The sequence below is a fragment of the Lissotriton helveticus genome, chromosome 1_1 (genome assembly GCF_964261635.1).
Source record: "Lissotriton helveticus chromosome 1_1, aLisHel1.1, whole genome shotgun sequence".
In the NCBI taxonomy this organism is placed as follows: Eukaryota; Metazoa; Chordata; class Amphibia; order Caudata; family Salamandridae; genus Lissotriton; species Lissotriton helveticus.
The window spans coordinates 1,395,966,762-1,396,038,850 of NC_136057.1; positions in this window are offsets into that span (position 1 = coordinate 1,395,966,762).

Below are 72,089 nucleotides of genomic sequence, written 5' to 3' on the forward strand. Positions count from 1 at the left end.
CGAATCTTGACTCTTATTTATTGAGCTATCTGTTATTCATTTATTCATCCAAAAATAGAGGTATTATTTATTTATTTACCACACCTTGATGGAAGTAGATGAACTAGGATCCAGCATGACACCCAAATCCCCCTGATGGCACCAGCTGATTATGCTGTCCCCTTTCTGCGATACATAAATCTTCCCAGAGACGTAGCGCCCTTTGTACTCAATGAGACCCATAAAGTAACCAAGTAATGGAATTGGCTCACCACCATAGGCCAAGGGACGTATGTCTGGTTTGAGAAGAGACATTTTGTGAGCTAATTCATTTTGATAGAAAATTCTTGGGACTATAGTGATTTTTTTAGCACCCGGATCGTACAGTACTTTAGTGGATTTACCCTCTACTTGGATCATATCAATGGGGCAAGTTTTACATTCCAATGCAGAATCTACTTGAACAACAATTTGTCCACAGACAAAGTCTTCTTCCAAAATTTAATCTTCCACACATTTGACATTGGAAGAAGGTATTTTGCTCTTAAAAACAGTAGAAAAATGTCCTTTCCTCTTGCATTTGGAACATACAACATTAAGAGCAGGACATTTTATATAATTGGCAAATGCCCAACCTTATCACACCTAAAACATTTTAGAACAAAGGATTTTTTCTTTGATTTAGTAGAGGTATCAGTTTTAACCAAAGTTATAACCTCCTCTTTTACAACTTGAACCAAAACTTGTTTGTCCTTCTTCAAGGTATCAACACATTTTAAAGAATGCTCAACCCTCTTCGCCAATTGAATCCCCTCATCCAATGAGGGTTCATCCTTTAACCATAGTTCTTCATGCACCCTTTCTATGTTGCAACCTACCATGAATTGGTCCCTAATCTTCTCATCTAATGATTCAGAAAATTTGCAAGAAGATGCTAGTTTCCAAAGCTGTGTGACATAACCCTCAATAGATTCTTTATCATTTTGCATCCTCTCAGCAAATTGGTATCTCTCCAATATGGTGCTTACTTTTGGCAACTAATGCTTGTCTAATTTTTTCATGCAGATCTCAAATTCATCGAGATCTCTACCTTCTGCATCGCTGAGTTCAGGCAAGTGATCAAACATATCTTGTCCTTCAGAGCCAAGACAGTGAAGGAGAAGAGAAGTTCTGCGTTCAGTACTAAGACTCACCACAAACTTTAGCATAGCGTTCAAAAACTTTTTTCAACTTCTGCCACTTGATGGCGGGCTCACCAGGTGACATTAGGGGAAAAGGAGGAGCTGTTACGTTTTGCATGACTGGTTAAAATAACAAATACAATTAACTATTTATAAACAGCTTGTAAATGTGATAACAATAAGATGACCACAATGTAAATTCCCAAAATTCATGAATAAAGAACACATAAACAAAACTGACTTCATTGACTCTGTGTATATGGTAGAGGTATCTTCAGAGTTGATAACACACCTTTGTGTGAATTTCAGAGGATATGACACATAGGAACTGAAAGGTATACAAGTGTATAAAAGATATTCTGATGTTTGAATATATGAACCAAATGGAGCATGAATTAACTAAACTAACAATAAAGTATGAGGCAAAGTGAGTGTGCCACTGATCTGACACGCAAAACAAGTTAGTTTTTGAAAATAAGCTTGTGTCTGAAGTCGCGCACCGCACAACTTTAAATTCACCCCAAAAAATAGTGTACGAGGGAACTGTAAATCCAATAAAAAGTCGGGTCACCTCTTATAACGCATTTTAACTTGCAGACACAAATCTCAATCTTGAAGAGAGAAAAGAAGTCAAATGGACTAGCCAGCACCAAAGAAACAGCCTCCCAACCCCACAAAGAGATTTATAAAAAAAAAAGCGGGGCGAGTGTGCGGCAAAGCTTCCAGTCCTCACAAATCACAAATCTTAAGACTTGTCAAGATAACAATAAAGTTGCCACCAAACACAGTGCCACCAAAAAGGTTAAATGTCCATGCATGTGTAGAGACGGGTTGAATTGAAGTTGAAATAGAAGTTTAGGAAATTCCAGGGATGATCTCACGGCAATTAACAGCAGGCAGAGACTCCCAATCCCTTGTATGAATAAAAGGTACAGTACCTTTAGAGTAGTACAAAGTTCAATTCAGAATACTTCAGAAAGGTCAAGATGTTGGGTCCCTCTTCCTCTCAGCTGTCGACTACGCCAATGTAAGATCCTCATGCAGCTGAAAGGACCACTCTAGACACAGGCATGAGTTATTAAGTTCTTAGGTTTATTCCAAGGAAAGAGAGAGACCCATCCATGCCACAGCCTGACAAGGAAACTGCTCACACTCATTTGAAAGAACACATTCTAAAGTTATATGAAACCAAAGCTGTACAGAACCATAGGTATGATGTCATGTGTTGCCATGGCACCTAGACATCAGGAACAACACTTGTTCCAGATGCCACACGCAGTCAGCAGAAAACCTAGAGATAGACAGAGCCCACGGAAACCAGAACGGGCCCAGGGCCAGGGGCGCGATATGACGACTGAGGTCCCATTGATGGACAGCGACGACGAGACAGAGACATACTTGCCGCGGGAGTATGTTAAGCAGTGTGAGAGCAGGTCTGATACCTCAGCATGACACAACATGAAGAATGCGAGGCCTGTATGTATGCTGTAGCACGCAGGGCCCTGCAGCTGGCGACTGGCTGTGTGTAACATAAATCCAGGACAAAGAGGAAATGGTCGCCGTCACTCATTTAACGGCACATATAGCACGCGCTCGGTCGCTCGTGTACTCCGTGTGCTCTGCACTCTCACTAGCCCTGGGAAACATCACCCCATAAATGAACGGGTAAGCTCCAGCCACTGCCAGGTTTCTCACTGCTGCTGCGGTGGTGGGGGGCATGGATACATACAGGGCAGAAAAAAAACAAGCTGCACGGAAAGTAAAGGCGCACAGATGCAATAGTTACCGCGAGGTGCGCTGCCAAAATAAAGCAGCTGAAGCAGCGCAAGTCGTGCCTGCACGTAGAGAGAATAATTAAAGAAAAGAATGCTCACAGACTTAAAAACACGTACTGTGTAACAACCGAAGTAAAGGGGCCTGTCGCCATGGGAGGTTACAATTGAAGACAAGGCCATACTAAGGCGGGGCTAATAAGCCTACTAAGGAATTAGAAGCCAGCATTTATGAAGGACAGTAACACAAGCCAATTACAGATGTGGGCGGAGAGTGGGCAAGGCTTCTCCACCATACTCCAGCACAACAAGTTTCGCAGAGCAGCGAATGCACGCTGACTCAGGCTCGACCTAAAGAACACAGGGATGTGGTTCTCGCATTGTAGACACTTAATGGTCCAAGAGGACCACAGGGTCAAAGACAAAGGAGTATTATGTATTTGGAGTTGCTTTTAAAAAGTGAGGACATTTTTCAAAAGCAGTTCACTTACAAAGCAGGCCATAGAGTGAAAAATAATTTCAGGTTCCAGGTTCTTAGTGAAAGGACAACTTCTCAAGGCACTTCAGGACAGCACCACTAGTGGCTATGTCTTAGCAGAAAAGGAAATAAGTACACCTTTAAGGTAATAAAAAGGTTTGTTATTGCTCGAAGATATCCACACATCTTATGACATGAATGATGTATGTGGATAGGCCCGGAGAAGAACTATGCAAGTGTAACTGTTCTGATCGACATGAATTATAGCGCAGTGACCTTAGAGTAAATAGCTTAAATGCAGTCAAATAATATATGGAATAGTATACACCCAGGAAGAAGTGTGAACATTTTCTGTGACTGCACTCCAGTGAGTGGGAAATGCTGAGCAGCAATGACTGTCCAGTCCTTTATGCCACCGTAAAGGTAGAGTGAAGGTACTGAAAGAAATTAACAGTAGTTCTGGCAAAGTGGGTCACTGTGGCAGCCCACACAAAAAACCATGCACACAGTCGCTAAGCTATATCCAGGGCCACTGCAATTATGCGATTGTGTGGCTGCAGCGATTTCCCCATAATATATCACCTGCCACATAATGTGCAGAATTTAACAAAAACTATTTTTGTTTCTAGCTCAAATGGGTCAAAAGTTATTAAAAATGCAGTGACAAGTGTTGCAGCTTGACTGGGCACCTTTCTGTTGCTTATTGCTTTATTTGAGTGTTAAACTGGTACTACTGAGGTCCAAGCAATGCCCATATAGTGTTACCAGGTTTAAAAATGACCAAATAATGGAAATAATACTATTACAAAATGTGCTGCATTATGCCGCATAATACGCCTTTTCTTGCAGCACAATTTACTCACACCTAACGTATAATTTAGCCCTTTCCTGCTGCATGATTCTACTGGCCCAGCCTATATTTGAGCTTTCATAGCACCTCCATCACTACAGTGCAGCTAACCACTACACTTTCCCCCACCATTTCAATCTGCTCCATTTATGGTCATATTCGGAGCTTAATTTGGAAAAAAATATGTGCCAGGGCCCAAACCTTTGCTCACAGCCTGCCGGTGGTGCTATCGAAGTTCGAAGTTCAGGGTGCTAAATAGCAATGATGCGTGTTCATGATTCAACCTCATGTCTCTTTACTCCACCACCACACATCCCCTACCTCTTTATTTCACTCTTGTAGGTTCCTTTTCATCCTTGCTTTCTCCCTTTGGCACTGTTTTTCCAACTTTTTGTACATCCTTCGTCCTTGTGTGTTTTTCGCTTTCTTTCTCCGAATCAAAGCCTGTTTAGGAAAAATAAGCACGAGTCCCCCAAAAACTGAGTGTGGAGGTCCCCACCTGCAACCACCATCTCAAATTCAGTCTGGTCAGTAGCGGCTGCTACCAGACCCGGGTGGTTAGGCGGGTTGGGGCGGGTGGGGGGCACGAGGTGTTTGAGATAACAACAAAAACAAACACTTACCTGTAACTGCAGGCCACCGCCATCTTCTTTCTTCCTGTAGTCCCGGCCAGCAGCAGGAAGCAACCAGGCTCCCAAGCTCCCTTGAGCCAATCACAACGCTGCAATGTCCAGTTGTGATTGGTCTGATCGCCGTGGATTGACGCTCAGACAGGGAATGGGAGGCTTGGCTTGTTCCTCACCAGGCTGTGTAATGCAGCCTCGTGGGGAAGATACGAAGTGCGCAGGACTGTTTGGCCGGCCCAGGAGGGCTGGCCCAGCAGTCGTGCACACTTAGTGAGTGTAAAGCACTCCTCCACCTTCTCTGACCAGGCCCGTCCCTCTCCAAGAGCTACTGACTTAAATAGGAAGAGTAAAATGATAATAACCATAGTTATTATCATTTTATTTTTCCTTTTGTTCAGTGGGATGACGCCACTGGAACTAGTCATATTCAAACAACACAAGCTAGACAGATTTCCTCAGTATCATGTGCATACCACCACTGCAAATTCATATCGTTTGCAATCATGGTCAAATCAATGGCGCCGTCATACACCACACAAACCTACACCCTAGAAGCATGCAGATAACATTATCATAAACACAACTGACCTTCATGCTTTGACCCCTTTGATTTCTTCCTATTTCAGAGGAGTTAAATCACTTGAGCATCTTCCTTGGGACGGGGGGGGGGGGGGTGTGTCTCAAGATGGCGACCACAGTAGACTTGCTTGCCTAAGTTCCGGTTTAGGCCGTGCTGTAATCTTTACTCATCCTGGGTTACACAGTCTTGAAGCACCAGCCCGAGTGTGAGTGACCCCCTTTGAGGCACCCATAGTATGTGATGCATGCACTTGCTGTAGACTCATGTGGGTGCGTTTGGCTGCTGCATTGATCCCACCTGCGGGTATCCAAGGGAAGGCCGCTGTGAGAAAGTCATGAACAGTTGCGCCCGGCACGGCTCGAGGGTGGTGGAGCGGGCACGGGGGGATGGTAGGGTGGTGAGCGGTTCACAATTGAAAAATACACACTTACATTCCCCCCAGGTCCCGCGTCTCTGCACCTGCGCTCGTCTTCCAGGAACAGGAAGCATCCAGCACACAGACTCCCCTGAGCAATCACAACGCTGCAATGCAGCGTTGTGATTGGTCTGAGTGCCGTAGCACGGCATTCAGCCAGGGGCTGGAGGGGTGGGCATGTTGTCCACACAGGCTGTAATGCTGCCTGCATGGAGAACAGGGAAAGTGTGTATTACTGGTTTAAGCAGCCCAAGAGGCCCAACCAAATAGTCATTGCACACTTAGGAGTGTTGTACCCTCCTCCCCTGTTCTTCAACCCCACCCCACCCCGCCCCTTCAAACAAGCTGCTGCAGCAGGAGGACAAAATAAAATCATAATAACATCAAATTATTATCATTTTATTTTTTCCTTTCTTTTGCTGCTTAAAGGCAGTGGGGCGACGCTCCTCCGCCTTAGTGGAGAAGTCACCACTGGTCATGAAGCACAGATACTGCGGTGCCGGAGTTCTGAAGCAGATGACTGTGGCTCCTGGGGAACCCGATCAGCTCGCCCAGGACCAATTGAGAGAAAAGGAGACACGGCTGCACAGACCAGGTGGTGTAGAACAGGTATGCTACAGCTAACAGAACATTTCTCCTCCTGCAGAGTGGGTAATGAGAGGGTGGCCCAGGCTGAGCACGGGCCTATCTGCTGCACTCCGGACCCTGAGAGGTGAGGAAGAAAAGTGTGGATCGCAATGCTGCAGCCCGCGAGGCCCTCAATTCCACCTACCAAGAAGCGGAGCAGTCTATGGATTGCACTGACATTAACTCTCACAGAGGAACGCTGACTCCACTGGGAACTGGCAGGGTAAACTCACTCGGTTCCCAGCAGAGTGGATAAGATGGTTAAACCCAAGCTACCAAAAATCCTCCCACAACTAAAGGGGAGTTAGCGGATCACCCAGCTATTTCAGCAGATGCTGGAGGACCTCTGAGGCCACCCTTGACCAACACTCCAGCCAATTTGACAGGACATTACAGACAATCCTTGACACCACAACCACACTAGAGTCCAAAATAGACGCAGTATCCTTGGAAGTGAACTTGCTCTGTGCGGACAACAGGAATTTTGTGGATCGGGTGGACAATGCAGATTCGGAAATAACTCTGATGCACCCCAGGCTGCAAGAAATCCAATCCCAACTGAAAGACATGAGAGCCAACATAAACATTCTACAGCAGAAGTCGGCATAACTATGTTCATTTCATGGGCTTCCCAGAGTGCTCTGAAGGCTGAAACATGGAACTTTTCCTCGAACACTGTCTGATATCTACAGTATTGGCTGGGATGGTGCCCAAATGCTTCTCAGTAGAAACCACCACCATATACCAGGGTGATGCCGGGGGCCCAGCCGCGACCTGTAGTTGCGAGACTGCTTAACTACAGGGACAGAGACTTGATCTTACAACTGTTTCGGACAAAAGGCCCATGGCAATTCAAGGGCAATACTATCACAGCTTATCTGGTTTTCACAGCGGAGGTACAGCGCCGCCACAAAGCCTACAGATTGGTCCAACAGCAACCCCGGGGGTTGGGTCTGAAAAATGTGCTACTCTTGTCAGCTAAACTCAGGGTGATAGAGTGCGAGTCATCACATTTTTTCCAAACCCCTGAAGACGCATTGTTCTAGCTACATGTTAAAGGCATAGAGGCACTATCGTCCACTGATCAGTGAGAGTGTCTGACGCCGAGAACGAAACCCAGGAGATACAGGAGGATGTGCAATCGCCCCACAAACAAGCAAGCTTCGAAGGAGTGAGCACAAGTGGGAGTAGAGGACCTGCAACAAAGGCAACATTCATGTCTATACCTACCTTAAATGCCACTATACACTTATAGCCCTCCTACAAAAGACATACCTGATGCATATTGAATTACAAAAAGTATTTATGAAATTGAGAGGACAGATATACGGTACTACCACATCGGCATATGCGAAAGGGGTGCTGATCTCCATTGCCCCAGGGGTAACATTGGTACGGGAAGCACATACACTGGACACGGAGGGCAGATATGTGGTGGAGGAGCATATGGATGGTGTCCGGCTTAGGCTAGTAGCTATTTATGCTGCTAACATTGATCACTCAGCAATGTACCCCGCCCTCTCTTGGGACCCACATGCTCCCAGTATGTGGGGTGGAGATTTTAATTGTGTCCCTAATATTACTAATGGCCACTCTGTTCCTCCACTGGATGCCCTGTCCAGCGGAGGGACAGAGCAGCCATTAGTAATATCAGGCTGTAGAGCCTGCCGTAGATCGACACAACATTTTTAGCACTGGATGGACAGCAGGAAAGCACACAACATATGGCGCTTGCAACACCCTGATGGTAGAGAGCACTCACTTTACTCCCCAGTTCATGACATTCATACTAGGTTTGATCTCTTCCTTTGTGGTGAGTCATTAAGTGCAAACCCTGAGGACGTACCCACTGCCAACTACAAATGGCAATACTATGGGGGAGAGTGCACCCCAACATACCAACCTGAAAGCTCCAGGCGGAGGCACTACAGGAGGACACACCATTCCGGGAGGACCTGGCGACACACATCACCCAATTCTTCTAACAAAACAGGGGCTCGTCCTCGCATAGGACACTGGAGTGGGACACTCACAAGGTCATCTAGCGAGGGCACTGCATTGCCATCACGTGGGGTCTCACAGACCCTACGCAGAGAACTGAAAGACACAGAACAGACCTTGAGGCAACCTGAGACTGAGATGCCCTGCAGAAGAAAAAGGTAGGACATTTATAAAAGATTAGAAAATAACATAGAGAATCAGAGGCATTTCTGGGGAAACTTGAATATAGACAGCACCTTACCCACATACATAGTGAGGGTGAACCAGCGGGCCAGCTGTTGCTGTGGCTGGTGCATGGCAACCAGGCACGTCTGCAGATAGTGGCTATCAAAACAGATGATGGCACAATACTCAGCATGCATACAGGTATTAACAATGCCTTTGTCAACTGCTACCGCTCTCTATATATGGCGGGTGATTGCCCTGCCACTGACCAACTAAGGGAATACCTGAATGTTCTGCCCCTTCCCTGCTGAACCCACTCCAGAGAATCCAAAATAGACAAACCCCTCCAAATTTAAGAAATCCATATGGCCATTACTCAAATAGCACAAAATAAAACTCCAGATATGGAGGGTCTTCCCATAAAATATGACGTCACCTTCAGCACATTACTCTCTGAAGTTGTCAAGTTTACAACGAGGCAAAAGAGAAAGGCCAGCTCCCGGACACACTGCATGAAGCACTGATAGCTATACTCCCCAAACCAAGGCATTACCCACTAGATGTTGGGTCCTACAGACCGCAATCACCTTTAAAGCGAGACTAATAAATATTGGGGAAAGTGATTGGCACTGATTGTTCCCCATAATGAACACATTAGTAGACACCCACCAAATGGGTTCATGCAGAATGCAACACCTTCATCAACATCCACTGGCTACTCCATTTGATGTGAACCTGTGCAAGTGACATGGGTGAGCAAGTGGCAGTATTGCGTGGCATAGTAAAAGTGTTTGATACCTTAGGCTGGAATTGTTTACTGGAGAAACTGGTACAGATGCGCATTGGCCCGGGATATCTAAGCTGGATACACACTCTTTAATAGTGCTGGTAGCAAGAGGTACGACTGGGCAATTGATCTCCGAATGTTTTGACACACAAAGGGGCACCATGCAGGCATGCTGACTTTCCTCGTTGATATTTGCTCTTGCCATGGAGCCACTGACTTGCAGGCTACGCTTAGAAGCACACCACTGGTCATTAGTGGCTCGTAGAGGGTACCATATAATCTCCTTAAATGCAGATGATGCCCTTATTTACTTGGGCTACCTGCCACTACTGATGGAGACCTTAGACAAATGTAGGCCATGTCATGCCTTAAAGTGAACTGGACTAAGTCCTGTCGGTTTCCTCCCTATCTGTTCTGTGAACACAACAGAGGGTGGGCACTTTGACACCTTTCTGACAAGTACCTGGGCACCTATATTTGCCACTCGGATAGGGACCTAGTATAGGGAAATTTATATACGGCCCCAGCCTCTATCCGCAGGTCTTCCCATTCTAGACGTCACTTCCACTGTCCTCTCTGGGCCGTGTAGCCAGATCCAAGATGCTGATTGATTCTACCAAGACTACTGTACTTCTTTTCAGATTTACCGCTCATACTTCCCACACACTTTTTCTGGGATCTTCATTGGCTCCTGTTGGTGCTGATGTGGGATGGGGCAGGAAATGGGTGGCACTCTGCAAAACGCATCAGAGGGGGGACAAGGCATCCCCAATTATAAGCTGTACTATGTAGAGACTCAACTAGAGAGACTGCTGTGCTGGTTGGGGCAGCTCCCTGTGCAGAAAGATCAGATATCCAATGAATACTCAATGGGGCACACATATTCACCTACCTATCAAACTCCTGGGAATAATCGCCACATGAGACCCACCAGGGGCAGTATAACAGAAGTGCCCCTGGGACGAAACGGGCTTTTACACCCACTTTGTACGCCTCCAGGGCACTTTCGTATTACAGAAGGGGCCACATACACTTGTGCGGCCCCTTCTGTAAAACTGATAGCGCTGGCACAGATGTAGAGCCAGTGCTATGGAAAGAGGGCGTTCCCTCATTTGCAGGGGGCATGGCTCCATGCAAAAGAGGGAATCATTTTGCCTCTGTGCCCTATTACCTACGTGGGTGCATAGACAAGCAAGACCTTAGGAGGTGCACTGTAAGTGTGCTTCCTAAGTTGAGCCCTCTCAAGGAATGAAAGGGGGTTTGATGCGACCTTCAGACATACCCTTGCAGGTGGGGCAGTCACTCGTTGCACCTGTCTGCAAAGGGATCTCTAATCCTTTTTTAAAGATCTGGTGTCAATGCTGCCTGCACAGAGAAACACGGTGCAACCTTTAAACAACTGCACCGTATTTCTCTTGAATGAGCTACCCTGGGGGCAATGTGAGTTCGCTGCTGTGCTGAGGGTAGTACTTTCTTCCTAATAGGACGCACATTCCTTGTTTGCAACCGGTGCAGCTGCTTTAAAGTGCGCTGTGGCGCAAACAGGAAAAATGCGCTCCTGTCTGTAATAGAGCCCTCCAGCCAGCATCTTGGATGGTGCTGTCTGTTACTTTGATATTGGGAACTGTTATAGGTAAGATATCCGCTTCCAATGTGGATGACATTAGGGATTGGGTGGGGTTGGCTAGTGTCTCAGTGGTTATTGAAAGGAAAGGAGTGTGAGTAGGAAAAGTAGCCAGGAAGTAAATGTGGTTCACCGCTGCAAGTGCTTGTGATATCAGTGTTGTGTCATAGCACATTCGTTTTATTGATTAAGGAATGGTTCATGTTAGTGGATTGTTGTAGTGAAAGGAGTAGGCTTGGTGCAGTGGTTGACCACTGTCAAAAGTAAACTGACGACACAAATAAACAAAAAAGACAACTTACCTGCCGCATCAATGGATCGCTGCATCGTGCTCTTCTAAGCTCCTCTCCTCCGCAGGCACGGGCTCCACTGGCCAATCCAGATGCTGCTCTCATGCTGCTGGTGGCAGCATGAAACAAGAGTCAGGATTGGCCTGAGCGCCATGAATTTTCACTTCCAGTTAGACTGGGAGCCTGGGCCTGCTGTCTCCAACCCGGCAAAACAGCTGGGCTTGGAGACAGCTTCAGTGTGCATAACAGTTTGGCCGGCCTTAGACGGCCGGCCAAACCATCATGCTCACTGATACCAGTGCGAAACACTTCCTCTCATACCTGCACCGCACTCGGCCCCACCCCCAAAACGTAGCCGCTAGAAAAAAAAAGAAAACAATAATAAACGTGGTTTATTATCATTTTATTTTGTATGTTTAAGGCTGCTGGCAGAGGGGGTCGACACTCCTCCGCCATAGCGGAGGAGCCACTGCTGCTCATTGCTCCAGATACAAGTGCACCGGGCCAAAATGGTGCAGGACATGGTCTTCAGCCATGACAATTACACTGCCAATGTGCCCACGAACAATCTCTACACCCCAAGACAAGGTACCCTAAACTCACAAGGTACCCTAAACTCCCTGAGCACAGGTCTGAGCATAGAAGATGGGCTTCTACCACGCCCAAACAGCATGCCTCTGTACCCACTGTGCACAACATTCTTCTATGCACAGCAAATTCTGAGCAGGAGGTGTGGCCGTTGGCCACCCCAGCACCCCGTCCCTGTGACATTCAAACCCACAGTGAAACAGGCTTCAGACATACACATGACCCCACAGGTGCAGAATACTGACTTTATTCACAGTGTGAATTCCACATTATGTCAGCACATTAAACCCCGACACCCTCCACGCGGCACTACTGCCACCTGAATCCACCATAGACTATGCCCATTTCAGAACAGGGAGAGTCCAACTTTAGTTTATTTCTTTTGATCCGCAGATCACAATGAGAATGTTAATCTTTCGTGCCGTCTTCTTTAAATGTCCATTTCCTATTGCCAGAGGGTGGCTAAACTGTTTAGCGAGGTCTACGTTCCCAGTCAAAGCTGTGAACCCCACTGATGTATATGTTTACCCTTCAGGTTCCTTCTAGTTCTGGCTGGGTTCACAGTGTGTAGTGGTGGTGGTCGCAACAACACATTTCTGTCTCACCCTGCCAATCAGATTGCATCGATCTGCGTATGTGTCTAGTGTCCTCGGATACCGAAATGGCTGGCAAAGAAAATGCTCACTCGACCAATCAAATTTGAATATTTTTTTAATTCTTTGAATCTCTTATTGTCCATGGATTCGAATCTACAAATAATTCATGCATTATCTGTCTAAATTTACAAAGGGATAAACCTTTGAAGCCAACCTAACATGTCTGAAATGCAAATATCTTGAACACTACTAAATAGATTTACCGCAGACCAACAAATTACCTACTCTGAGTGTTCTATCTTGGGCCAAGTATAGTGCAATTACCATTGAGCAGAAAATACCACAATAGATAGCAAAAACACCTTACAGGCGTAAAACTGAAAATTCCACTTTTGGATCACAACCAATAACTTTGTCCTCCCCTTGACTACTGTGTGCGAAATTTCAAGCAGAGATTCCGACCAGAACCCACTCAGGGTATGCCAGACTTCATGCATATTCGTAAAACATATGTCAAAGTTATTAGTGAAAACAAAAAGTGTATTGTTTATGTAGCCAGAAACTCTTTTGCCACATACTTCTACTTCAGAGTCACCACTGTCAGGGACGGACACTAGTTTGTGCTCCACCACCACTCTACTACAACAGTCTGTCACATCACAACCCCATCCAACATCACAGTTACTCTCAGCTACAACAGACCCAAACAAACTGATCCAAATACTCCACCAAGCCACCCTGTGCACATACTGACCCAGTCCACCTCTAGCCCTCATGTCCAGCACATCCATTCTGTCTGACCGGCCTCTGCAACACCTCCATCTTTCTTTCCAAGAACCAACCGGTCTCAAACCTCCTACATCCCTCCAATCTGCTATTCATACCCTCCACTCTCCTGAAACAGCACTCTCGCATGTATCAAACCTCCCTATTGAGCAGCACAATCGACTTTCCTCTATCCACATATTCTTGCAGCTACCCGCTTCTTTCAACACTGTTGACTGTTCTACTTTTCGTTCTTCTCTAGACTCAAGAGGGCACTACTGGGCTAGTTTACAACTTATTCCTCTTTTACACCCGCTGTCAATCTTAATCAGTTTCCTGGGACTCTGAAATATCAACATCTACCCTACTTTTGGTAGGCATTCCTGAAGCCCTCCTATTTTCTAAGTTAATACACCTCTGCAACATCATCTCCCTTTTAGCTGTTCTTATCACTTCTACGCTGATGATACCCTATTGATCTTCTTTACAGCTTTTACAGCCCACCTCCTGTCCCTCTTCTTGGTATTCTTCACAGACATCTCACACTGGACAGCACTATGATGACTCACGCTGTACTCCTCCAAAACGGAGGTTCTGTACCTTCTTTAATCTACTGCACGCTACCTTCTCACCAAAATCAACCTTCTTTTTTCCAAGCTCCATGAAATGTATTCCTTTTTAGCCAATCTTTACTAATGTAAGCATTCATCAGCACCGCATAAACCACAGCAAGTTTTCCTCTTTTGAAAATACCCAAGATAAGCTAATTCCTTTCAAAACAGCCACAAACCTCATCAACTTTCTAGTAAATTGAGATACAATCTGTTAGGCCTCTCCAAAACTCCTATGTTTAACATGACAAGGTTATAAATTGTCCCACTAGAAATCGGTTCAATTTACCATGGCATTTCCTTATCTCGGAATACCACCCTAACCTGGCCGGCTGAGGTCCAAGAAAAGAGCCATTTACAAATGACTAACATTCGTATTCAAAGCAGTCCATGATCTTGCCTCCAACTGGCTCTTCAATGCTAAATCCTGTTACACATCAGCCGTACACCTAAGATCTACCATTCCCAGTCTTTCAGCCACACCAATGCCAAGGTGTGTCCGCTTGCAAGTTCCAGGCTGGCTACCTCCTAGGAACCTTACACTGGAACCCTCGAGCACCTGGCATTCGTGCCACACGTTCTCTCCACGGGTTCAAAACAACACCACAAATAAAACTCCTGAAACTTGTAAGGCAGTAAATAGCTCAAACTTATGTCGATATTTAGAATATAAATCTTAATATTGCTCAATTGATAACAGGGCACTGCTATATGATTTGTTTGTATACGTCGATCATGGTTACACCACAATGAAATTAAATGCAACTAAAACAAATCTACATGGCAATCTCTGTAAACTATCTCACCCACCCCATACTGCCCTTCTAAACTCATAGTGGGCAGTTAAACCCTGCTACGCGTGGCCTGTGACCATGCACTGCAGCCAACCTGCCGTGGTCAGCCATTGCCTGATCCACAGGCTCCCAGAAGAAGGGTGCCAAAAGAAGGGTTCACATCCCTTGGAGCCCCAATCAGAGGACTACAATCGCTGGCACAAGTTTCCCACCTCTATAGCAAAATGTCCTTAAAAAAATATTTTAAACAAATGGCACCCCCCCCACATGAGGCACTGGGTCAAGGCATTCCCTCTTGTTGCTCTTCTCCATTTCTTTTCTGGATATGGGGACTTTCCTGAGTAACGTTCTAGTTTCATACCAAGTTTACTGTATTTTCATTAAGCATTTTTTCTGCATCAGAGAGCAAAGATTGCTAAAGGAGTTAGAAGGAGAGTAAGCTATACAAGGTAAGTGTCTGCCAAGAATAGTGCAGATCCATACCAATCAATCAGTCCATCAGGGGTTTTTAAAGGCAGCTACTCACCCGTGATTGTCTCAAGGTCCTGAGGGGGGAAAGGGGGCTGTTGATCTGTCAGGGCACTGAGGTTCAGTCGGTCGAAAAGGCAGGTATTGAGACCTTCTAAATTGGGCCAGGGACGAGGATTGCCTGAGGTGGAGAGGCAGGGTGTTCCAGGTCTTGGCGGTGAGGTAGGAGAAGGATCTTCCTCCAGTTTTAGGCTTGTGAATCTGTGGGATGGTGGCCAGGGCCAGTTGGGGGGAGTGGAGGTGTCTGGTGGGTACGTGAAATGAGAGGCGGTGGTTCAGATATTCTAGGGCTTTGTAGCCATGTGTGAGGAGCTTAAATGTGATTCTTTTGTTGAGTGGGAGCCAGTGGAATTCTCGAAGGTGTTCGGTTATGTGTCTGCAGCAGGGGAAGCTGAGGACCAGTCTGGCTGCCGCATTTTGAATGTTCTGTAGTTTTCTGAGGAGTTTCTGGGTGACGCCGGCATAGAGCGCGTTGCTGTAATCAAGTCGGCTGTGGATGAGTGTGTGGGTGACCGTTTTTCTGGATTCGGTAGGGAACCATCTGAATGTCATTCGAAGCAAGCGAAACATGTGGACGCATGATGAGGATACGGCATTGATTTGGCGGTTCATTGTGAGTGAGGAGTCCAGTAAGATGCTGACATTTTGTGTGTGCTCTTGGGGGGTGGGGGTTCACTGTGTCACTGCCAGTCGAAAATCAGTGATCTTTTGGCTTGCCCCACTTTAATTTCATTCACCCCCTTTCATATCCTGAGAAACCTGTGTATCCTGCACTGGCTTTAAGTGCTTACAGTCTTCTAAATGTTTGCAGATACTTTAAACAGCACCAGAGTTAATAGCACATAAAAACGTTTTGCTCCCCTTTTGAAATTTTCCTTCCTTACCGTACCTGCATGAAACCAATCCAGCCGAAAACGTAACACCCTAAGTGTCTGACAAATCTCATGTGGATTAATCAAATGAAGCCACAGTTTATAGCAAACGAACAATTTTGACACGCTGTGCTATTTACCTGGGCCTGTGACAACTCTTAACACATGTAAAAGTACCAAGAGTAAGCTAAACATGCTAAGCATCTGCCAACTTTTCTGAAAATTGGTCAAAAAGAATTAAAGTTACAGGTAAAGGAATCAAACACCTTTTCAGCTATTAAAGTACATTTAAATCTTAACCCTTTAAAGCCTATCTGTTTTTCTAACACTGATTTCTTGAAAACTACTGATTAGCTTTAAACTGAACAAAGCAAAGGAACTTCCCTGAGCAAAGTTCTAGCTTCGTCCCAAATTCGGTGTATTTATATTCACTCGTGTTTGTCTGTACCAGAGCGGTACAAAAGGGGGTGGTGATGGACGGAGCATCTGAACCAATCAAACACTCACACCCAGTCAAAAGATCTGGGTTGGATCCATCACCGTTCTTTAGCCCACTCTGCCACCCCAGTTCAGACATGGCTATATGCAAATCAGTCTGACCCTGTGCCTCATGGGAACAGTCCAGCCCGAACTGCCAAGCCATGCCTTCCCTGGACCGGAAACAAGCTTCCGAGGACCGGTTTCTGGCATTCCAGCCGTCTTCAGCCCGGCTTGCTTGAATGCAGTGGCAAAGTGAGCAAGGGACTCACGTCTGAGCATACCCTGCCACACTTATGGCGGCCAAAGCAGTACAAAAGGGGGTGGTGATGGACGGAGCATCTGAACCAATCAAACACTCACACCCAGTCAAAAGATCTGGGTTGGATCCATCACCGTTCTTTAGCCCACTCTGCCACCCCAGTTCAGACATGGCTATATGCAAATCAGTCTGACCCTGTGCCTCATGGGAACAGTCCAGCCTGAACTGCCAAGCCATGCCTTCCCTGGACCGGAAACAAGCTTCCGAGGACCGGTTTCTGGCATTCCAGCCGTCTTCAGCCCGGCTTGCTTCAATCCAGTGGCAAAGTGAGCAAGGGACTCACGTCTGAGCATACCCTGCCACACTTATGGCGGCCAAAGCGGTACAAAAGGGGGTGGTGATGGACGGAGCATCTGAACAAATCAAACACTTACACCCAGTCAAAAGATCTGGGTTGGATCCATCACCGTTCTTTAGCCCACTCTGCCACCCCAGTTCAGACATGGCTATATGCAAATCAGTCTGACCCTGTGCTTCATGGGAACAGTCCAGCCCGAACTGCCAAGCCATGCCTTCCCTGGACCGGAAACAAGCTTCCGAGGACCGGTTTCTGGCATTCCAGCCGTCCTCAGCCCGGCTTGCTTGAATCCAGTGGCAAAGTGAGCAAGGGACTCACGTCTGAGCATACCCTGCCACACTTATGGCGGCCAAAGCGGTACAAAAGGGGGTGGTGATGGACGGAGCATCTGAACCAATCAAACACTCACACCCAGTCAAAAGATCTGGGTTGGATTCATCACTCTTCTTTAGCCCACTCTGCCACCCCAGTTCAGACCTGGCTATATGCAAATCAGTCTGACCCTGTGCCTCATGGGAACAGTCCAGCCCGAACTGCCAAGCCATGCCTTCCCTGGACCGGAAACAAGCTTCCGAGGACCGGTTTCTGGCATTCCAGCCGTCTTCAGCCCGGCTTGCTTGAATCCAGTGGCAAAGTGAGCAAGGGACTCACGTCTGAGCATACCCTGCCACACTTATGGCGGCCAAAGCGGTACAAAAGGGGGTGGTGATGGACGGAGCATCTGAACAAATCAAACACTTACACCCAGTCAAAAGATCTGGGTTGGATCCATCACCGTTCTTTAGCCCACTCTGCCACCCCAGTTCAGACATGGCTATATGCAAATCAGTCTGACCCTGTGCTTCATGGGAACAGTCCAGCCCGAACTGCCAAGCCATGCCTTCCCTGGACCGGAAACAAGCTTCCGAGGACCGGTTTCTGGCATTCCAGCCGTCCTCAGCCCGGCTTGCTTGAATCCAGTGGCAAAGTGAGCAAGGGACTCACGTCTGAGCATACCCTGCCACACTTATGGCGGCCAAAGCGGTACAAAAGGGGGTGGTGATGGACGGAGCATCTGAACCAATCAAACACTCACACCCAGTCAAAAGATCTGGGTTGGATTCATCACCCTTCTTTAGCCCACTCTGCCACCCCAGTTCAGACCTGGCTATATGCAAATCAGTCTGACCCTGTGCCTCATGGGAACAGTCCAGCCCGAACTGCCAAGCCATGCCTTCCCTGGACCGGAAACAAGCTTCCGAGGACCGGTTTCTGGCATTCCAGCCGTCTTCAGCCCGGCTTGCTTGAATCCAGTGGCAAAGTGAGCAAGGGACTCACGTCTGAGCATACCCTGCCACACTTATGGCGGCCAAAGCGGTACAAAAGGGGGTGGTGATGGACGGAGCATCTGAACCAATCAAACACTCACACCCAGTCAAAAGATCTGGGTTGGATCCATCACCGTTCTTTAGCCCACTCTGCCACCCCAGTTCAGACATGGCTATATGCAAATCAGTCTGACCCTGTGCCTCATGGGAACAGTCCAGCCCGAACTGCCAAGCCATGCCTTCCCTGGACCGGAAACAAGCTTCCGAGGACCGGTTTCTGGCATTCCAGCCGTCTTCAGCCCGGCTTGCTTGAATCCAGTGGCAAAGTGAGCAAGGGACTCACGTCTGAGCATACCCTGCCACACTTATGGCGGCCAAAGCGGTACAAAAGGGGGTGGTGATGGACGGAGCATCTGAACCAATCAAACACTCACACCCAGTCAAAAGATCTGGGTTGGATCCATCACCGTTCTTTAGCCCACTCTGCCACCCCAGTTCAGACATGGCTATATGCAAATCAGTCTGACCCTGTGCCTCATGGGAACAGTCCAGCCCGTGTCTGTACCAGAGAGCAAAGATTCATATAGATGTAAAAATGGGACCTGTCACTTTGTTTTACTCCTATTTAATTTCAGCTCATAACTCAGTTACAAATCTGCATACAATGTATTATGTTACCAAAAAAGGTGGGAGAAAGAGGCTATGGCTAGGTTTGGCCTCTTAATTCTAAAGTATCACACTATAACCCATGCTCCAGGGATTGTGAGAAGCTAGCCTGTCTGAAAGGAAAGGATCAGGTCATACCAATTGGATGTACCCGTTTGGAAAAGAGAATTCTTTTCTTTAGTCCCCTCACTCACCAGAGGTTGCCCTTAGGTGACATGCTTCATCATTGGGGCTTCCCAGGCATCTACTGCTTAGGGCGTGCTGCGACTTGCGAAGGATACGTAGGAGCAGTTTTTGTGAAACTATGTGTAGTGTGGTGTATGGTGGAGTGGTGTTTTTCAAATGCGAGTTAAAAATACCTAACTAGTAAGCCTACACATTTATTCTTGCTTCTAGTTGGTATAGTAAAAAGGGGGTTAGATGTAGGAATTGGATCCTCAATGTGGTCTAAAACCTAACTATCTCGTCGACATGTTTCAAGGTGTCCCTTAAACCTTTTCATCAGGACAACATGAGGAGCAGCCTCATGTTTCCCACTCCGATTCAGAACCTGTAATGTGGTTTTCACAATTAAATGTAAAGACACACCTATTGTGTGTATCTAACTTGTATACATACGGTTAAAGATGAATCTGTAGTATCTGCATTAGGGAAGAAATAATAGCATTAGTACATGGTGCCTGCCCACAGGGGCAGACCAAATCCCATTTTTTATAGTTGTTTCTCGTGGACTGTGCCTAGAAAGTGAAGTATAACATTTAGTGCTTATAGAAGTGTTCCTAAAAAGAAGGTGAAACGGTGGGTGATCCTCCATTCACATCCGTGCTGTATATCTCTTCAGAGGGTTAAAAATATGCATATATATGAAATATGAATATATATCACTATTTACACTTATATGTACACTTTGAGCACACTCGTTCTGGAAGCACACTTACAGACAGAACATAACATAAAACATGGAAATTTTGTCCCACAAGGTTAGTAGAGGTACTTAGTTTTGAGCAGTAATATGCCCCATGGTCCGCCTGGGTGGAGGGGCCTGTATACCCTGTGGGAGTAGAAAAAGGTTGGTTGCAAACATTCCGTTGTTGGATAATGTCATACTCATGATCAAATGCTCATAAATCTGTCTATGTACTGATCACGGCTGTTAATGAGATGTTCACTCTTTAAATTGGGTGTGCAACCTTATTACAGAGATGTGAAAGGATTGTGTTAAATATGCCAGCCTTGCCCACTGTGTATAGGACGTGTGGTGGTATTACACTCTATCGTATAGAGGAAGCGTGACAATATAACCTTCAATTTAGGCAGTATTATTTCAATCTTGAGAATACTGCCCCTGTGGAAAGATTCTGTAAAAATTGCGAAACGTTCCTAAGGGCAACCTCTGGTGAGTGAGGGGACTAAAGAAAAGAATTCTCTTTTCCAAACGGGTACATCCAATTGGTATGACCTGATCCTTTCCTTTCAGACAGGCTAGCTTCTCACATGGAGCATGGGTTATAGTGTGATACAATGTATTATGCCCAACGCAAACTTCATCAACTTTCTTTAAGCCTCGTGCAGATTCATAAATCATGCCAAAGTTATTTGGGGCCACTGGGCCACAACTGCCTTCGTTGTTATCCTTTTCCACTGGTATCTAGATTTCCATGCTATTATGGCTATGCAAACTTGACCAAGTACACCCCTTCCACACTTGACTCTAAGTGTAGTGAGGGCAAGAAGCCAAACGCTTCTAAGAGGGGTATGAGCTCATCTAAAATATTTGTAAACCCCCTCAGCCTTAGACTCCATGAGACACTGACACTGGATTTGCAGTTCATCGCATAGAGGTAAAACATGGAGACAGCTTCTTTATCACAACCAGCTTTTTCTAGTGGGCTAGAGCTAAGTGCAATGTCCACTTCCTTGCATAAAAATCCTTAAGTAATTGATGCACAGTAGATAAAAAAGTCCCTCTTTACAACTTCCTCTCTGGTGGGAGCATCAATCACAGCCAGTGTTAGCCAATCTTCCTCAGCAAAGATAATGTCATAGGTATTTGCTGAATTCAGATACTCATTTGAACTGCCTTTTCAATATCCCTTCAACTTGTAAGTTTTGTAAATAAGCCTAGATACCAAATACTATTTGTCGCCTTTGAGAATCAAGCGGGCTATCCTTTTCTGTCCTTTTTTCCTTGTTAGAGGGCATGTCCCTCTTGCGTCACTGGGATGCGTAGGTAATCGTGTGGATCATACTTCTTATTCCTTAGTTCCTGGAAAGGCGAGTGCGTCTTTCAACAGAGGCCTTCTATCTATTGAGGCTTTATTATCTCTTCTATCCCAAAACGCAACCCGTGATCTTCCTCTTTATAATATTTTTGAGTTTCCTTTTGCAAGATCCACCTCAGGTGTTGAAATTATCACCTTGGTATTTCTGTTGATGCTCTTTCTCTTTTGAGTTCACCCCATTTTCAAGTTTAGATTTTAAATGGGTTCAGGAAATTTAGTTAGAAATTTATGAGTATAAGGTTACTACTGTTAAGTTTAAACTCGTAGGCAGAGTTCTGCTCCACCAGGGTGGAGATCTCTCTATGATAAAGTATAGGGATCTTTTGAAAAGCTTATTAAACGTTAAAAAATGAGTACAAATATATGTTACATATTAATCAAAATGATTTAAATGTATTTATTTTGAACATAATGAAAATGATACAGCTATATTAACTCAATTTCGAATTAAATATTGAATTATTTATAATATATTAAATTAAAGAACAATTACTTTTTTTATTTTTTAACTAAATCATATCCAAGGTAAATCGTTACATTTATTTATTGTGTATGAAAAATGACAAGTTGTGTTTAGAAGTAAATTAAACTGAATGTCTTTAAATTAAATTTTTTACATAAAATTGTTTTACCAATAAATTAAATTAATATTTTTTTTAAGTTGAAATCAATTAATTAACTTTAACACTATTCACTGTTAACGCTATTTTATTTTAAGTCCCTGCCTTCATTATTTTCTATGGAACGGTGTTGCTGTACCAGTGGTTACCCATGTTTGATGCTGAACTTACTCTAGGTCTGACCTTGGAGTACATTTACTACTATTTTCGGCCCTTTTTCACTATAGTAATGTTAGAAGTGCAGTTTGTGAATAGCAATATACTTTTTCCTTTGTGGGAGGTGGTCTGTCCCTGCCTAACCCCCTCTTTAGCCCTCTTTGAACTCCTTTTTACTGCTCCCGGGAACCCCTCTCATTTCGTAGTAAGTACTGTTCAGCTACTGCCCCTGGTTCCTCTCACATTTACCACTAACGAGTAAACTAACATATGTGAGGATCTCCACGTAGAACAGATAGGAGAGGTGGAAGTGGAGGTCTGTGATTTGCATTTGTGGTAAGTAGGTAGCACTAATGTAGTACTACTTTACAGATTACAAAGTGCAGTTTGTGAATCAGGCACATGGCCATTAATCTAAGCTTGTCCTATCATGTTTTGTGAGGATATACCACCTTGGTATGTTTTCCAAGTGACATAAATAGAACTTTGTTGGGATGGTCACTGTCCAATTACCTCAAATTCTATTGTTTGTTTGCGGGTTTATAGTAGGAGCTGGTGTTGCTCTGGGTGCTGGGAAACAACCTCTGTTCCTGATGTTGTAACACATTATGTCTTCAATACTGATAGATCCCTATGACTTATTCCAGCATATCTCAGGTAACGTTTACATTCTGCTGGTTCCTACCAAGGAGTCAAGCAAATGTGGATAATTTTGGGCATGTCTGTCCAGCAAATGACGATGGAACTAGGTGGACAGCACATAAGTTATGTGGCTGTCTACCATGCAAGTACTTCATGATAGGTGTTTATTACATACGTGTAAGGACCATATTACACGGGAGGATCCATCACAGTGTATTTAGTAAGTAGTCTTGTGTTTCAGTCATCAGCATCTCTAACCATTAATGAATACAAAAGCCTTAGTGGTATGTAGTTGATCTGCCTGTTTAACAGACACAATAATAATAGGAATCCTCTTCCTTTTAAGTGTGCAGTAAGGGCAGGAGGTACATTCATTGGAACCTCTGCTTTGTTAGCAATTGTGTACAAAGACTTAGGCACCCATGATATCATTGCACCCTTTGTAGGTATTGAGCTTAACAACTCCTGCTGTGAAAGGGGCCCTCCTTTCTCCTGCTGAAGAGGTGTTTTAACCGCATGCGGGCTAGCGGTTTTCCCGCTGCGCGCTGCGATTTTAAAAAACTCGCGTTACATGACGAGCTCAGCTCGTCATCCGCGTAGCGCAGGTTACGCTCATGACGAGCTGAGCTCGTCATGAGCGTAGAAGGGGTTAAAAAGCCAATGGAAGTCACCATTGTGATGTTAATGTGAATTATAAGTTTTGGGCCTTTGGCTCTAAGGTTCCATCATGCGGTTAGCACTGCATTGCGTGCCAGTGTTGAGTGGCACCTCCTGTTTTTGAGGTTGCACACAGTTAGATCTTCTATGTCCCCAGGGTTGGGTATATTGGCCTTGGTCTCTAAGAGAAATGGACGATTGACAGGTAATTCCCATCCCTTCCTTTGTAGTACACTCCAGGAATATTGTAGATGTTTGGAAAACAACAGCCATGCCAGAGAAACTCTGTCAGGTACTACAAAGAGGCATAAGCAGTACAAAGCATGTTTATATTATGTGATAATGTGTGTTTATTATGTGCTAATCTGATGTAAGTCGCATGTTTTATCATTATCAGCATAACGAAAGATAACGTAGCAATAAAAATGTAAAGAGAATGATTAGAAAGTACACCAAAACATTTTTATTTACCAAATATTCCTAACATACTACTCTGATCTACTTATTTGCCCTTTGGCATGAATACATTATTTTACCTGCTTGACAAGCTGTGTATTAAATCCCAGACTATATGCTGAATATATGATGACTTCAGTATGGGGAGCAAGTATACCTTCTACGTTATAGTGATTGCTTCTGTTGCCTCAGTAGACTAACAAAGCCTGCATAGTTTCCCTCCCCCTAAATCCAGGAAAGATTTGACTGATAAAGGGTCTACCGGTTCCTACTGATGCTGAATATTCGTTGCAAATTACTGATCAGAGGCTGCTCATCCAGAATGTAACACCACAATTAAAATGAGAAAATTGTTTCAGGTTTTGCACTGTGCAGACACATTGACCCGGTAAGTGGCAATTATAGTAGTAGATATTGAAAAAACATTTGACACGTTGGACTGGAAATTCATCTGCATGGTGTTCGGGCCAATAGGCCTGGAACCCCCCTTTTGAAGTGGATTATGCACCCAAAAGAGACCCCACTGGCAGAGTTCACACTGTATGGGTCATTTCACAGCAGTATAGAATCCAGAGGAGGAACAAGACAGGGTTGCCCTTTATCACCACTACTTGGCTCTAGCAGTGGAACAGTGCATCAGCTGCACTGATGTAGAGGGATCAGAGAAGAGGATGATACATGGGTGACTGCATTATATGCAGATGACATGCTACTGTTTATGGAGGATGTGGATCTTGGGACAGGAGGTGCTACTGCAGCACTGGAAGACCTGGGCAGATGCTCTTGGCTGAAGATCAACAGGTGTAAATCGTGTAAAGGGAGACAGTGCCCAGGTCTTCTCAGGACCTTGGATGGGAACCAGTCTCATTCCGATAGTTGGCAGCAGGTCTATAGCAGAGTTTCAGTGGCGGCCGGTGCTGTGTCCCGCATCTTTGCTCCTGCTCTCCTCATCTTGACTCGAGGAACAGGAAGCACAGCCAGGCTCCCCTGACCAATCACAATGCTGCAATGCAGTGTTATGATTGGTCTGAGCGTCCTGGTTCGACGCTCAGCCAGGGAATGGGGACCTGGGCATGTTCTCCATGCAGACTGTAATAAGGCCTGTATGGAAAAAAGGAAAAAGTGTGCATGATTGGTTTGAGTGGCCCAAAAGGGCTGGCCAAACAGTCATTGCGCACTTAGGAGTGGGCAAACCCCTCCTCACATGCCCTGCTCCGAGGGCAGAGCAGCCACGCCGCCGCAAAGCAGAACAGAAATATAAAATGATAATAACTTAAAGTTATTATCATTTTATGGTTCCTTTATGTTGCACTGCTTAAAAGCAGTGGGGCGACACTCCTCCACCATAGCGGAGGAGCTGCCACTTCAGAGTTTGGCAGACATCATCAACAGAAATGTTACAGCAGTAGCTCTAAGGGTCAATGTAACTTTCTGGAAGGCCATTGTCACTGTTGGTTAGGGTGGCACTGTCAAAAATGGTAGCTCTCCCTTATTGTCTTACTTCACCACTCATCTGGTACTATTGGAGTAGAATCTGTTCCCGGGGCTCGAAAACATACTCCCAGATTTGGTGTGGGGGGGTGGGGTGAATAGACACTGAGTAGGGCTCAGTAAATTGAAACAGCCTATGAATGAAGGTGGGAAGAAAAAGGACTCGGATTCGTGGGGACATGTATGACAAAGGATCCATTAGACCCATTCAAGGGAGAACATGAGGAGAGGTTGAAGCAGAACCCCCTGTAAACAGCATTACAGCTGTTTCGGCACATCGCGGAATGGGAGGAAAACGGTGTCTATGTTGTATGGCGCCTTCTTAGACTCCACCAAATGCACACTGGAAAGTTTGTGTGAGAAATAAGCGACTGACATGGACAGGGAGGAAGATGAGCTCGACTGGCGCTTAATGCTAGCACAGTTCTGAAGGTATCTAGAAATGTTCGTTTTAAATTCTTACAGTTTAACATCCAACATAGAACATACCTCACTCCTCAAAAGAGAAGTAGGCATTAACCAGGGGTGCATTCAATGTGTACTGATGGAGCAAGGTTTCATAAGTAAATAAACTTGCTTGGACTCAGTCCTCTCGAAATAACATGTAACTTATTAATCAACATGTTTTGTATTACTAATAATTGCACCACACAATATTTCTAGTATCTAGGGGAAGCTTTTCTATGTGCTTTTAATAACAGTAACCCGAATGCATTAAAATGGCCGCCGAAAGTGCGGGAACTTTTCTGGGCATGCGTCTGCCACATCTACGTGGTGTGATGCATCTTTCGCTTGGTGGGAAATTTTTGCAGCTACGCACTATTATCAAAGATGGCTCCTTCATGTCTCACACATTAATGCACCTGCTACTGCTTGAACTAAACTTTGTTTGTTCTGCTTAACTATTAATGCTGTATTTAAAATAAAGTAATGGAAATAGAGTAGAAATAAGTGGTATACAGTGCATTCATTTATTCTCGCATTCTAATGTGTCTTTCTTCGACTTTATTATTAGCTTGTATTTGGGCCTGAAAAGTGATATGTAACGCCATATTGAATTTACACTGCGCATGAGTCAAAAGTACCGAGAGTCCTCAAGCAGTGGCATTGGACTAATGCCAATGACAGTTTTGCCTGCGATAGGCCTGGGAACTCGACCACGTTATACTTTGTACATCATTTTGCTACAATAATGCTGGGTGGAATAAAATTCATGGGAAACTAAATTATGGGCGGAACATTGATCCACGTTATTGAATGAAAATGATCTCATACTGGTATAGTGTGATGACCTCTCCTTGCCTTTCTGACCAATCAAATCAAGGGAATACACGAATTTGCAACACTGGGGGGTGGTACATTGCCCTGTAAAATGGTATAACTAAGGTAGGCTTAGTCAGTTAGATTGTCCGACTTGTCACAGACCTGTCACTGACCCAACGTATGCTGAAGGAGATCGAGAGCAGAGGTGCTAGTCAAGCACTCTGTCAGAAGAATAGAGAATTTGCTGAGGGAGAAGAATCAATGACCCAGTCGGGGTCCAAGTGTTAGCTGCAGAGAGAGAGCGGTGTGACGCTGGCGTTGCACTTAGCTGAGGCCCTGTCCTGATCTGCACCTGTCTTGTCCTGTTGGCACCGGATTTGTCGGGACCCCTGTCTTTGCCCCAGCCCGTGGCCAGGGTTGGTCTTGAGACCTTTCCAGGTAAATATAATATGTGTGGTATGTCATTGTACTGTTTCCCTTTCTCACTCTTCCCAGGTACCAATGTCTAAAAGAAATCTCGTAATATTCCTACAAATCATTTCTTTAATTATTATTTTCTTAATTGAAAATGCTTTAACTGCAATTGTATGGACTCTGACTAATAAGACTTTACATAGATAAAGTGTTTAAAACTTACCTGAGTCTATGGTTATTATGAAGGTAAATGTTTTATCTTCCTATTATGCTAACTCCCTTTGATCCCTTTAGGACTTTAAGCACAGGTGACAAGGATTGGTAAGTCAAGAGGTATAGGTAAAGTCCTAAATTAGTAAAATTCTGATAGGCAGGAAGGTAAAGCAGGATTACCGGTTCATTGTGTGTATGTAATGGGCCCAGGGGAGTATGGTATGGTGAGCTGGTAATCCCGCGCCCCATCAGTATTTCTTTGGTAGCAGAGGATGGTTAGGATTTAGTTAAAATAGGTAGTTAGTTATGTATTGATTATATTGATTTTGTATTGATTTTATGTATTAACCAAAACCCATTTGTATTGTTTTATGTTGTCTGAAGCTCTGGGGATATTGAATAGCGGGTGGTAAATGGAAGCCACACTGCAGTAAGGTTACTTGCCTGATGAAGTAAGTGCGTAAAGTTAGTTAGAACTTGAAGCACTAGTTAGGGATTTCTTGTGTAAAAGTGAGAATAAGTGACAGCAAAAGAGTTCACTGGTGAAACGTTGGTCTTATATCACCTAGAAAGGGTAAGTCTGAAGGAGTAACAGGTTCTTTGATGCTTGTGTGAAGAGTAAGCGGAAGAGGTTTTACTCGTAGTGAGTGAAGTGTAAACGGAAGGGTTTACTCGCAGTGAAAGAAATTGTCTTTCCTTTGAATTTGTCAATCAGGCACAGTAGCGAATGTTTCTATGTTGTTAATTAATGAAAAGTACATTCAAAATTGAAAAGAATTAAGTTTTCGTATTACCTTGCAAAGGAGGGAGTCAGTCACGGGTGCTGCACTGATGTCACAGGGAGCCGCGCTGGGATTGGTTGAGGCAGCGGATGTGTAGCTGAGGTAATATTGTAAAGGAGGGGTGAGTGCAGAAGCGTGAGAATTTGTCTCACGGGAAAAGCCGCACAACCATTGGTTGAATTTATTTGAAAATTAAATGTTGATTGTTCATTGAAAATAAGAGACACACTGGTATTGGAAAAACATTTAAGTAAACAATTGAGTATAACTGCAAATTAAAATTATCAGCACAAATTATATGTGGCATTTAGATCCAGCAGTTGTAGGAAATCAACCAGATAGGAGGTACTTAGGTTTTGCACAAGAACAGTACATAAGAGGAAAACCTTATATCATGTACGGAGAAAAGAGAAAAATTTCATTTTTTCTGAAAATAGATAATTATTTCAGAAAGGATAAAATCATTAAGACAAGAGAAGGGATTATTATTTCACCACCAAATACGCCCACATCATACATGATGAGAGAAAGGGGCTACCACACCTCTGTATGGTTGGAAAACTGGATAGAGTACACAAAGGAAGACGCTATATTGGCATTTCCAGAATATGGTACCTTTACTGGTAGAATTGTATACAATTTAAGAACTTGCATGAATGAGTTAGATCCCAGACCTAGATAAATGCAGTATGAAGCATTAGAAGAATGGGAAACTGAGGCTTTTGAGAGAGATAGACCCAGAAGTGACAGGAATTGGAGTAAATTCTATCCTAGATTTCCCTGAGACGAGGGATAAGCAAATGAAACAATGGAGACAGTCCATGTTAGTGGAGGGATTGTACCCTGTATTGACCACAGAAGAACCATCAGGAAGTAAAAGTACTAAGAAAACAAAAAATGTAATGACTAATAGTGGTGATTCAGAAGATGATTACCTTGAGGATTTATTAATAAAAAATCCACCACCTTATCGTGAAGAAACAGATAGAATCAACCCTAGTGCCCCGTTTTTGAAACCATCTTTGATTCCGCAAATTTTACATGAAACCTCATTAGAAAAAGTATTACAGGAAAAGGAAAGAGAAGCAATAAATAAAATTAGAAGTGAGTTAATTCAGAAAATTACCCAACTGAATATGAGTCCTGAAGCCCTAACGATACCGGTAACTATAGGCCCTATTGTTCCTTTGTATGGAGATAAACAACCCTGTCCTAAAACTCCTGTTCTCACTACACATGTAGTGCAACCTAGAAAATAAAATATTATAATTGATGACCAGGCAAGTGAATGCGAGTCAGTGATTTCCCTGATGGATTTACCTATAAGAGAACCTGTGGGTGGTTAGATCAGAAAAATCACTCCTGGAGGTTCTAGAGAAGTACAGATGGAAACGTCCACAGGAACGAGAAGTGCCACTGTAGTGACCACAGAAGAAATAGAGAGGTGGTCCCGAGAAGTAGAAAAGCCAAAATCACAGCCAGAAGTATTGGACATTTTAAAATTAAGAGTCATACTAGAAGAAATGATTGCTGGAAATGTGGGATTGGAACGATTAAATACATTCAGTGAAGAAGAGTTGTTATTCATATGCAGAAGTATCACTTGAAATACAAAAATGTTTCATGAGAAATTAATGAATTTGGCCTTAGACATGGGAATTGATATAGGTAAATCTAAAGTATTACAGAAACCCTACCGAGCTGAATTTTCTGACAAATTTCTAGAAAACATGAATGTGTCAGGAAGAAAATTGCAAATAAAAGCATTATTGTCATTGTTGCAAAAATGGGGAGACCTAGACAGATGGAAAGCTAGATGGACAAAGTAAAAAGAAGAAGCTCAGGCAAATCAAACAACTTCCGAGAATTTAATGAAAGAAACAGAAAAAGTTGAAAGATTACGCCCAATTAGAAAAGTGCCAGGAGGAGGGTAAGTTCATGTTCCCATGGACCCGACAGGATATTTTATCATTCACAAATTACTTCCCAAAACTAAGAGAGAAACCCGTAGAATGGTACAGGCAAGTCGAAAGGTTTGTAAAAGTCTCAAAAGTATTGTTAAAAGATTTAGATGGATTATTTGACATTGTTGTTCCTGCAGATTTGTGGACAGGATGTAAAATTACAGTAGAATGGCCAAATGATGAGCACCCTAGAGACCCAAAGACAGGAGCCCTGTCAGATGACGTTATGAAAAAATATCATCAAGTAATAACTTATTTGAAAGGAAAGGCACCCCCAAAAGAGACAGATTGAACAAGAAATGACAGAACTACCCAAAACAAAGATGAATCAGTGCATACATATTATGAATGCCTTTTACAAGCATTCAAACAGTACAGTGGGTTGAGAACATTGATAACAAAGACATGACACATTTTATTTATCGTTTTTGTGTCAGGTTTGAAGCCAGAAATTTCGCAAATGATTAAAGACCATAAAATATGTTGGCAGGCAAAGTCTGTTGATGAGATCCTTAAGTATGCAAAATATTGTGGAGATGAAAATGATAATAAACGAAAGAACTTGTGGGCACAAGTAAAATTAGCAGAGCAACAAGAACTCCAGTTAAGTCAGCAGAGAAATAATCAAGGGAAAGGAGAAGGTCAAGGAAAAGGAAATGGGGGCAGACCAAGGGGAACAATGAGCAGGGAAGAGGCAAAGAAAAAGTTTCCTTGTCACGGTGCGGAAAATTGGGGCATTAGAAAAACGAGTGTAAGGCTGTACAAAGTAATAATGCCCAAATGAAAATTTAAATCCACAGGCGCAGAATAAGGTGTCAAGGAAGCAACAGCAACAGGTAATACAAAACCAGTTACCACTTTCCCCTATGCCAGATTTTGGGAATTAAGCCAAATACAGTGTGGATACCACAAATTGGGAGGGAAATAGTAAGAAAAACTTAGTGACACCACAATTTCTTTTGCAAGACACATTTTTCGAGGAGGATAGTTACTGATGGTGCCTGAGAGGGGGGGAGAGGAAGGCGTACTTGGCACATCCTTGCCGATAGATCAGGCAGGTCCATAAATTGAGGGAAAAGTTGAAGGAAATGATGTTACCTTTTTGTTGGACACTGGTGCTACCCAATCTACTGTAAGAACAGCAGACATCCCAAACCTAACCCGCTCGAGAGAAGCGATCCAAGTAGTGGGCGTTTCTAATAAACAAATTAGGACCCCTGTTACAGAACCCATGGAAGTACGAATTGGCAATTTTAAAGAAATGCATACATTTGTAGTATGCAACTCTAGTCCAGTGAATTTGCTATGTAGGGACTTGTTGCGCAAAATGAACTGCACAATCTTTTGCACTCCAAGTGGTGTGGAAATTAAAACCCCAGATAAAGATGGAATCTATAAATTAATGTTATGTTAGCTAAACAGGAAGCTGAAATTAAAAAGATTAGTATAAAAGATTTACCAGAAGAGCTGCAAAATACGGTAAATCCTAATGTATGGGATTTTACCGGAAAGGAAGTAGGATTAATGGCAAATGTCGATCCAATAAAAGTGACAGTAAAGGAAGATGCAGTTTATCCAAATACTCGACAGCACAAAATGAGCCCCGAAATAAAAGCAGGAGTTGCAGCAGAAATTGAGCGTTTGGTTGAGCAAGGCATTCTAAAAGAGATAATGAGCAGTCCATGTAATTCACCTATAATTGGCATAAAGAAACCGAGCCGGAAATATAGGGTCGTACAAGACCTTCGCAAAATAAACAAAATTGTTGTTCCATGTTGCCCAGTAGTGCCAAACCCCGCAGTGATTTTGTACCAGATACCATGGGGTGCTGGATGGTTCACTGTAATTGATTTATGTCATGCCTTTTTTCCATTCCATTGCATCCAGACAGTAAATTTGTATTCTCGTTTAAGTTTGACGAGCATGTCTATGTCTGGAATCGTTTTCCTCAAGGGTACACTGAAAGTCTATCGATTTTTAATCAAATTCTGAAATAATTTCTTGAATCTTTGGTGCTGCCCGGACAGTCTGTTCTGGTGCAGTATATAGACGACCTATGGGTCACCTCTAAAACCCGAAATGACTGCATTGTTGACACAATTGCATTACAGAATCATTTGGCCGAAGGAGGACATAAAGTATCACCTGAGAAACTACAATTTTGCACCACATCGGTGAAATATCTGGGACACCAGATAGAGAGAGGTGTCAGAAGTGTGACTTCAGAAAGAATTAAAATAATTAAAAACATGAATTTGCCCCAGACACAAAAAGAAATCAGGATGTTTCTCGGAGTTGTGGGATACTGTAGGCAGTGGATTGTGGGATTTGCAGTCCTAGCTAAACCCTTGATACAAATAACAAAGAAAAGAGCAAGAGACCCAGTAGAATGGGATAAAGAGAGTAGGACTGCTTTTCTAAAATTACGAAACTGCTTATGTTTAGCTCCAGCATTAGGGATGCCTCATTATTCAAAAGAATTTACACTATTCTGTGATGCACGAGACAATTGTGCACTTTCAGTTTTGACCCAAATTCATGGCCTAATGCGACGTCCTGTGACATGTTTTTCTGCTACACTGGATCCAGTGGCATCTGCATTGGCAGGATGTCTGAAAGCGGTATCTGCAACCTGCATGAGTTTAGAACAAAGTGAGTCCATCATAATGGGACATCCTGTAACCGTGTATGTTCCACATGCAGTTGTGATTCTATTGATAAGAACATGCACTCAGTACCTGACTCCTAGTTGGCTGACTAAGTATGAGCGAGTCATTCTAGGTGTAGAAAATGTAACAATTGCCAGATGTACTGTCCTAAATCCAGCAACATTGTTACCTAATTCTCAATTTGAAGAGGTAAAGGAAGAAGTTGCACAAGACTGTGTCGACCTCACAGAATATAGTACTAAACCACGTCCAGACATACAGGAAAAGCCATTAAAAGAGTCAGAATATGAGCTATTTGTGGATGGCTCATGCATGCGACATAAGGAAGGAGGATTGAGTGCTGCTTATGCTGTGTGCACATTGGGTGGTAGCAGTCAAGTCTGCACAAGTAGCTGAATTGATCACTTTAATAAAAGCTTGCAAAATTGGGAAAAATTGGAAAATAACCATATACACTGGTAGCCAGTATGGTTACGGGGTTGTGCACAACTTTGGCCAACTCTGGATGCAGCAGGAGTTCATGACTTCTTCAGGCAACCCTATTAAAAATGGACAGTTTGTAAAGGAATTGCTGGAAGCAATTCAATTGCCAAAAGAAGTGGACGTGGTCATGTGTGCTGCTCACCAATCTGGAAATGACAAAGTGACAGCTGGTAACCGATATGCTGACCAGGTGGCCCAACATTGTGCCAAGTACAAAATGGCGGTAAACAAGAAAATTGATGCATGAGGAATCAGCTGCCAACTTTTGCTGATAGAAGGTGTAAGAACATGGGAGGAAGTGAGGGATTTATAAAATGAAGCAGAACAAAAAGAAAAGGAAGAACGGGATAAAATAGGTCGTCATTGTTTACCTAGATGGGAGACCTGTGTTACCAGACTGTATGCTTGCTCCTATGGCTAGGATGTACCACGGGGACACACATAGGTAGAGATGCGATGATAAGACTGTTCAGACAAACTTGGTTTAATGCAAAGTTCAGGAATGTAGCAGAAAGTCTTTCCCAGAGATGCTTAATTTGTCAACAAATGAACCCGGGTAGGAAAACAATAGTTTGCCCGGGAAAAATTGGAAAGGCAGAAGGTCCATTTATAAGAGAAGGGCTGAAGATGGTGTCATTGTTTACCTAGATGGGAGACCTGTGTTACCAGACTGCATGCTTGCTCCTATGGCTAGGATGTACCACGAGGACACACACATAGGTAGAGATGCAATGACAAGACTGTTCAGACAAACGTGGTTTAATGCAAAGTTCAAGAATGTAGCAGAAAGTCTTTGCCAGAAATGCTTAATTTGTCAACAAATGAACCCTGGTAGGAAAACAATAGTTTGCCTGGGAAAAATTGGAAAGGCAAAAGGTCCATTTATAAGATTACAGATTGATTTCATTCAGTTACCTGCTTGTCAAGGATTAAAATATGTCCTTGTCATTGTCTGCCTGTTTTCCAAATGGGTAGAGGCTTATCCAACCAGAAGGAATGATAGTTTGACCGTAGCCAAACTTTTGTTAAGAGAGCTGATTCCTAGGTTCGGTTTTCCAGTAGCCATTGAATCAGACTGAGGGACTCATTTAAATAATGAAATATTTTGATTACATTTTGAAGCATTTAAAATTTAGCAAAATCTGCACTGTACATACCGCCCAGAGGCTTCTGGACTGGTAGAACAACTGAATGGCACAATCAAATTGCGATTGGGAAAGATCTATGAATCTACCAGATTGGAGTCGCCTGATGCTTTATCTCTTATTCTGATGGGACTCAGAAGCATTTCAGACAAAAACACAGGCTTGAGTCCCAGTGAGATACTCCTGGGAAGAGCAATGAGGCAGGTGTGGGTACCAGGACACAAGCTGATAAACATAACTGATGATTTGGTACTGGAGTACTGCAAAGAGCTGGCTGATCAAGTGTGTTCTATCTCTCACCAGGTTGGGGAAGACGCTGTGGCCACAGTCGACTCCAGCACATGACCTGAATCCAGGTGACTGGGTAGTGATAAAGTAACACACCCGAGAATCTTGCCTAGCACCACGGTAGGGAAAATAACACCAAGTAATATTGGTCACCACCACAGCTGTAAAGTTCAAAGAAATTCCAAACTGGATTCACGCCAGTCACACTAAAAGGGTGACATAACCCGACAAAGTAGAAGCTGAAGGTTGTACAGCTGAAGGGTCCCAAGAAATCGATCCTGAAGTAGCTGATGAGGAACAACTGAGCACCAGTCAGGATGAATGGGCTCCAGTAGTCGATATACCTGAAGATGTTTGTAAGAACCAGAAGTTGAACATATCTAGATAGACAGAGTGAAAATGAGGATGAGACAGGAATAGAAGAATACACTCAGATTAGAGAAATCAAACCCAATAGTAATTCTGAGGAGGACCAGATAAGGAAAGATCAATATACTCGGACATACGAAACACCCACCAGAACTTCAGCGTCTGAGGAGGGACACACATGTATTAAAGTAAAGGCTCAGGCAGAAGAAAATCAAGAAATTACAAGTCCTGAGCATGACCAGACAGGTATAGAAAAATGTGTTCAGGAAGAAGAAGGCGAATAAAGTAAAAGTCAAAGTCAAATTTAGCAAACTCCTGAACCAGGTCAGATTGGTATAGAAGAACCCATCCAGGCAGAAACGACAGGCATAATAAGCCCTGGACAAGGTCAGATAGAGAGGAATTCAGAAGACGACAAAGAACAAAATGAGCCACAACTAAAAGAGAACAAAGGAGCATCTGAAGAAAACCAAAGCACAGTGCCAGCTAAGAGACTCAGAAAAGGTGATACGTGGCCTGGTTTTATCAAAAGATTAAAATGTTGCCTTAAAACAATAAATGAAGAACCTGAACAAGTGGACGAAGTAACAAGTCAGTCTGGACCTACCACTGAGAAACCAAAAAGGAGAAGTCCATGATTGAAAAGGATGTATGACGTTACAACGCAGGCTATTACAACGCCTGCCTTTACAACGCGGTTTTTACATCGCATACCATTACAACGCATAGCCCTTTTGGGTGTTGGATAGTGAATAGTTTAATTTACTATTCCAACTCCAGTCCCCGTGGACACTAGGGAAGGTTATTGGATAGTAAATTAACCTATTCCCTATCCTAGAGCGCCCCCCAGCGCAATACGTTGTAATAGTTTGCGTTGTAATTACCGCGTTGTAATGGTAGTGCGTTGTAAAAGTTGTGTTGTAAGTGATGTTTACCGATTGAAAAGACTGAATAATAAATTCAAGGGTCCTGAATGGACTTATGTAATCCTTGAGGATTTTGAAAGGTTGGAAATCAGTGATGAAAGTGATGATGAATTAATTGCCGATCAGATTGACGGAGAAGTGAGACCAACCTGAAGGAAAATTCACAGGTTATAGTCTGTGTAAAAGTTACAAAGAGGGGTTAAGTCAGACTCCTTAGTCAGAAATGGCTGATTATAGTGTTGTTGGAAAACCGAAAAGAATTTTTTTTTGCTGAGTTTTATATAGCGCGAACTAGACCCGAACCGAATCAGGTATCAGAGTGCTTTACATAGCACCAGTTACATTACATGAGGACGGACACACATTCATTTTAGGCACGGGGAGATTAAGTGATTTGCCCAGAATCACAGGAGGTTTTTTGGCGTTGTTACCGAGACTCAAACCCAGATCCCCAGGTCCGAGGTCGAGCGCCCTAGCCGTTAGGCCAACTCCTCTCCCCAAATTGTATAAAAACATGCTGTAGAATATGCATATGTACTATATTGATAGTACTCATAGCATGGTTAGGACTGACAATAGCCATACCTTATTTAATGAGTGAGAATAGACAAAATGACATTAGTACATATTGAAAGGTAGATAGCCTTAAACAAAACAGAGAAGAATTAGAAGCACCGGGTGAGATAGAATTACACTATGGTAAAGTTAAAAATAAAACAGATTTAAACGTATTTGCTAACCTGTTATTACATTATGTAGAAACTATGGAAGTCAGCGATTGCTATGTGTGCATGAAATTGCCCACATCAGTAGCAGAAGGGGTAACCTATCATCATTTATCCCTGACATATGGTATCTATGTAGTATATTAGCTAACCTATTTTATAAAACCGGAAAGTTACAGTATTATTATTCTAATTTAGATGTGTTTTTTTCTGAGGTTCCTTTACGTAGAAATATGAACCCTGTTCTTAGTACTAGAGATTCAACACAGTTTATGGGCGAATATTTTCTAACAATGAAAGCAATAGATATAGCTGAAGCACACAAAGATAACTTAACATGCAAGCTACATGAAGAAGAGAAGGTATTGTTGAATTTAGTTGAGAAAAGGAGACAGGATTTCCATAGAAAAGCCACTGGACCGAAACGTACATTTCCTAAATGGGCTGAAAGTAATGAACTTATTGCAACTGGTAAGACTCATGCTGCTATGTTACTGGACTTTAACAAGAAAGGGAAAATATGTCTCCACAGACAAAAAAACAGATTATTAGAATAATATTTTAATTGGTTCCAGTGAATGTGAACACAATTTCCTAGTAATTGGGGGATGGGGTCTAAAAGGGGGAACTGATGCAGTGTTTCCTGGAATTTATTATATTTGCGGAAACAAGGCATATTATAGATCGCCTGATCATTGGTATGGGAGTTGCTTTTTCGGAATAGAATTCCCAAAGGTATATAATGTAAAAAGAATCACTGGAAACAATGAAGAGAATAATGGACTAACACGAAATGAAAGAGCTAGTTTTGCTGTAATTGTAGGTGTTATATTTAGTGCATTGATACCTTCAGTGGGAGTGGTTCTGATTACTCAAAGAATTTGTAAATTGTCAACAGTGGTGGATCGCTTATCGACAGACACTGCTGGAGGATTTTTGATGATCAATACCGAATTAGTTGCGGTAAGATCAATGGTTTTAAAAAATCAACTTGCTCTTGATATATTATTGGCAAAAGAGGGCGGAGTCTGTAGAATGCTGAAAACACAATATTGTTGCACTTATATTCCTGATAAAAGTGTTGAGATTGGGAAGTATGCTAAAAATATTACACATTTGGAGGAAGAATTGAAACCACTTGAGGTTGATAGTGCATGGAAGAGACTAACTAATGGTCTCTCCTCAGTAGGTAGTTGGTTTTCTAACGTAGAAAAAAGTATTGTAGGTAAATTACTGATGCCAATAATGGGAACAGCCATATTGATTTTAGTAATAATGATTTGGTGCAAATGCTGCAGAAACAGAAAGATGTATGCAGTACATAGGAAAGGAAAGAAGAGGAATTTTGATGAAATTGAGCTTGAAGAAATGAAAGGGGATTTTTATAAGAGAATGAAAGGTTTCCAAAAGAATAAAGAGAGAAGACATTCTAGAGTAATTGAAGAAATAGAATTGGGAAAATGTTAAAGTTGGCATCTGGTTCTGTAATTAGTGATGGTATAGAACACCATCAAAGAGGGGATTGATGGAGCAAGGTTTCATACGTAAAGAAACTTGCTTGCACTCAGTTCTCTCGAAATAACATGTAACTTATTAATCAACATGTTTTGTATTACTAATAATTGCACCACACGATATTTCTAGTATCTAGGGGAAGCTTTTCTATGTGCTTTTACTAACAGTAACCTGAATGCATTAAAATGGCTGCCGAAAACGCAGGAATTTTTCTGCGCATGCGTCTGCCACATCTACGTGGTGTGACGCATCTTTCGCTTGGTGGGAAATCTTTGCAGCTGCGCACTAGTATTGAAGATGGCCACATCATGTCTCACACATTAATGCACCTGCTACTGCTTTAACTAAACGTTGTTGGTTCTGCTTAACTATTAATGCTATAGTTAAAATAAAGTAATGGAAATAGAGTTGAAATAAGTGGTATACAGTGCATTCATTTATTCTCACATTCTAATGTGTCTTTCTTTGACTTTATTATTAGCTCATATTTGCGCCTGAAAAGTAACATGTAATGCCACATTGAATCTACACTGCGCATGAGTCAAAAGTACAGAGAGTCCTCGAGCAGTGGCATTGAACTAATGCTAATGACAGTCTTGCCTGCCATGCACCTGGGAACTCGATCCTGTGAACTCCCAAGAGGAAGAGACTATATCATTTGTTATACTTTGTACATCATTTTGCTACAATAATGCTGGGTGGAATAAAATTCATGGGAAACTAAATTATGGGTGGAACATTGATCCACGTTATTGAATGGAAATTATCTCATACTGGTATGGTGTGATGACCTCTCCTCGCCTTTCTGACCAATCAAATCAAGGGAATACATGAATTCGCAACACTGGGGGTGGTACATTGCCCTAAAAAATGGTATAACTAAGGTAGGCGTAGGCAGTTAGATTGTCTGACTTGTTACAGACCTGTCACTGACCCAACGTATGCTGAAGGAGATCGAGAGCAGAGGTGCTAGTCGAGCACTCTGTCAGAAGAATCGAGAATTTGCTGGGGGAGAAGAATCGATGACCCCGTTGGGGTCCGAGTGTTAGCCGCAGAGAGAGAGGGGTGTGACGCTGGCGTTGCACTTAGCTGAGGTCCTGTCCTGATCTGCACCTGTCCTGTCCTGTTGCCACCGGATTTGTCGGGAGCCCTGTCTTTGCCCCAGCCCGTGGCCAGGGTTGGTCTTCACACCATTCTAGGTAAATGTAATCTGTGTGGTATGTCACTGTACTGTTTCCCTTTCTCATCCTTCCCAGGTACCAATGTCTAAAAGAAATCTCGTAATATTCCTACAAATCATTTCTTTAATTATTTTTTTCTTTATTGAAAAAGCTTTAACTGCAATTGTATGGACTCTGTCTAATAAGACTTTGCATACATAAAGTGTTTAAAACTTACCCGAGTCTGTGGTTATTATGAAGGTAAATGTTTTATCTACCTATTATGCTAACTCCCTTTGATCCCTTTAGGACTTTAAGCACAGGTGACAAGGATTGGTAGGTCAAGAGGTATAGGTAAAGTCCTAAATTAATAAAATTCTGATAGGGAGGAAGGTAAAGCAGGATTACCGGTTCATTGAGTGTATGTTATGGGCCCAGGTGAGTATGGTAAACTGAGCTGGTAATCCCGCGCGCCATCAGTACCAGATGTATGACAAAGGAAGCCAGTGTGAAAGAAAAATAAACTCCTGAGTAAATATAGATAGATGGTGGTCGCTTATCACTCTAAACTCATCCCTGTGTAAGGGCGCGGAACTGGTTTGCCAAGCTGCATGTCCTAACCAACCACATCCTGTCCCTTTCTGCACATACCACTGGTCTTAGGTCTTAAGCTAATCTAATGTCATGGTACTGCAATTATACGTGTATTTTTTTCATCCATATTGGGTTCTACCACATGGTTTTTGGATTTTCCATGCATAACCAAGTACTGTCACCATGTTACGCACTTATTGACAGGTCAGTTGGAGGTTCATCCTAATGCAACTAGTGCTATGTTTACTGGGCCTGTTCCCACAACCCAAAATACTAACAACAAATTCATAGACCTGCCATTATCGGTAGCAAAATGACAAACGCAAGGAAAGTCATCAGCAGGCCCAGATGTTTCAAAATGGAGGACAGAAGTTTTTAAATGGACCACACGGGGGGGGTATATCTCTATATGGAAGTCAGGTAAGGTAGGAAAGCCAGAGCTGAGTGTTACAGCAGAAAGGAGGGAAGTAGGAAGAACAAGTCTGGACATTCATGAGCGACGAGGGCTGTCAGCGGGTAAGGGATCTGACACATATAGGAGAGGCTAACACCTAATTATTTACTTGTCATCATTGTTTGTGCGGTGAAGAGCTGGAGGTGGCAGAGAGGAAACCACGAAAGTGCACAGGAACATGGCACCAAAAACAACACTTGCTATACATGCCGCATGCGCACTCCCTTAACTTGCAACATCCTGACCCAACCCAGGTTTCGATTTGTTATTCTATTTATTTAGAGGTGGTTCATAAAGCCTACGTGCTGCAGAGCTGCTTCAAAGGAAGAAGGAGAGGGAGGAAACATGCAAGGAACTGCAGTCAAAGTAAGGCAACCGTGCAAGCAGGGTCTGGTCCTATTCGAATTCCAAGTGGAACATTCCGGAAGCAGAAAATGATGAAAGGAGGAGAAAGGTCCTCACAATGAAAGGAGGAGCCCAGGCTAAGAATGAGCAAGACAGAAGAAACCAGAGCGAGTGAGACCTAAGGCACTGAACGAAGATCCAGGATCTCACAATAGATTTTCAGGGCAGTCCTGGTCGAAAAGGATGGTTTTCAGTTCATTCTGGATTTGAAGTGGTCCTTAATGCGTGATTTCCCAGGTTTAAGGGGTATGGATGTTGTTCCACGATGAAGATCCACACACGCTCAGCATTTTCTATCCCAGTCTGTTTTTTTCTGAATGATTCTGTGGTAACACTGCAGTCCAGTGATGACCTGTGTCGGTGTGAAGGCTTGTCACTGGAGAACAGCCTCTACAAATATTTTGGGCCTAGGACCAGGATGCTCTATAGATAGCGCAGGGCACCTTGAAGGCTACCCTTTGTTTTATCTGAAGCTAGTGAAGCTGGCAAAGGGTTGAGGGGATGTGATCTGGTCTTTCTTGAAGTTATGATCACATGATTCAGCAAATGCTCTAGAATCTGAGCTCTAGACCCAATTGGTAGACTGTTTGTTTTTTATTGTTGATTGCATCACAGGATGACCTCAACTTATGATAAATCAGCAGGTGTTTTTGCCTCAAGTACCTCAAACTTATACACCTGGATCTCAATTCAAGTGGACAGCCAACGGAATAGCATGCATTTATGAATGTGATATGTTTACTTGAGGCATGGATTATACCTGCTTCAAATTCAATAAAATAAGTTTGAAAAAAACACAATAGTGAGGGTAAAGCGGTAGTGGGGGTTCCTAATGCTCAGGTGTCACATGAGTAGCAGCATCTGCCGGGCACAAGGCTTTCATCAGTATCATCCGCAGTATTAGCATATTTTGCAATCAAGGGAGTATGAAGACTTAGCAAGGACATTGCAAGGAGGAAAGTTTCTTCCTATTGCTGCAGTTAAAAATAAGCAGTGATGAAGCAGAAGACACGGCGACAAGCACACAGAATACAACTGATTGTTCTGCAATGTTCTGCAGACTTCAGGTTAAGTGAATGCACACAGTAAATATAAACACTATTTCTAAGAATATATGGTAGCAAAAAGACAGTCATAACTGTGGTTCAGTGGCCTTTCCCTAGCATTGGCACCGGTGCCACTGCACCTGCTGCACAAGTCCTGTTCAGACGTCGAATAGAAAGGTGCCAGGAGTCTGACTTCAAGGCTCTGGAACCAGGTGAGCTGTCCACGCTCATAGTGCAGAGGAGTCAGCGAGTTGCGTGTTGAGCAGCACAGTAAGGTTAACTTGTGCAGGTGCCTGAGAAGTAGGAGACCCGTCCAGGCAATGTCTTACATAAAAGAGATGAATAGTAAATCCTTCATCTTTATGCAACGGATGCTGGTGATACCCTGCATGCTTCACGCTGGTGAGTCTGTCCTCACCTTAGTCTTTTTTCTATGTTTTATTTATTTATTTAGAATTTTGTAGAGCGCACAGCTACCTCCGACGGAGGTGTCCCGGCGCTGAAGACATAATCTCAGGAGGGTCGAGAAGGAGTGAAGTGAGATCATTAGATCTGTGAGAATAACCAGGTCTTTAGTTTTTTTCGGAATTGGGGTTCTAACGTCAGGAATCTTAACTCTGTGGGAAGCTGATTCCACAGTTTGGAGGTGGCTACTGCCAGGGCCCTTCCTCCTGTACGTGAAAGGCGAAAGCGGGGGCAGATCATGAGGCGGAGATGATTGGATCTTAGGTTTCTTGGTGCTTGTGAGAACCTCATTCTGCGACATAGGTAGGTTGGGCCTCGGTCATTAAGCGCTCTGAAGGCCAGAGTAAGGGCCTTGAATTGAATACGGAGTTTTATTGGGAGCCAGTGTAATTTGATTAGGTGGGGTGAGATGGAATGACGGTAGGGGATAGTGCAGACTAACCTGGCCGCAGCATTCTGGACTTTTTGAAGTTGGTAGATGAGGTATGTAGGGGCGCCTACGTATAGGCTGTTGGCATAGTCCAGATGAGCAGTGATGAGGGCATGAACTACCGTTTTACGGGACTCAAGTGGTAGGTATGGGATGATTTTTTTTATCATTCGAAGTTTCCCGAAACAGGCTGAGGTGACTTTATTGATTTGAGTTTTGCAGGAGAGGGAGGTATTAAATTGAAAGCCAAGGTTGCGGGCGGTTTGAACTGGTTCTGGGGGGGGTTGAGTTCAGACGGCCACCAGAGATTGGAGGGTATGGGCGATTTATGATTAAAGAACAGGACCTCAGTTTTGTCAGTATTGAGTTTTAGATTGTTCGCCGACATCCAGGTGGCGATGTTGAGCATACAGAGGCGAAAGTTGTTAAAAGATTTTTCAGTGTGTTCTTTGAAGGAGAACACCAGTTGGGTGTCGTCAGCGTAAAAGGTTACTTTGACGCCACAGGATTCAACAACTTTAGCCAGAGGTTTGAGGTACACATTAAATAGGAGTGGGCTGAGGGCAGAGCCCTGTGGGACGCCCCAGATCAGCTGTTTTTTGGAGGATAGAAAAGGTCCTAGCATCACTTGCTGTATTCTGTTTGTGAGAAAAGATTTTATCCATGCGAGGGGGGGCCCGCCGATACCAACTTCTTGTAGGCGAATCAGAAGTTTGTCGTGTGAGATGGTATCAAACGCAGCGGATAGGTCGAGGAGGACCAGCATGGCCTCCTCTCCCTTGTCCGTGCATTCGCGGATTGATTCGGATACCTCTAGTAGCGCCGACTCAGTGCTATAGTCTGGTCTAAAGCCTGATTGGGTGTCGTGAAGTAAGGAGTTGGATTCCAGGTAGTGGGACAGTTGTTTTTGAACGGCTTTTTCCAGAACTTTTGCGGGTTTGGGTTGGAGTGAAATAGGTCGGTAGTTGTTTAGACAGGAGGGATCAATGCCGGTCTTTTTTTGAAGCGGGATTAGCATGGCGTGTTTCCAGGCAGAGGGAACAACCCCAGTGAGTAATGAGGAGTTCCAGATGTCCAATAGGGGGTTAATGATGATGGGGGCAATTTCATTCATGATCAGCGCTGGGGCAGGGTCCAGGGGTGAACCAGATTTACAGTTACAGTACAGTTATGTCTCGAAGCAGTGGGGAACCTCCTCTAATGCCGTCCTGATTTATGAACAGTGATTCGTTTTTGGGGTGCACTTGGAAGGGTCCAGCTGGATATGCCCTTCGCCCCAGAATACTTAACTCCAGTACAGAAATATCACTTTATAGCATATACATTATTCTGTGTGTTTTTTCTTCAGCGTCTCGATACGGCACATTAAAAAAATGATGATGAGAGAGGGTTGGTTTTGTTAAAATTATTCCATTAAATGTTTAGTAATTATTGTCGTTGTATATTTTACTTCTGTCATAGTGGCGTTTCAGCAGTCTGCACAAGACCTTTTTTTAGTGCAACCAAACTCTAGAAGAATAGTCTTCATCCTATCAAGATCCTATGTCCAATGGCAAGTGAGAAAAAAATCCCTGCTGTTTCTTTGGATTGGAGGACCTGTGCGGTCTGACCTTAAGGACCTGTGCTTGCAGTGCTTAATTTGTAAATAAACGAGTGCCAGGACAGAAGGTATTGCTCAGGAGGCCACTGCACTTTGCACTACCAACATGCAATGCCATTGCTGCCATATGTCAGTATAAATGCTCACTATTAAACATCACACTCTATAAATGTGACAGTTTGGACAATTCCAGCCCACCCAAAGGAGTAACAATGGCCTGGACCCTCTAGAATTATTTTTTAAATGTGTATGTCATTTTTAAACTAATGTGTTCTGTGTATACTGTGTACATATGTGAGAGAATGTGGCGTAGGCCAGAGCTGCTAACTTTGGAACTGGGGATCCAGGCTCTAGTCTCGGTGTCGGCATGACATTCTGTGATTCTGGGAAAATCACTAAGGGCCAGATGTAGGAGCCTAAATACCGGTCGGTAACGGCCGATTTCGGCCGTTACCGACCGGTATTTAAGAATTGGCATGTAGGGGCCCTCTTTTACCGATTCTGTAAAATTACCGAATCGGTAAATTTACCGAATCGGTAAAATACTGATTCGGTATTTTTACCGAATCGGTAACTTCCCGATGTAGGTGGGACTCTTCTGAGTCCCAAGGGCCTTACAGAATCGGTATTTTACCACCCAATCCAATTGGGTGGTAAAATACCGAATCCTGGTGTGCATGCACATTTGTGCATGCACACCTATGTCATGTGACAGACAGACATGCCCTTAGGGCATGTCTGTGTGCCACATGGCACACATGCCTGTATTTGGGGTGCTAGAGGGTGTCAAAGTGACACCCCCTGCACCCTTGCAGGAATCGGTATTTACCGATTCGGTAATTACCGAATCGGTATTTCCCATTGATTCCTATGGGCTTCACAGCCCATAGGAATCAATAGGAAATACCGATTCGGTATTTACCGAATCGGTAAATACCGAATTTTAAAGAATCGGTAATTCAATTACCGATTCTTCCTAAATCTCCCTCCTTCATATTTACCGATTCATAAATACCGAATCGGTAAAATTCGGTATTAATGAATCGGTAAATACGATTCTCCTACATCTGGCCCTTAATCTCCTCAAGCCTAAAACCAAAATTGAACATGCCCTTGTGTAATGTAACTGGTGCTCAAGCAAAGTGCTCCAATACCTTTGGGTCAAGTTTGCGATATATAAAACTGCAATAAAAAATTATTCTCTGTACACACACTGTCACCATGTGACGAACTGTCCTGAGTAAGGGCCAGTGTTAACAATTCATTGCTGGGGCTGAGCACTGGCAAACACTGGCAGAAATTAAGCACTGCGTACATGCAGGCGGTCCTATTTCTGTCTACAGTCTGACCATTTCTGGTCTTGCCCACATCTTCTGAAGATGTCAAAATGTTCCGCTGTGAAGTCTGTCTTGCAAACTTTGTTGATGGAACACTGCTCCAAGTGCCTCTCTCTGGCTGAGCCAGTGAAAATGCTGCTGTGCCATAGATGGCCCTGTGTCAGATCTCAGATTAGTTCCTAGCACACAGCCACTAACCTTCAGGAGCAGATCCAGCAGGGGCGATGCATAGGTCCCAATTCCCCACTGCAATACTCCCCCCAGGATGGTAAATAAGAACTTCCTCCGCGGGTCTGTACACAAGAGAAAAGGGGAAGTGGATAAAATAACAAAAGTTAGAGGTCCGTTACTAAGGAGCCTTTCGATCCTCATCTATAGGGAAGCGGGACTTCGTACTTGGAGTATTCCACAGTTGCTGGGGATACCCTGTACAGGGAAAAAATTACAGCAGTTACCCCTCTCCAACTATCGGTACCCCCGGTAGAGCTAGAGAAACAGCACCCTCTCCTGTTCAACCTTGATATACTTACTAGCTATACCCAAGTGAAGGAAGAAGTCATCAGGTGGGAAGCGAAGGAGGAAAGCAACTTGGCTGGGAAAGTAGAACTGGAATCCAAGGTACAGACAATCCCTAGTAATAAGACCCCCAAAAGAAATACATGTGCGGAGGTCACTCTCTCCTTGAGAGTGCACACTAGTCTATTAAAAAGTCCTGAATCCTCTGCAGTCACTCAAGTGTGAATAGTCTCTCACACAACTGGTAGGATAGTAGAAAAGCAGGGAAACAAAACAAAAAACAAGGAGGATATATCTTTCCCACCGGAATGTGAAATACTGGTGCTCCTATCCTTGGAGCGGCGCGTCCAAACATAGAAATGATATGCAGAAGCAGACTCACCTTGTACGCTTTTGTTTTCTATGCCCTGTCTGCTAAAAAGCCTGCCGAAGTATGACAACAGCTATGCGGCAGTTCCTACTGTCAACTGAAGCTATAAAAAAAGCGGGAGGCTCCAGTCCTTGTCGCGAGGTGAGTATACTGCGAGAATCACGGGGCGGCAGCTCCTGCTGCCTGTGAAAACACTAGCCAGAGCCGGAAGGCTCTGGTCGGTGGAGCGCGGTGCGGGTCCTGCAACTAACAACGGGGTAGCAGCTCCTACTGCCAACTGAAAGCTTTCCTCTAAGCAGGAAGGCTCTGATCCGTGGAGTGAAACTCCAAAGTATAGGCAGCAAAATGACTATAAAGTATCCAGGGTCAAACGGCTCAGAATCGTAGATTGACAAGCACCGGTTCGTTCCAAGGGAGGGGCTTATATAGGCCACCTCCACTTCCCCTAGAAAACCGGTGCTTGCCTTGTGGCATGTTGGGAGTTGTAGTTCGTTTTGGTCCCTGTGTGCCTGTAGCCCCATGGAGGATCATGACACCCTTTATCTTGATAGAACCCAATGATGTGAGGTCATGGAGCACACCCTAGAAAGGAGGGCTTTGGAGGAACTTCTCACTCTTGGTTCTTGATGTTCCTGGTGCTGGAGGGGAAGAGACTCAGTTGTGACCTCAGTACTTTCCCTTGCTGCCAAGACACCAGGCCAAGAAACAGAGTCCTCCAGTTTCCCAGGTGCATGAGTAGCTACTCCAGTCCAGGTTTTGACTTTGTAATCTGATACGTGTAAAGAATAGGACAACTTAGGATACGTGATTAAATAGTATTTATTGGAGCTGAGCAACCTTGTTACAGCTGTATCTAACTCCAAGCATTGAACCGATTATTGTCCCTTGACAACCCTCCTCATTCCAATCCAGAACCCCGCACCCTTGTTTTATCTTTTATATCTAAATGAATCCAAATGTGAGGAAAATGTTGTGATGTATCTTGACTGATTGTCAATTTCCAACTGGTGATATCCTTTGTAGAGATTAAGTTTTGAAAAAAATGCAGCCCTATTAATGCTACTGATCATATCATTTAAACGAGGACCAAGATATCTCTCTCAATAGCTGTGTTTTGAATCCTCATATCAACACATATTCTGACATCTTCAGTATCCTTTTTTGGAACGATTACACTGGGTGACACTTCTTCAATTATATCTTGATCAAACAATGACTTTATCTCTTTCTCTACCCTTGTCTGCATATGAACTGGTATCCTTCGATGTGTCTGTGCTACTGGTGTCATTTATATGCAAAGTAATCATTTTGGGCCAGATGTAGGAGAGCAAATACCGGTCGGTAACGGCCGAATTCGTCCGTTACCGACTGGTATTTGGATTTTCAGATGTAGGGGCCAATATTTTACAGAATCGGTAAATTTACAGATTCGGTAAATTTACCGATTCTGTAAAATACCGAATCAGTAATTTTACCGGTTCGGTAAATCCAAATGTAGGTGACACTCCTGAGAGTGTCACAGGCCCTTAAGAGTCGGTATTTTATCACACAATCCTATTTTGTGGTAAAATACCGAATCCAGGTGTGCATGCACATCTGTGCATGCACACTGTGCAATGTGACACACAGACATGCCCCCTTAGGGCATGTATGTGTGCCACATGTCACACATGCCTTTACTTCGGGTGCTAGAGGGTGTCAAAGTGACACCCCCTGCACCCTTGCAACATTCGGTATTTACCGATTCGGTAAATACCGAATCAGTATTTCCCATTGATTCCTATGGGCTTCACAGCCCATAGGAATCAATGGGAAATACCGATTCGGTATTTACCGAATCAGTAAATACCGAATGTTACCGATTCGGTAATCCAATTTAAAAATTTACCTACATCTCACCCCTTCATATTTACCGATTCATAATTACCGAATCAGTAAAATTCGGTATTTATGAGTCGGTAAATAGAAGTTACCTACATCTGGCCCTTTGTCCTTTAGTTTACCGAATCCTTCAAACAGTTTAAAGTATTTTCTTTAAATTGGATGATCCACTGACGTGTTCCAGTTGATTGCTAACAAACCCATGATCTGAGCAGTGACATTACTCAATAGACAAGGTCCTGGAACGCTACCTTTTAAAACGTGTATGTCTTCTTTGCTTGTTACATTTCCATATTGCAATGTTTCTTCAAACTTTCCTAAACATAAAACAGGATTTTTAGCTCCCCACTGGAAAACACTAACATTCGAAAGACATAAAGGAGGTTGTTTAAGCATATTTATGTATTCAGTTATACATATTATGTTACACGTTGCTCCACTATCTATTACGATTGGTACTTTTTGTAAACCAACCAATAGATCTACAGACATGGTCTTTTTTATGTTTGCTCTTTTAATTGCATTGAATTGCTGAGGTTTACTTTCTTCTTGGGTCATGTAAAGTTTTTCAGAGTATTCATCCTCTCCTTCAGAATCTTTTTTAACACCTTCCATTTGCCTTGATTTATTTTGTGTTTCCAAAAATATTTTTACATTTGGATTGGCTTGCTTCCCTTTTTTTTAAATCTGCATACACTTGCAAAGTGATTATATCTTCCTCATTCTGTGCATTGTTGTCCCATTGCTGGACAGCTTTTCAAATGAGGGAATTGAAATCCACATCCCCTTTTCTCTATTCAGCATTTCTACTTTCTCTCTAATATTTATATTCTTTGACATTTGTCTCACTTGCTCTATTGCTTTTTTCTTCCTTCTTCGATATTCGTAGCATGTTTCTGAGCTTGCATATTCGTTTTAGCCATTCTCAAAATATCCTGAAGGTCATCATTTTTTTCTAAAAGTTTTTTCCTAAATTTTATCGAGTTACAACCTTGTATCACTCTCATTCCTATCGCCTCTTCATTGTTAAATTTATCAAATTCACAAAATGTCACAAACTTTTAAAGTCTAGTGACATAGTCATCCATTGTTTCTTCTTGCTGTTGACAAGACATGTTAAAATTGTATCTTTCAAAATCTAAATTCCTGTAAGGATCAAATTTGTCATTTAAACACTTCATAAGCCCTTTATATGTAACTTGCTCTTGTTCTGGGAATGTAATTATAAAGTCCTCAACATCATCCCCTACAAGATTAAGTAATACATCTTTTGCTTGTTCATCTGTATATTTTTTACATGTTGCTTTTAAAAAATGTTCAAATCTCCTCCTCAATTTTTCCCATCTCTGTGCAACATTTTCTTGCTCTGATAAGTTAAAGGGCAGTGGTCTCCTATAAATTGTGCTTGAGATGTTTCCTGCAACATCCTCTTCATTACATATTTCTGAGTTCATGTTAACTGTATCCTCATTTTTTGTATCTTCTACTGACATGGCTGTGCTCATACATTCTTTAATTATTATGCTTTTCTCTTTCTTTGGAATCCTATTATTTTTTTTCTTTTTTTTTTAAAGTTTCAAATTGGGCCTGATTTTACAAATGGCCGCCATTTTTAAAATGTTATTTATTTTAATTTTCTTCTTTCTTATTTTGCCTCTGAACTCCCTTGGTATCACTTATTATTTTATTAATTTATTTTCCTTTGTCTTTCTCTTAACTTGAACAATTTTCTCTAAGCGTTATATGTACTGCCTGACCTCAAAATGGCGCTTCTTCTCGATTATGCGTGCGCACGGACAAAGCAGTTGTTTACCGTCTGACACTCATCACTTTCTTCTTTCCTCCTTCAACACACCAATTTGATATCGAAAGTCGATCCTGACCTTCATACAGCCTCCGCATGGCATGCGAATCAGACGATAATAGCATGCCATAGCCCCTACAGCAGTTTGTGAGTTTCAGCAGGCACTTTCAGCAGTCTGTGACTTTCAGTAACTAATGAGTTTCTTTCCTTCTTTATTAGTCGCCATTGTAAGGAATAGGACTCCTTAGAATATGTGATTAAATTTTGCTGCTGTACAACAGTGTGTGGCCAGCATTGTGATGACAAACTTGTTCTAGGTCAGAATGTGGCGTCTTTGTGCTGCAAGGGGATTATTTATTTCATATCTGACCAGATAACCTGAGAGAGCTAATATAGAAATCCTGCTTGAGGTGATTCCTGCTCTGCAAATAATTACTCTTGAAATAAACTATTTTTAGAAAATGTGGGTGTAGCTGATTAAAGCGTAGAAGTCCTGGATATTACAAGCACCCTGGAAGATTTTATATAATGCTCTGCAGGCCATTCAGACATTTGAAACATGAGGCATTTTTGCTGGGTCCCGGGTGATCAGTGGTTATTCTAGGAAGTATCTGTGGTTGCTACAGTCATTTACCACTGATGCCGCACATAAAGGTGGGTGATCCACTGAAAGCTCGAGCCAGGCTCAGGCCTGAAGCCTGGCTCTGGCTCAGCTCAAGGTCGGGTTGGAACCTCAAGCCCAAACCGAGCCGAGCTTTCATGTGGCTTTTGCCTGCCTTTTTGTCTCTTTCCCTGTACCCTGGATGTGGTGTTATGGCCAGAGCTACCTAGGTACTAAGGACCCAGGTTCAAGTCTCAGCGTTGTCACGTAATCTCCTTGTTCCTACAAACAATGACCGATGACCTTCTATAATGTAACTGGTGCTTTGGTTCAAGGTTGCGCTATACAAAAATGCACAAAGAGGTTGAAACAAAGTCATAACATAAGGAAAGACATATAGATAATCATTTAGTGGCTGATTGGTACAAAGAGAAACCAGAAAACCCCGGCTAAATAGCGGCTTCCCCCTCTTAAATTGAGTGATCTTAGAAACATATTTTTTTTCACCAAAACTCTTTTTCTACATTATTGCAAACTTTTTTTTAATTTTGAAGAGACTTTATCATATTTTATGTGATGTTTGTTGCATGATTTATATAGGAAACATTTTAAGGGCTCGACTTGTTCGCGGACTCTAAGATCCGAGCCGGACCCCTGGTTCTGCCTCAGCTCTCCCTGTTAATTTGTTGGCTCATCCACCTCTTGTCGCACAGCCTCTTGGACTATTGCACTCCACTTGAATAACCAAGTGATTCCCTTTTTGCACTTCACTCTTCTGGAGTAGCAAAGTCTAGCAGGCAAGGCTTACTCCAGAAGATGATTAGCAGTTAGAAGGCTAAATAAAACAATAATTCAGCAAATAACGCCTTAACTGTACTTGACTGGCTGTTATGTTTTCTGTCAGGCAATATATGTTTGCACTTTGATACCTTTGGATATTTTTGTGCTTTATAAATTAATTTAGATTTCATACTCAAATGATCACAATTACACCATTTAGATAATAGCGGAGAGCGCTCAGTTGTGGTGTTCATCCAGGGTTGCCACTGTCACCCTTATTGGGTAACTTCTACAAGCACCTACTTGTCATCATTGGAACATCTTTGTACGCGTATGCTGTTGAAACACAACTAACGTACAGTTCTAGCTTTGCTTTGCCTTGCCTTACACCACATCCATCCTCACTAACTCTCTTTCCATCACTCACTGGTGGATGGCGACTAAACATATGAAATCAAATTCTGACAAACCCGAAGTTATCCCCATGTCACATACTTCAGTCTCCATCTTGTCACTCTGACCCTCATCATTGGAATCTTCCCCAGAGCTTCTGATGTACTCTGCAACCCTAGCATTTTGATTGGTGTAAAACTGTCTTTGAAACAGCAAGTGAGTCATGCATCAAAGGCGCGTTTCTTGCAGTTAAAGATGTTAAGATCAGAACTTCCAGTTACTTAATCCAAACACCACAACACAGTTGTAAATGTGTTACTGCAGTCTATGAAATATATGAATCCAGGGTGCTCAGTCATGAGTGACAGTGCACTTTATATATACCTCTTATCGTCATTTTCTTAACCGTCTATGCTGGACATGGGAAAATGTCTTATATTTGGCATCGCAAATACCGTATTAGACCAGTTAAAACTTGCTTAAAATGCAGCTGCGAGACTGGTGACCTAGACTAAGAAAAGAGTACACATCTCTGTGACAAGCTTTCTATTTTGTCGCAGCTAAAATGTGGACACCCTTGCTTCTCTCCCTTCCCTTGGAATCATATATGATAACTTGAAAGACAACTCTGAGAACCTATCAGTTTTAAACTTTTTTAAGGGCCAGCTGTATCAAAGGTATTTACCCATTCTGTGTCTAGGGAAAAAAGTGTTTGTTCATATGGCTCTTATTCTCTTGTTGGATTGTAGTAAGTCTTTCAGGTTTAAATGCCATGATCTTCGACATACGTACACTATATAAGTAACCTACGACATACCAAATTAGATATCAGTACCGATTGAGTGCTTTAAAAAGATAAAGGGCCTGATGTAGGTAAATCTGATTTACCGACTCTAGAATACAGAATTTTACCGATTCGATATTCTAGATTCGATAAATCAGATGTAGGAAAAAATTCGGTAATTTTTACCGAATCGGTATGATTCGGTAATTACCTAATCAGTATTTACCGATTCGGTAATTGCCATTGATTCCTATGGGCCTTGAGGCCCATAGGAATCAATGTCAATTACCGAATCGGTAAATACCGATTCGGTAAAGTTACCGAATTGTCAAGGGGGACAGGGTGTCACTTTGACACCCTGTTGCACCCCTGATTCTAGCTTGTGTGCCATGTGACACACATACATGCCCTTAGGGCATGTATGTGTGCCACATGGCACAGGTGTGCATGTACACAGGAATTCGTTATGTACCATGAAATAGTATTTCATGGTAAATAACGAATTATTAAGGGCCTGTGGCACTGTATTCAGTGCCACCTATATATAGATTTACCAAATCGGTGAATTGTGAGCCCCCTACATGTCAAAAACCAAATACCGGTCGTTAACGGCCGATTTCGGCCGTTACCGACCGGTATTTGGTGACCTACATCGGGCCCTAGGTCTTTAATTCAGGGTAGGTATAATAACGCAATTAGAATAACGAAAAAATGTAGGTCACCAAATACCGGTCTGTAACGGCCTATTTCGGCCGTTACCGACCGGTATTTGGTGACCTACATCGGGCCCTAGACCTTTAATTCAGGGTAGGTATAATAAAGCAATTAGAATAACGAAAAAATATTGGATCATAGCACCTTCATGGGCCTAGGTGCTAATATTGTGCTTAGGCACTAGGTGTTGGACTTTAAAATAAAATGCCCTAAGCCCAATGTTACCCAATGGGGTAGGGTGATGATTCACTCTAGCTAGTGAGGGCCATGCTTCCGTAACGTGAGGTACAGTTACAATATATGACAATTGTATGTACCAAGCTTGCTTTCTGCCCTCTACTCTACTTTCTTGGTGGCCTTATTACAGAGATGGGAAACTCATTGGGTTTAAGTCCATGTGGCCCCATTTCTAGCCTTAAGACATTACATTCTAGTGATGCAAAATTATTTCAATAATCACCATTCTAGGTGTGGCTTGGTAATGCATGTCATCGACCTAAAAAGAGCCTTCAGAAGTACTACAGAGAGGGGCTTTGGCCCCACCCACATGATGGCTAAGGATTACACGTTCTGACTAGGTAGAGGTTGTGTGCTTCTACAGAAGAAAAGTGCTTACCCTCCACACATTTGATATTATTTTTCTTGCTTATCTACCCCCCTGAGCTATCAGAAGCTAGATTGCCTAGAGAAGACTCATAACATGCAGAAAGTATTACCCTTACAGTCGCATGAAGATTGACTTCTTTTCTGGAACACACATGGCACTATAATGCAGTTAACACAAATTTAAAGTCCTTGTTTTTCTCAGGCAGCAGGACAAATGGGAGGAGTGAAGTCATGGGGATAAATTCCTGTTTTTCAATCCCAGATTCTTCCCTTTCTACTTCCATAATAAACTTTGGACTTCAGAATGGAGTTGTGTGTTTGAGAGCAGTGTGGGATGCCCAGGGCTACACTAATCTAAAGGCAATCTTAGGTCTAATGCATGTGATCAACACAAAAAGACCTTTCACAGTGCTACTGAAAGAGGGGCTTAGGCTCCACCCACACCCTGGTTCCCCTCGGTACAGGATTTGGTATGGCTGACATTGTGTGCTTCCTGTGAAAAGAATGTTTGAATTGCACTTTTTGGCTTGTGGCAAATCTTACATTCAATACAGCAGGGCCTAGCTGGCTATGGCGGTCAACCAATGATCCTGGCTAAAGGGCTGATTTGTTTATTTCAAAATGTCACAATAAGCATATTTATTGTGAAAAGCATATGTTAACATCCATTCCATCTGAAGGTGGATAGTTATTACTTTTTATGAAAGCCTGCTGGGTTGTTGTTTTTGTCACAGGGAATCTCCCCAAGTACTGTAGTGGGCAAGGATTTTGGTGTTGGTTACCCCCTGTGATAACACATGGATATAGATGATTTGCTGTCAGAATCCATGTTAGGCCCTCTTAGGGAACACAGTATTTTGCTTAGCTGGGATTACATTTATATACCTTTGCAATTTTATGATTGTGTGACTACTGGTTGCCATGCGGGAAAGCTTATGCTGAAAACAGCGTCCCTGTGTTTGGTTATGGTGGCAAGCTGATGGCCTGGTGGATATACTGGGAAACGTTATGTCTAATGTCATGTTCAAAAACCTGTGCACACGTTTCAAGTGTAATGAGGGTTGATAGATAACCCAAAATTATTATTCACTGTTCATATTTAGAAATGACGGAGGTCGACATCCAATGTTTCAATTGCAAAGCGATATATTTCAACTTGATATATTTCAAGCGATATATTTCAACTTGGAGAAGCGTGGCTCAGTGGTTAGAGGCAGCAGACCCGGAAGCTGAGATCGGCCGTGGACCAGGGTTCGATTCCCCACCTCGGCGGGTCTCGGGCTCGAAATTCCACGGACTCGACAATTCTCGCTCCGGTGCCTACTCGACTCACGGGGTCACACTCTGCGACTCTGGGCAATAGCTTGCTTAATCTCCACTACGGCCCCTCGCGGCGGGATGCCTGGCTTTCACCTTGTGGATACCCTGCCGGGGTATCCACAGGGGAATACCAGGACGGGTTCCCTAAGCAAGCGCCTTGAGACCCCTGGGTGATTCGTGCGCTATCGAAATCGAAATACATACATCCACCTGAAAATGACTGCCCGTCAGCGTCTGAGCTGGTTGGCTAGCCCTTTAGTTTCAGTTTCTACGCTTAATAGTTCCCCTTTCATTTCTTTTCTTCTCCATTGTTTTCATTTTTCTCAAGAGCATACTACTTCTCCACAGGCATCGCTACGGGTTCGCTTGTTTGTCCCTCATTTCATCTGCAGTGGTCCACATCCCACCTTGCTACTTCCTCTGAACCAGGTGACCATTATGGGATGTTGATATCCATATTGTATCATTGTTTTTTGCTTCTAAGATGGCCAACAAGTTGGTTCTAAACATGGCTGGTATGTTTGAAGAATATATGACGTTACAATGCATGCAATTTCAACTCGTGCTTTTACAACACAGTCTTTACATCGCAACTACCATTACCTTGCATGATTTTACAATGCATGCCATTACAACGCATTTTTTAAAACTACCATTACAATGCATACCATTACAATGCATAATAATTTTAGGGCAACAGTAGGGTAAGTGTTGGATAGTGTAGAGGTACAAATTACTATTCCCACTCCAGTGAGTGCAACAGTAGGGTAAGTGTTGGATAGTGTAGGGGTAAAAATTACTAAGTGTTGGATAGTGTAGGGGTACAAATTACTATTCCCACTCCAGTGAGTGCAACTGTAGGGAAAGTGTTGGATAGTGTAGGGTTAGGAATTACTATTCCCTTGTACCCCAAAACCCATAGCCACCCTAATACTAAAGAAATCTCTATTATTTACAGTATAATGCGTTGAATTGGCATGTGTTGTAATGGTATGCATTGTAATGGCATGCGTTGTAGTGAAATGCGTTGTAATGGCATGCGATGTAAAGGCAGTTTCTTTTGCTACAGTTGCGTTGTAAAGGTAGGTTGTTGTAATGACTGCATTGTGATGGATGTTTCCGATGTTTGAACTTTAAGACAACGATAAACTATCGACAATACTACTGCAAGATGGCGGCCCATAGCTATGTTTAGTTTCAGTATTACAAGCATATGCCCGCCGTGTTTAGATGGCAGCATGTTTTCTTTTTACTGCAGGTATTGTTTTAATTTATTTTAATGCTTAACCGCCAACATTAACACAACCGACAACAACAAAACACTACACTGCCATCTCCTATACCATCCTCAAGGCAATACCACCACATTCTCAGAACACGTGTCTGACCTGATCGCGCATTGTTTTCTCTGTGACTCAAACAACCTAATTCTGGACGACCTCAACTTGGATTGAAAACAGCAACTTGCTAATCCTAAACCTGAACGAGCTGCTAGACAGCAACAACCTTACCCAACACTGCTCAGATGAAACTCATAACAAAGGAGCAATCCTAGACGCCATTATCGCCCAAAGTGACACAGTCACAATTGACCAAATCCTACCCGTCGAATGGTCTGACCACCACCTAATCCTATTCCGCATCCCCCAACCAATCACATATCAACCTCCCACACAAGACCCCCTTAAATGGATGAGAAATCTAACTCAGATCACCATGGCCGACCTGGAGGAAAGGGTAAGCTCGCTCCTTCCTATCTCCACAGATGATCTCGCCACCACGGAACTTACCTCTTACTATAACACAACTATGACGTCCATCCTAGACCAAACAGCCCCCCTGAAATTGAAATAAACTAGAAACATTCCATCCAGATTCTGGTTCAACACAAACATCAACGCCGAAAGAAGACAACTAAGAGCTACAGAATGATTATGGAGGAACAGTCCTTTCTCATGCCTACATGAACAACTCAAAGTAGCCCGAAGGAATTACAAACAACACATCAACAAGGAAAAAAACACCTTTTTCTGCACCGCTCTGGACAACGCAAAGAACAGGCCCAAAAAACTCTTTAACATCATCAGGCAACAAACTTCCAAACCCTCTGAAACCTCAGTTCAGGCTTTCAAAGACCTGTGCAACAACTTCGCCAACTTCTTCAATTGCTAAATCACCATTATTGGGCTCTCACTTGACATCAACCTTAATCCCCCCTGCAAAAGCCCAGCCTCAGAGCCCGAAGTCAGCACACGCAAGCACCCACGAAAACCTGGAAATCCTTCAACCCCATTACTGAAGCTGAGATTCTCAAACTGATCTCCACCTCCAAACCTGCAGCTCACGTCCTAGATCCTAGATCCACCCAATTGACTAAAAAGCTGAAGCTCTCCCTAGCCCTGTTCTGGTGCAAGAGCATAAACAGCTGCCTGAGAACCGGCGTCATACCAGACTGCCTCAAAGTCGGCCAAGTCATGCCACTACTGAAGAAACCAGGCCTCAACACCAACGACCTGAACAACTTCAGACCCATCTCTAATCTTCCCCTCCTATCCAAAATCCTCGAAAAGTGTGTTCTCCTACAACTGACTCAGCACATGGACAGCATCAACCTTCTAGACCCCCACCAATCGGGCTTCAGAAAAGGCTGTAGCACCAAGACCGCGATTCTTAGCATAGTGGACGACATCCACAAGTCTCTAGATACTGACCTATGCTGCCTACTCATTCTCCTGGACCTATTGGCAGCATTTGACATGGTTGACCACAAGCTACTGATCAAGACTCTCCAAGAAAGCGTGGGTGCAGATGAGGTGGTTCTACACTGGCTCTCCTTCCTACACAACCGTGCCCAAAGGATAAAAATCAAAACCTTTATGTCCGACCTACACCCCGTCAACAGAGGTGTCCCCCAAGGCTCAGTGCTCTCCCCTCAACTGTTCAATATATACATGGAACCCCTCACCAAACTACTAAAAAAAGCCAACATCCCCTTCCACCTTTATGCCGATGACAACCAGATCTATCTGGAAACCTCCTCCATCGATGACATTCAGAGACTCAATGACACTAACAGAAGTTCAATAATGGCTATCAATAAACCACCTAAAACTCAACCAAGATAAAACAAAAATCCTCCTCTTCTCCAACAAAGAAGAAAACCTGCATATCGTAGAATGGCTAAAAGCAATTGATGCTCTCAACGGCAATCTCACTCTGGCTAACTCTGTAAAATCATTAGGAATCACCCTAGACCCAAAACTCAACATGTCCTAACACATTAAGTACTCCGCAAAGAGCGCTTTCCTCAATCTGAAACTACTCATCAAAATAAAACCCTTTATCCCACCCAAGGACCTCAAACAAGCCACTCAATCACTGGTGCTATCTAAACTTGACTATGGAAATGCAGTCCTCACTGGTACAGCAAAATCCCACCTAGCTCCCCTCAAAACAACTCTCAATGTAGCAGCCAGAATGGTCACCGGAGTTTAGAAATTTGATCACATCTCACCCGCACTCAGAGAACAAACATGGCTCCCAGTCGAAATGCGGGTCAGTTTCAGAACCGCCTGCCTCACGCACAAATCCCTGCACACAGGGAAACCCAACTACCTGCCTCCAAACTCAAGAAGGCCGGTCAGACAGGGAACCTCAGAGCTCCAACACACTCCTACTCATCCCTATGAAGACACACAAACAAAAAAACACTATGGGATCCTTTGCTGGGAGTGCTCCCAAAATCAGGAACACCATCCCAGCTGATATCAGGACTATCCCTTCCTTTATCAAATTTGAAAAAGTCCTAAAACTCCTCTTTCTCAACCGTGCCTTCCAGAACCGAGAGCCGACGCCGAAGCGAACAAGCATGCACTCTACAGCACCCTGACACTGTGTCATTAAGACCCACCTCTGCCCCTCTCCCCGAACCTTCCTCGTTCCCTCCTCCCTGAAAGAGGTTCAGCCCAATAACAATGTGCACCCATCGAGGTTATCGCAGGACTTCCTTCCTCAATGTTGCACAACACGCTGGGACTTTTGAACCAATATGTACACCTCTACCTTACTGTGTAACTCTTGCATTCAAATTATTGTAAAGCGCTCCGATACCCTCGGGTCTGGCCAGCGCTATATAAAACTCCTTAATAAATAACTAAATACATATGTGGTTGACGTGTGAGAGTTTTATGGTGGTAGCATCAGAGTGGGAATGCATGGATGGATAAGTAAAGCATGAATGCAAAAAGGAGACAGAGTGTATGAATGATGACTTTTTGATTGCCTAAACCCCTCAATGATAGAAAATAATTTTTACATTCATAAAGTAAACAAACTGGCATTGCCAATGCTTGCTACCAATGTATAGGGAGCTTTTCATCCGGCAAACAGGCACTTTTTGTGGAGCGATGAAAATCTTGGCACAACTCCCGCAGTGCGTCGTGGTGCCAGACAGAAGGTGCCAAGCTTGTTGAGAAATGATGCCACTGCCTACAGGCCTAGTTTCTTGGTGACCCTTGGGCCCAAAGCTTGAAGACTCAGTGGGTTTGAGCCCCTCTGTATCCCCTTCTCTCCCTTACCTCTCTCCTCAGTTCTCCCCTTCCTCACACTTATTTTTCGCTTTCTCCCTTATCCTTCACCGTTTCCCCTTCCTTTCTCCCCTCACTTGCCTTTCCTTACTCTACAGCCCCTCTCTTCCTTACTTTCCCTCTTCTCACGCCCTTTCTCCTTCTGACTCTTCTCTTTCTACGTAGGCCCATTTTTCTACATCTTTCCCACCTTTCTCTGAACGCCCCTCTTAAACCTTCCCTCCCGGTCTTCTACTTCTCCCTGTTCTTAGTTCTTCTCTTCCAACCCTGACCTTCCTCTGTCCCTTTCTCGCTCACGTGTCCCCACCCACCTGCCTTTCCCACTCTCTGCCCGGTCCATCTCCCCTCTCTCCCCGGGACTCGCCTCTCCTCTGCTGGCTCTCTCCCTCATGTCTCCCCTGCCCTCCTTCCTTCCACCTCTCTTCTCTGCCCCCTGCATTTCCCCATTTCTGCTTCTCTCCCCTGCATACCTTGTCAACCACTTATCGGTTTTTCTCCTTCTCGTGCACCCTTCCCCTTCCCTCCACTGTTTTCCTTCCTTCTCTCCATCAGTCTTTCATTCTGTGCCTGACTCTCTCTCTCCTCTCCTTTATTTTACAAACCCCCTCTCCTCCTCTACCAGCACCACCTCTCTCTCCCTGTCTCCCCCTCCCTGAAACCTTCGTTCTTCCCACCAATGCCTTTTCCTCCCTCCCTCCCTGCACCGCCCACGTGCACCCCTACACTCCCTCCTGCCACATCCCAGCCCCGGCCTCAGAAGGGTTAGTGCTCTCGGAAGATGGAGGGTTGAAAGGGAACGCGTGGAGGAAGCAGGCGGGGTGGGAGGGCCGGGCGGAGGTAGGAGATAGGCGGGGGGAGGGGTCTGGGGAGGAGAAGAAGGGAGAGGCAGATGTCAAAACTGGATTGAGACGGGATCCGGGAGAAGACATGCATGGGGCTCTCGGGTGAAAGAGGGGGGCACTTGGGGCTGGGTGGGGCAGACGGACGGACGGAGGGAAGGAAGCAGACGACAAGACGGGGAGCCCGGGCCAGCGCCGGCCCCAGCCCGGGAGGGCAGCACATGGTGAGTGGAGCCTTTGACTGTTTTCGCCCTGTTTTTCTATCTTTTAAATCTGACGTCCTGCAGGCGGCGGCTCTGCGTCCCGCGGACACACTAGCCTGTCCCAAAACCTTACAGCACGGATCTGTCCACCCATGCTCCGTACAGAACCAACGTGCTGTCCTCCCCCGAGACCCCCCCCCCCAACAGCGTTCCGTACAAAACCAAGGGGCCGCTCCCTTTGCTGACATTAACCCAGCCACCCTCCTCAGCTTCAACAATGACCCCACCCTGCCCTGCTCCGTGCAGAACCACTGCACCCCCGAACCACCCACCTTGGATTAGTACAATCCCGGGGTGCGGTCCAACCCGACATGTACGGTCAGTAGGGAGCAGAACTGCTGCGCCCTCTTCCACACATCCGCCCCCCCCTCCCCCTCTGCTCCGCAGTGCCCCCAGCACCCGCCCCATCGGCCCCACCCGTGTCATACAGAGCCAGAGTGCTGCCCCGGCCCACGTCACCCACCCCTGGCCCTGCCATACCTTTCTGCTGCCCCTCCCCACACCGCCGAATGAAAGCTTCATACAGAATGAATGCCACCCCCACCCTGCGTGTAGAGCACAGCCCCCCCCATGTTAACCCCATCTGTGTGCACCCCCCGTGTCGTCTCCCCCTGAAAGCCCCTGCTTTCCCTCTTGATACAGAGCCAGGGCGCCTCTCCCGCGTCACCTCTAAAGCCAAGCCCATGCAGAGCAATGGCCCTGCCACACTGCCAGCACTGCCCCCGTCTTCACCCACCGCCCACGCGCCACGAAGAGGCGCAAGGGTGTGCCCCCCTCCCCCATCGACCGGACATGGTATGTGTTTTCGCTTTCCATACCTCCCCCTGACAGCACTTCACCGCCCTCCATCCTTGAGCCCCCCCCCCCCAATAGAGACAGACCCCTGGGTCCAGCCCATGGGCCTGGGCGAGGTCCCCTAACACACCATCCTTTAGCAGACGTCAGACGCCTGCTCTGGCACTCGGCACAGCTCCTAACCTGCACCTGTCACAATATGACCGCCCCTTCGAATAGGTCTATGGATTATGTGCCCCTGCCCTGCTGTCTCAAATACCCTCCAAATATTCCGAGATGGGGCGTGAGGTGGTTTCTGGGCAGCTGGGCGCCCCGCGGGACGGGTGCCTCTTCCACCCTGTGGCGCGAGGGAGGGGGCCTATTTGTGTGCGGCTCTTTGTCAACCGGTTGCCCGTGTGGTGGTCTCAGGCGGTTCACGTCGGAGCAGGGAGGCGCTCTAGGGGGGCGAGGGGCTCTGTGCATGGCACGCGGGCATAAAAACATAAAAAGAGCACGTGCTCTTCGCACGCCTTCTTTTTTCAAAGGGCTCCTACCGAAATTGACCGACTTAGTGCTTCGACGCGACTCGCATGGTAATGTTTTATGAACCGGAAAAGTGCCTCATATATAGAAATACACTAAAACATAACAAAGTGCAGTGCACCACCACACGACTCATTGTCACTTCCGGGGGGTGCAGGGGCTCCCTCACAGTGTGATTGGCGAGGCTGCTGGCGGAAATGGAGGGCCTTGGGTCCGAGAGGGAAAGCTGGGCCGCCAGAACCCCCTTGACTATGAATGGGGACCGCGTGGCCCATCGTGGTCTGGCTCGAAGAGGTGGTGTGAAGGGCGAGCCAGAAATACGCTTCTTGAAGCGCGCGCTCACACATACATATTCTCATTTTTTCGCCCTATATAAATCTCAACTTTCATTGAGATATATTACTTTGAAATTAATTATTCTTTAGTAATGATTGAGATGCACAGTGACCATTAGAAGTGCCGGCCTCTATCCGCTGCAGACAGGAAGAAGTGCTGAGCACTGTGTCTCACGAGGCAGTAAGTGCACCTCTCTGGCGGGTCACCAAAACACTTCCATCACAAGCTGAAATTACAGGCACAACCCTCCCAATCACAGGCCGTACAGTATGCTAAATGTGTGGGTAAGCGCTTCATCGCCACACATGGGGATAGTCAGCGCTATATCAGTGCCACAATACAAATACATAGCTCTGCATTGGAGACTCTGCCCCAGGACGTGTTTCCAATTCATTCCTCGCGGAGGCTGTTCCTTTTAGATTCAGGACCATGGAGAGCCCCCGAGAAGCCTCGGTACCGGCATGTGTCTTTTAACGTCGGAGCCTGTGGGCGTCCACGGGGGCCTTAAAATTACAGTTCAGGTGTCGGAGGCAATCTCACATTTTCAGTCCTGCGATAGCTGTTTCCGTCCACCAGCCCGCCCGCCCTCCACCCATCCTCCGTGGGTTCAGGTTATTTTCAATAGTTCTTGAGAAATACCACTATAACCGAAAAATAAAGTGTAGATCAGCTTTTGACCACTTTCCACAGGTAGCGTTTGCGTTTGGAAGCATTTTCAGTCTTCAGGGGGGCGGATTTTTCAGTCCCCTTGGGCAGGGCCGGACTGGTGAGCCACCAGCAGCCCAGGCAGAAATGTTCAAACCAGCCCCGCCCCTTCTGTCTTCTGGCTGCTCTCTTTCCTTCCAGCCGTTTTTACACTCGTATATCTGATCACTTTCTCTCTACCTTCCCTCTCCTTTTTCGCTCTCTTGTGAAGCCTTCCCTTGTCTACTGCAATTAACCTCAGGGACCTGGGCAAGTGGTCTAGGACCAAACAGCATCCCTGGGCTTTCAGCCTCCAACTGGCTCCAGCCCACTGGGAAAATGCCCGGTGGAACAAAAGGCCTCTCCGGCCTTTTCCTTGGAGTCCCCATGGGTCTCTGTTTTTTTAGTCCCCTGTGGGTCCCTGTTATCAGGCACATTCACTGTTGCTACCAGATGATTGTGGGAAGGAAAATATATATAAAAAAAAATCAGTGGGATAGCTGCGACTGACGCTATGGAATTGTGGGTCTAATGCATACTTTAAATGATTTGGTAATGTAAAAGCTAAAGAGAAAGGCGCAAATGGGGAAGAGGGTATGAAGGAAACCTTCCTTGCAATGCACAATTTGGTTAGTCTTATGAAAGGTAGTTGCTACCTGCTAGTTGCCCTTTTGTCTATAAAATACATTTAAGTGGCATCGAAAGTTAATCATATGTCTTTTAACTACTAGTAGAGTGCATTGTGAAAGCAGGCTATATAAAAAGAACAAAGTAGCTGAATTTGTATTCAAATTTCATGTAAAGGAGCCTTTTGAGGGGATCTATTTACGGGATGATCAGCAAAATAAGAAGCTGCTTCGAATGATATCAAATATGCTGTAAGCACTAATAGATTGACAAGGTCCCGTGAGCGGACTGGGCAGTCTAGGCCCCAGAACAGAGAACCTTATTCTATCCTCTAGTAAGGTTGGCACCTTTTTAGAAATATATACCAGATATTTGTTATTCTGGAACAGCCAAGAGATGGTAGGTGAAAAAAAATAGTGTAAAATTTTGTGGCCTTGCAGTTATTCATGTTTGCTCTATTATGTCGTTCTGAAACGATTTAGACAGCTCTCCAATACTTTTTTACTTATTTTCGTATGCATTTTTCTGATTTAGGCTTATATTTCGTAAGGAAAAAAGTACTGTTTTCACAGGTTTCTCAATATTATTACTCGCCTGGGCTTAAAAATACAGGCCAGGCTGGTTTAAATGCAGAAAGGTGGCAACCCTGGGCCTTGGTGTGGGTATTCATTCTGAGAACCTTCAGTATAATCCCCTCCCGTTAACAAAAGCTTTGGCTGTTCAGAATGAATCTCACAGCAATATTGAAGGCCTTTTGCAATCTGTAACTCTGCATTAGACCGAGGATCTGAAATTTTGTCTGCTATTTGGACGGTGGTCTTATTTTTTCAGTCTCTTTGCATTCTGCAAACAAACAGGGGCGCAGCTTGGGCAGTGAGATGGTGGTGAGCCTCAGATTTTCCAACAATCACGCTGGCATTTATTATGAAGGTGCATGAAAGGGGCTTAAGGGGCAGTGGAAAGACAGAGGAATAGATTGGTAGGGTTACTAGGTAAGAGAAAACACAAGATTTTGTAAAAATAACCTACATCTTTTAAAACTTTCGAAACAGAGAGAGGGAGAGTGTGAATGCGTTTTTGCCTGTGTATCTGTAAACATCTCTGGTGAAATCTGACAGGCTCCTCACCCTACCGGACAGAAAGCACTTGTATCCAACTATTTATCAGAAAATATATTTACTAGGGGGCGTAACACCCCACATCTTCCCCCCCCCCCCCCCCCCCCCAAGCGACGACCCTGCACACAAGGATGTTTTTTGGAAGCCCTCTCAAGGAGCTTTCCACACATGGAGCTGCAACAGTCAAATCTAGAATTATTCAAGACCTCTTCCGGTAACTAAAATGCTTGGATTGGAACCAATTCCAACAATATGTTAAGCTTTTGTAGCACCAAATCGTGGATTTTGCAAACTGGAGCAATTTGAGAGCAAAGTTACATTTCTTCATCAGGGAGATTCCCCAGCATGTGATGAAAGGAGTGTCCATTGTATCCTATGCGAATACAGCATGTTATTACGCATGCCATTACATCGCATTCTGTTACAACGCGGTTGTTACAACGATCGTGTTGTTAGAATGCGATACCTTTACATCGCAAGTTATTAGATCGACTTGCTGTAGGGGGCGCGCTGGACTTAGGAATAGTATAATTTACTATTCCAACTTCAGTGTGTGCAACAGTAGGGAAGGTGTTGGAATAATACATTATACTATTCCTTCGTTTAGATCGCCCAGTAAATTTAATGACTTGCGATGTAAAGGTAGGTATCGCGTACTAAAAATTCAGTCGTTGTAATGACTGCATTGTAAAAGTACTGCGATGTAATGGCAGCGTTGTAAATGCTTTTCCCCTCCTATGCTGACGATACACAGCTTATCATCTCCTTCGCCCCAAACGAGGGTTCTCAACTTCAGTTAGGCGCATGCCTTGAGGAAGTGACCCACTGGATGGCAAGCTGCTCATTACAACTAAATGGACACAAGACCAAATTGATGGTACTGGGAAATAATCCACCCCAGTGACACTGTTGGGCTGGCTAGCCAGACTAGGAAAGCAACAATTTTCAGCTTCCCCTATAAAACGTTTGGGAATGTGGCTGGACAGTTCTCTGTCGAAGGAAGTCCAAGCCAAAAAACTGACCAGTTACTGCTTTGCCATATTTAGGACACTGAGGAAAATTCTGAATCTACTGCCCATCCCTTGTAGATGTCTACCTACTCAGAGTGCTGAGGAAAATAAGATTTGTTTTGACCAAAGAAGGTTTTAGAACAGCAGGTATAGCGCTCATTTTGTCCCGTCTGGATTATTGTAATAGTCTCTAGGCAAATATTCAGAAGAAGCATCTCTACTGACTCCAGCTGGTGCAAAACGCGGCAGCCAGACTGATTACCAGCACGCCTCGATTTGTTTCTGCTAGGAAGGATATAAAGGAACTTCATTGGCTACCAGTGATTCAGCGTGCCGAAATTTAAAGCACTGTGTACGGTGTTTAAATCCCTGACGGGCAGGGGCCCTGCTTATCTGAGGAATCATTTTCATTGGTATGTTCCTTGGAGACCATTGAGATCAGCAGAGGCAAAATATGTGGTTGTCCCTTGAGTCAAAAGAGCCAGCTGGGGTGGCAGAAGTTTTATTGTGGGCGCTGCCAAAGCATGGAACAATCTGCCATCATATCTCAGGAATAACACAGAGCTACTTGCCTTTAGGAGGGGGCTCAAAACTTGGTTGTTTTCTCAATAACCATTGATTTATAGCTTTTGTATCCAGTTAGGTTTCGGTTAGCGCCAGGACACCCTTGGGTTTAAGTGTGCTTTATAAGCTTTTTCACATAACATAACATAACATAAACTCTCTATACCTCGGCTCCCCAAAAGCAGTCCAAAAAAGGCTACAACTGATGCAGAACACTGCGACAAGAACCATCAATAAGAAACCCAAAGGTCCACAGCAAGGAAATCCCTGATGTTATTGCACTATCTCCTGGTGGTTGTATGATTTTACAACGAATTCCTTTACCACGCATGCGTTACAACGGAATGCAGTCACCACGCACATCCTTTACCACGAAAATATCTTTTACACGCATACTTTTACAACGATTTTCGTTGTAAAAATATGCATGTAAATGGTATTTTCATGTTAACGGATTTTCACCCTAAAAATGTACTTTTTTTAATTTTACTCTCTGCTAGAACACCCGTCCATTCCTCCTTACCTCTCCTCTCCTTTCCTTGTTTTTCCGTGGTGACGTTGTACATCATTAAGAGGAAGCGGAAGTGTTTTTCCGTTTCCTCTCAAGACGCCGATCTCCTTCACTTTTTTTTCCCTCAAACAGGTGCGTCTTTTTCTTTTTATACCCACGCTTTTCTTTTGTTGGGGGGAGACCCCCCAAGCCCCCCCTTTATTTTATTTTTACTTTAGCACACATGCCTTTACTACGTTTTTCGTAGTAAAGGTATGCGTGGTAAAGGCTTCTAGTTGTAACCACGCATGCGTTGTAATGCATGCGTGGTTATGGTGTGCGTGGAAACGGCCGCGTTGTAGTGGCCGTTTCCCTCTCCTGGTGATGCGTAGAAACAACCTGAAATCACTATGTCTGACCCACAGGCAATAATTGGGAAGGGTCCCTGTTCGATTAGAGCCCTGCTGACTGCCTACATTCCATGCAGGACTTTAAGACCCTCCGACGTGGGTCTTCTAACAGTTCCACACATTTAGAAGGCCAAATGGGGTAGAAGATCTTTCTCCTATCTCTCCCCCATGTCTCAATTTTCAATGGAAGATAACGTTAAGATGTGTGATGAGCTAAAAAATATCAAAAGTAGATACATGCATGCACATGATTTTTAAAGACACAAAAACACTCCAACGTAAAGTAGGTGGCTGACAGTATTGTATTTTGTGCCAAGTGATGTGTTGTATTGGGGTGTTAAGTTTTATAAACCTACATAGCACTTGCGAGTTCCTATTTTTGGGAGGTTTTAAGTCCTGTGAAATGAAACAATGTTTATTTTTTGGTTTTTGTGCTAGTTGTAGTGACCGCAGTGTTGGCTCCCACACGACTGATGCTTCATTTTTATCATTTTTGCCTTTGTGTAAAGTGGCAGCTCGGGCTAGACTAAGTCTATTAGAGAAGGGCCACGATTGATTTGTAAATGGACTCTTCCACGTCTGAAGCAACGCAGTTTGCAAAAAAAGATGGCGGTGAATGTTGCCCAAGTGATTGCCAGTGGTTGAAGCTTTGGGAAGCAGTTCCCCGATCACCTTTGGTTGTTTTAACTAGTTTGCCTGACAGTTACATGCACGGTTAATTTTGGACTGTGTTCATGGATTCCTTTTCATGTGTTGGCGCGCAGGTGTAAATTTGTTCCTGAAAATGCACATTTATTGGTAAGAATGTTAATTGTAGCTGCATCAAACTTTGCAGAGGATAAAGACAGTGGAATCCTTAACAGTTTCATTTAAAAATGTACATGTTAAAGATGGACAGCAAATGATCGTCAATTTGCAATGGCTTTGGGCAAAACTGCGTATGGCATGTTTCCAGGATGCAGCACAAATAGAACTTTGTTCGTATTATGCATGCCCAAATTATTAATGAACCTATACATCATTGATAGTGTTTTATATCAAATCTCATCCTTCAGTTCCCTGCTTTTTAAGCATGTGTCAGTTCAAAGTTAATTCGATGTATATAACCTTTTCAAGAACGTTTGATGAAGACAGGAGTGAGCATTTTGTTCGCAGAAGTGTTTTACAGAGAAGCCCATTCCAATATTGCTAGTTCGAATGTTTCTTTTCTAGTTTTAGTGCTGGCATTTTTATGGGGTAGTCAGAACCACCAAGTTCCCTACATTAGGGTGTCAGTAGGACTCACCAGATTGATCATGTCTTACAACGTGTTTTAAGAGTTGATATCGTGAGTCTGGCTTTCTCAGCCAGGGTATGGAGAGTTCAGTCCTGTGCTACACAAGGCATTATGGCTGAATAGTCACTGAACAACCATTTTAATGATTTCAGATCAGTTCTGCATGTTATGCTTCACAGACATGGCCTGAATAAGCCTTGAAGCCTTGAAGCTTGGAGTCTGATTTCCATATTCCAGCTGCCATATTACAAGTGCATTCAATCCTATGGTACTTGTAACAGGGGACGACTACCCCCCCACCCCCACCACCTGCCAATGTCTAAACCAGGCTCTTAATTTGTGTGGCACACGCCCACATTTGAAGACATTTGATTGGGACAGTTGTTTCTAGGATCAGGCTCTAAGAATGCACTGCTCTCGCCCAGATGTACTCTCCTGTGCTGGGTTTACCTCTCTGGGGCTGTCCAAGTGCTGGCTGTTGTTCCTTGGTGCTGTCCAGAGAGCTGAGTATTGTCATCTGGTGCTGTCTCCGGTGCTGATTGTTGCTCCTTGGCGCAGACCTATTTGCTACTTGTTTCTTTCTGGTGCTGTTTGTTGCTCTCAGCTGCTGTCCCAAGATCTGAATGTTGCTCTCTGGGTCTGATTGCGGCTCTTTGTTGCAAGCTGCGCTCTCTGGTGCTTTTCTGTGTGCGCTGATTGGGGATCTGCGGGTCTGCATATTATCCTGATTGTTTGTTGATCTTTTAAGGTCTTTGCTACTACCCTGCTAGATCAATGTTGATATATGGTGCAAATGTTGCACATTGGTGCATTCTCTTGTGCTGACTGTTGCTTCCTGGTCCTGCCCTGTTTACTGAATATTTTTATTTGGTGCTGATCGTTGTTCTTAGGTTCCTCTCTGCTGATCTCTATTACGGTCCCCTTGCTTACTGTATCTCTCTTGTGTGATTATTGGTCTTAAGTGCCCTATGTTGCTCTCTAATGTGCTCAATTCTACTCCTTCTTGTTGACTGTTGCTCTCTGGGGGTAACCCCGTGTGCTGGGTATTGTTCTCTGCGTCTGATTGTTGCTCTGGGGGGATGATTGTTGTTCTGTGTTTCTTTCTGTGCTGATTGTTGATCAGTGGTCCTAATTGTTGGCCCGTTGTTGTGCCAAGTGTTTAAAGTTGTACCCTAGGTTTGACTGCTGCTCGCTGGTGCGTTCCAGTGTGCTGAATTCTGCACTCAGGGTCAGTATGATGCTTTTCGTTGCTATCTGTTAATTGAATGTTTCTTTCTGGGGCTATCTCGTGCTGAATGTTAATAGCTGGTTCCGAATGTTGCTCTCTTGTGCTGATTGTTGCACGTTAGTGCAGTAAGTTGCTATCTGGGGTGCTGAATCCAGCTCTCTGGAGGTGAATGTTGTTGACTCGTGCTGACTACTGCTCTTTGTGGCGCTGAAGGATGTCCTCTGTTGCTGATTGGCGCTCTCTGGCGCTGTCCCAGGTGCTGAATGTTTCACTCTGGCGCTGGCTGCTGCTCACTGGTGTTGCCCCGGCTGCTGAATGTTGCTCCCTGTAGCTGATTCGATGCATATTGCTCTCTGGCGCTGTTCCAGGTGCTAAATGTTTCACACTGGCGTTGGTTGCTGTTCGCTGGTGTTGCCCCGGCTGCTGAATGTTGCTCCCTGTAGTGTAGCTGATTCGATGCCTGTGCTGCATATTGCTCTCTGGCGCTGTCCCAGGTGCTGAATGTTTCACACTGGCGTTGGTTGCTGTTCACTGGTGCTGATCCGGTTGCTGAATGTTGCTCATTGAGCTCTGACAGACAAGAGAGAGGTTGTTTAAGACTGGCATACATCGCAGTGTGTTTAAAACGCAGCTTGTGTCGGTGGCGCTACATAAACCATATTTGCTGATGCCCATTTTATCGCTTGAACGTGTGCCCGAGTCTTCCCACCAACCCCTGCGCTAAAAGTGACTCTTTCGAATCTGATTGGCTGCTGTGAAAAAGTTTTTTTCATTAATTTAACAAGATGGACTACTGAAGGCCAAGGCCTGGCACACACCCAAGTGTTTACTTCCATTTTTTTATTGTCCTATCGACCGGCGCCGAAGATTTTTGGCTTCCTTGTTGAAGAGACCTTTTTCAGGCCCTATAGTATTTGTTGCTTGTAATTATACTTTGTTGCCTCGTGTTGTTGGTGTAATAGCCGTGACTAGCCTAGCAACGAGTTGTGTCTCTTAGTCAAGAAATGCATTTCTATCTCTAATGTAGGCCTTGGTAATAGTGAGACTCCCAAACACTGCCACTAAATATGTCAGTAAAAGTCTTACCACTTTGCCATAATCATAGAGTCCACATTTATTTTTTAAATAGGGGAGTTAGTAACATCACACACTACAAAATGCCAATACACTAATTCAACATTCCACCAACCGTGCTCCACCACCACAACAAACCAGAGCAACCCTAACCACAGCACCACCACAACAAACCAGAGCAACCCTAACCACAGCACCACTTCCACAACAAACCAGAGCAACCCTAACCACAGCACCACCACCACAACAAACCAGAGCAACCCTAACCACAGCACCACTTCCACAACAAACCAGAGCAACCCTAACCACAGCACCACCCCACAACAAACCAGAGCAACCCTAACCACAGCACCACCCCACAACAAACCAGAGCAACCCTAACCACAGCACCACTTCCACAACAAACCAGAGCAACCCTAACCACAGCACCACCCCACAACAAACCAGAGCAACCCTAACCACAGCACCACCCCACAACAAACCAGAGCAACCCTAACCACAGCGCCAAACGATATCACCACTTACTGACGTCCATAGCGCAGCATACAGTATGAATATTTTGGCAAGACACAAGCAGATATAGGAGCTTCGCACAGGAAAAGTGGCCATGACTTCCCGGCCCACAGTGTGCACCTCATCAGCAGTCCATACTTCCTTCTAATATGTACAAAGGTTTGCAAAATGGAAGCGAGCCATCACATTGTCTTCTGGGAAGCAGGCCCAAAGGTGGCTGAGATTGCCGCCATCT